At 37.1% G+C, this 68255-nt stretch overlaps 2 protein-coding genes across 2 annotated transcripts in view; both read left to right on the top strand.

Annotated features, from left to right (window-relative positions):
* The first annotated feature begins 7511 nt into the window (after positions 1–7511).
* On the top strand, positions 7512–39783 carry gjd1b (gap junction protein delta 1b). Its single transcript, XM_083526067.1, has 2 exons — positions 7512–8462; positions 30767–39783. Exons 1-2 carry the CDS (start codon positions 8392–8394, stop codon positions 31608–31610), a joined length of 915 nt encoding a protein of 304 aa, XP_083382193.1. The 5' UTR covers positions 7512–8391; the 3' UTR covers positions 31611–39783.
* A 26550-nt stretch (positions 39784–66333) lies between these two features.
* dmac2 (distal membrane arm assembly component 2) overlaps positions 66334–68255 on the top strand; it is a 7400-nt gene continuing 5478 nt past the window's right edge. Inside the window, exons 1-2 of the mRNA XM_083526138.1 lie at positions 66334–66358; positions 66622–66800. Of these exons, the coding sequence (XP_083382264.1) occupies positions 66622–66800 (179 nt within the window). The 5' untranslated portion in view covers positions 66334–66358. The remainder of the gene's footprint in view (positions 66359–66621; positions 66801–68255) is intronic.

Genomic DNA, 68255 nt, shown 5'->3' with positions numbered 1-68255 from the left:
CTGAATTTATATATATATATATATATATATATATATATATATATATATATATATATATATATATATATATTATACGTATTAAAAATGCTCTGGCCACCAGTGGTGGACGGTAAAAAGTATTTTTTACTTTGTTTCTTTATATAAGCACATTTTTCAAGTATTTTCCCAATAATTTACAGTGGTAGCAGTGTTACAATCACTGCGGTTTTGAAATAAAACTCCATGCCTATCTTCACAATAAGCTCTGAGTAGGGACTGAATTAATATAGTTGAAATGAGGCTTCCCTGCAGGGTGAACTCTACAGAACCACATGAAAAGCTCATCAATACTGGAGTGCTTGGAGACTCGAGTGTTTGAATTGTAAGTATTTTTTCCAGCGGATGCCATGGGGTCAGTTCCCTCTAGAGCAGTTTCAGACACGCTCCACTTGACAGACTCCCCAGAGCTGACCCAGTACTTGCTTGAGAGATTATATCTCACAGTTGACTTGGGAACATCTGGCGATCCCTCAGGAGATTCTGCAATTTGGGGCTTTGAATAGAGATGTCTGGTGTGACCTTCTAAGCTGGTTGCCACCACAACCCCACCAAAAAAAAAAAAATTGAATGAATTTAAAAGATGAATCATTTCCTTGGCTTTTTACATGTGATGATGCAGGGACATTTCTTCTGCAGTGAACTACATTACTTTTGTTATTGGTGCATAATGAATGATAAATTGCACCAAAAGAAAGTGGAGAATTCTGGATCCTGACAACTGTGCTGAAAACATGGGCAAGATATTTCCCTGTCTGTGCATTCACTTCAGTTGCAGTTCTGCCAATTATTTCCAGAGTAACAAATCCAAAGTTATAAAACGTGTACACACAACAATCAACCTGCAACTTTCGACCAAGGGGCATCCATAATTATTTACAAAGGGGTTGGTCTGGGTCCTGGTTTTCATTCCAATCAAGCTCGAGTTTCCACCTGTTGAAAGTCAAGATCAACTATGGAATGAAAATCTGCAACCAATCTGGCCCTTTCAGGATGAGATTCTATATCCTCTAACAAAAAAAATATTTAATTATATGTCTTATAATCACAGTGGAGTTAAAAACACTCCATCTGTAGATGCACTTGTCTGAGGTAATGATGGTTTAATATACACATCTTTATTTTTCCTTCAATTCTCATTAATGACTTCCTCTCATTTTTCCCCATCATATGGTTCATTATCCAGACCAATGATGGGAAACTTTTATCACATTATAGCATCGAAATACCAAAATTAAAAATGACTGCATTTAATGACTATATACTCTTTCATACTGTTTTTTTCACAAATTTGTAATTTGTAAATGTTTAGTTTCATTGATCCTGGGGCTACTGCAGATTCATATCCTTGTCTGAATAGATTGGAATGTGATATGGTCTTCTACTGTTGTAGCTTATTCTCAAAGCCAGTTCAAAGTTAGATGTATTTTGACATGCTTTTCTGCTCATCGTGGTTTTAAAGAGTGGTTGTTTGAGTCACCACATCCTTTAGCTTGAATCCGTCTGGCCATTTTCCTCTGATTTCTGCCACTTACAGAACAGTTATTTTGTTTAGTTTTTAAATTTATCTGTAAACTCCAAGAGCAGGGGTCACCAACATGGTGCCCAGGTAGCCCACAAGGACCACATGAGTAACCCGTGGTCCTTTTTCTAAAAAATAGCTGTTTCCTACTTTGTTAAATCATTGTTGATAATTATTATGAGAAATTATTAACATGACCAGTGTCTTCACATAAATGAATATCATTAATTATTAATAATAACATATAATAAAAGGTAAATTGATCAAATTTGTTATTTCAGATCAAACTGAAAACTGTGTTGATCAAACTGGTAGCCCTTTACAATAATTGTTACCCAAGAAGTAGCTCTCAGTTTCAAAAAGTTTGGTGACCCCTGGTCTAAAGACTGTTGTTTATAAAATCCCAGTAGATCAGCAGTTTCTGAAATATTTAAACTAACCCATTTAGGAGCAATAACCAAGGTCAAACCCCTGGGATCACATTTTCTCTAGATGGACTTGAACTCAGCATTAAGCATTAAGCCCTTGAACTGTATTTGCATTATTTTATGCATTCCTAATACATTTGACAGCGAACGCTCTTGGAAAATTAGGATTGTTTAACAAACGAAATGGTAGCACAAACCAGTGAAAATGTTTTCTTCTTTCACACGAGAAGTTCCATGAAAACTTGGTCTGTATGTTCAACCAATATGATCCTTTTGTTAATATTTGCAAAAGTGTTTAAATTTTGATGTACCGATGAACTATACAATGTATCTCATTTTCAAATCGATACAATATCTGGGAATCTGAGGTACACAGTAATAATGTCTTGATTCATCACATTAATAAGTGCCATAACCCAACGTAGAAAAAAACTGTATTGTGTTTCATTTCCTTTTAAACCACTGTCAAAATTGCTTTAGCTTAGCGTATGTGTGTAAGCGACTTTCACTAAGGCTTAAGAAGCTAATGCTACCCAGCAGGACAGGTTTTTTGAAGTGAAGGGCGGCTGGTAATTGATTTCAAGCCATTAGCCTAAGCTTTAATTACCCTTGCTAGTCTGTGAGCACTCCTGCCCTTTCTCTCTGCTGACAGGGAGCATGGGAAAAGCTGATTATCATGTAATCAAGGGCAGATGATGAGGGGAGGCGGAGACATAATGTTTCACCTAAAGAGTGTCCCCTTGTGTTTTGTTCCATGCAGGACATCCCAATCCAGACTGTTAATCTGTGTGTCTTTATATCCTGCCAGCAACTAGAAATAGCTTATCTATTGCTTTTTAGATTTGATAACTAGAATACAGAGATTATTTTTTTTTTGCCACAGTACTCTTGAATTTATGAATATAATATAATATAATATAACAAAATAACAGTATAAGGCTAACAATGAATGGATGAAAAATAGAAGGATTCTTTAGCCCTTTAAGAAGTATTTTCTTAATTGAGAAGTCACTGCCAAGGAAGTCTGGTATACACCAATCAGACATAACATTAAACCCCCCTTATCTGATATTGTGTCCAACTTGTGCCACCAAAACAGCTCTAAATCATCCACATGCCCCCCGATTGTGTTCTGTGGTATCTGGCACCAAGATTTTACCAGATCCTTTAAGTTCTCTAGGTTGCAAGGTAAGGCATAGGGAATACTTGCCAATAAGGGGTAAACTTGGTCGGTTGAAATGTTTAGGTAGGTTGCATGTATCAGAGTAACATTCCTCTGAATGTCTTGACCATAGGTTTCCCAGCAGATCGTTACCCTGAGTATCACACTGCCTTCATCCCACTTGCCTTCTTCTCATAGTGAATCCTTATGCCATTTGTTTACACATCAGGCTGTCGACATGCTGTACAAGAAAACATGATTTATCAGACCAGGCTTCAAATTCTTCCATTGCTCTATGGTCTGCTTCTGATGTTCACGTGCCCATTGTGGGCAGGCACCATGTACAGCAAGCACTGTTATCCACCTTTCTATCAGAGAAATAATTATGTGCTACAATCGTTCTTTTGTGGGATTGGACCAGACGAGCTAGTCATCATCTCCACGTGCATCGGTTGTCTCTCCTTGTACCACTTTTTCATTTCAGTTCAATTCATTTTTACTTGTATAGTGCTTTTAACAATGGACAGCTTTACTACACAGATAAAGCGGTAATAAAAGAATGTATACGTTTTAATGTGTTTGTTTTAATTGTAAGTTTGTCCCTAATAATGAGTCAGTGGAGACTTTGGTAAGGAAAAAACCCTAAGATGGCATTAGGAAAAAACTTTGAGCGGAACCAGACTCAAGCGAGAACACTTCCTCTTCTGGGTGGCTCTGAATATCCATTTTTGTAAGTACTAACCAATGGGAAACAGGAAACACGCCTTAAAACTTACCTTTTGGGAAATGCTCTGCTCCTACAATGTAGCCATCATGTTTTGGCCCATGTCATTCACATTATTTCACTTTGCCCATTTTTCCTGCTTCCAACACATCAAGTTTGAGAACTAACAGCCTAATATATCCCACACCCTACATGCCCCACGTTAATGAGATAATCTGTGTTGTTTCCTTCAACTGTCAGTGGTTTAAATGGTATAGATGGTGGTTTTATATTGATTAGCAGCCCCTACACCTTTTCAAATATAAAAATTCATCAATGTTTCATTTTGGCATTCAGAGATGATTATTAACAAATGTGGATTTTTGTAGAAGTACCACTCATGATGCATGATGTAATCTTCATTCCTATTAGGCTGTTGATGAAACCCCTTTGATATACTACATTGCTCAGCCTTACATCACAGCCGTCCATCGCTGAAACTGTTCACCAGTTGGGGACATTCACATACTATAAAGTGAGACATTCACATACTATGAAGTGATCACTTAAAAGAGCGGTTTATCTTATAAACGCAACACATATCCTTCTTCTGGTTTTTATTCTGGGTCCAAGTCATAACGACACTATCCAATCTTATCACAGTGTCCCTTTTAACGATCTCATCGAACACTCTTCCAGCGTTCACGAATAAACCGAGAGCATCTGTGCGACTGTTTCCTCTCCACCTAGACACATTACAACTGCACTAGTGTCGTATCGGATAATAAACAGAATCTTGTAATGTACACAAACTGCATTCCGTGAGCCTCAAGCTCCTTTTGGCTTGCTTCAAAGCCAGCTTAAAAGCACGTCAGAGCTGTGAAACAATACCTCTAAATCTCAAACTGTCAGACTGTTCCGTTTTTCTTTTTCCTTTCTTATTTTCTCTTTGAATCTCATTGCCTAAAGCTCATTTATCCTTTTTTCAATCTGAGTGAAAGAGAGAATGTTGAGTGCACACAAACACAGTGTCTTAAACGCAGCTATGAAAATCAGACCAGCCCTGTGTGAAATTATAGACAATTCTGAGCGTTTAAAAAAAAAAGAAGAAAAGAAACAATTTCCTTCATTTGGGGCATGTAAGCTAAAACCCTCAGACTCTCAGGCTCAGGATATGAACCAGAACTTAAATGAAATGCCACAAAAGCATTAAATATGGTTGGCTGCATCTGGGCCATTTTTATCCCCGATTAAAAAAACATTTCCTCCGGCGGTATTTATTTATTTTTCTTTATTAGAAATTTATTTAGAATAAATTTTTCTTTTTTTAGTTGACCTAACCCAGATTGACACAGTGAAGCATGGTGATGGCAGCATTATGTCTATTTTCAAGAGTGTTTCAACTTAATTCATTCAACTTTAATACTGAGTACAAATGTAAAGAATCAACCAAATTTCTTGCATTCTTTTATAGAGATTGATCTCCCTATAAAGTTAACATAAAGGAAGAAAACTATCATTATATACTGTCATCATATGATCCCCGGTCGGGGAACCAACCCCAGCCATTAGGGTTGCACAAGCCAGTGCACTCTTAGTGCCGGTCCCAAGCCTGGATAAATGGGGAGGGTTGTGTTAGGAAGGGCATTCAGCGTAAAAACATGTGCTAAATCAAAAACATGCGGATCTCGAATACGGATGATCAAAAAGTTTAGAGACTAGTTTTGTTACACGCCAACAGATGGCAGCACAAGACTGCACGCACAGTCACAGGCAGCACCGACCTTCATAAGTCAGTGTGGCAAAAGACATCGTCTTGTGTACATCGTCAGCTGTGCAACTGGTGCTATTCTGACTACGAGTCACCATATTGGATAGCACAAAGAGCAAATGTGAAATTTTGCATGAAACTGGGCAAATCTGCCACAGACAGAGGTGGCAAAAGTACACACATACTTCACTTAAGTAGAAGTACAGATAATAAATATTTAATATAATTAAATAATTAAAATACTCTGGTCAAAGTTAGAGAACTGACTGTACTATATTACTCAAGTTAATGTAAAGAATTTTGGGTAGCTGCTCCCTGTTTTAGTGTCACACTGGTCGTCACAACATATTAATATTAGGTCTGTCAATCGATTAAAATATTTAATTGCAACTTAATCGCACATTAGTACAAATACAAAATAGCACAACTAGTCAAGTAAAGTACTGATTCCATAAAAATCTGCTTAAGTACAGTAACAAAGTATTTGTACTTTGTTACTTGCCACCCCTGCCCACAGAGACGTTTGACAAGTTTGCAGTGATGCTGCAATGTGTCGTTCGAGGTTTTTCAAATGGCACGCATGTTTTAAAAGCGGAAGCACATCACTGGAAAATGACGGAGATCAGGAAGACCTTCAACAAGCTCAACCCCTAAAATTTCGAAAACCAGTCGGCAGCTTGTGCATGATGATCATCGAAGAACAATCTTCAACATTGCTGGCATTGTCTGTGTGTCATACGGAACAGTCCAGGCAATCCTCACATGTGATTTGAACATGCGCCGTGTTGCTGCCAATTTCGTCCCCAAGCTGCTGACCCAGGAGCGAAAGGAACACCGCGTCAAATCTGCTAAGAACTCGCGATTGACCTGTCCTTCATGTTGAGCATCATCAGAGTGAAACTGGGGTGTGCAGGTACGACCGCGAGACAAAGCAACAGTCTTCACAGTGGAAGAGCCCATCATAGACATGTGTGAAAAAGGCGAGGCAGGTCCGCAGCTCGACCAAGTGCATGCTCATCAACTTTTTCAGCATTTGCGGGACAAATGGACAGCAACAGTCAACAGCAACAGATTTGAGGATTGCATGGGCTGTTCCATCATGCATCGAGAATTTGTCCTGAGGGGCCAGACCGTCCCCTCGAATTCTACTGCCATTTTAAGGCGTATGAGAGAGACATTCGGAGAAAGAGACAGACCTAGAACAGATATAGTGTCAAAGCTTTTTGATATATATATATATAATTTTTAATTACTGCAGTTCACTACATGTCTAAATAAGTTCAAAAATAGAGAAATCCTCTTTTTCCAACACTAAAGCAAAGATATGCAAAAAAAAGAATTGTTATTTATACTTTTTAAGATTGTGTAGTATCCATGGTAATGCTTTATTTTTAAATACCTTTGACAGAATAATTAATGTGAGCACAGGTTCTTATTTTAACCTTGTAGATGTAGAGAACTGACTTGATTGCTCATAATACCAATATATATAAGGTTTTGAGTACAGATTTTCCATTTTGTTCTCATTAACAGAGAAAGCCCTTAATTTAAAGCCAAATCTATTATTCTTAGACAAAATGGATGCACGTGTGCCTAAATACCAGCATATTTGAAAGGAAATTATATGCCATCTAGGGTGTAATTGTCTTGCATCCTTTTCTCCCATTCCACACATCTCGGTCAATGGGAAGGTATGCAGACCCGAGTGCAAGGAGGAGCCGAATGCTTTGGATGGCATTTGGAAGCGAGAGGTAGCGAGAAATCAAAGCAGGAGGGGGCGGATAAAATGAAAAGAGATTGAGGAAGGTGTAGAGCAGTGATTCGTCTCACTAATCTCCTGGACACACACACACACAAGAATCTTGTGAAAAATGATGAATGGCAGAAACAGGTGAAAGCGGATGTCGTGAAGATGGAAGCAGCAAATGTTTCCAGTTAATCGGAGCTTCTTACATGAACAATTGAAGCATATTTAAGAAGGGAAAGGTGAAAGCGAGTGTGAGCAAAGCAAGAGAATAGGGAGAGAGGGAGGCAGGGAGCGAGAGCTGGAGGGAGAAAAGGAGGGAGGGAGTGAGGGAGTGAGGGAGAGGAAAGCCACGCTCACTCACTGTGACAGTGCCAAAGCGAGCGGAGAACGCGAGAAGGAGGGGAGAGGGAGAGGAAAGCTGAAGACTTGAGAGCTCCGGAGGAGAAACTGGTAGTGACAGAAGGGTCAGAGGGAGCAGCACCGAGAGAAAAGGGGTCAAAAAAAACATGGAGGGCTAAAAAAGAAAAAAGAAAATGAAGGATGGGAGAGAGAGATAAAGGCGTAGATGCGGCAGAGCTGGATAGACTCATCTAAAGACAAGAAAGAGGATAAGCGTGGAGTAACTAATGCTCGGCGTGTGTACGAGGCACCGTGACTGACAGGGATTGTGTGATGCCCCACTGGTGGATTAGGACAGATGAAAACAGGGACGAGAGAATTGTAGTGTGAGGCTTGAGTGACAGGAGAGCGAACAAGTGTAAAGAGCATCCAGGGTCAGCGATTAATTTTTTTTTTTTTTGGGTTCACGCTTTCATGACACATTCTCATCATGGGATTTCTCCATCCCTAAGACCTTACAGTAGGACCACATTGTCTTGTCCGCTTCTTCTCGCTTTTACTTCCGCCTGTTGCTGCTTAACTCCACAGAGAGAGAGAGAGAGAGAGACTGCCAGAAAGACAGAACAAGCCTTGTGGATCCCGAGGAGTACGTAGTGCTCGGTGGATGCCTCCAGTATCCAGCCATGGGGGAATGGACCATCCTCGAACGCCTCCTAGAGGCCGCTGTTCAACAGCACTCTACTATGATTGGGAGGTAAGAACACCTCTATGAGTTTGCACTAGAAAATATTTTGCTTCTCAGGGTGAGAAATGTGTCAGAATGCATCAGACTATATTCCACTATTCCATATTGAAGGTCAAACACAACTTTTCCAGCTTTTCCATCATTTACACCTCCAAAATAAATATTTTACATTGTCTAAGCATGTTTAAGGGTTGAACATCCTCACCTGTGACCTATGCCTATTAATTGAAGTCCAAAATGGCGATGAATTCGAACAGATCAGACTGTAATGCGTTCCTGGCGTAGACACCGGACCATTACAGTGGCTTATGGCAGAGAGAGTGACGTGCTGAGTGATCATATGCTGTTGGGGCTTTAAGTTAATCCTATAGGATGAGGGCAGCAAACACACAGGCGAACACATTCACGGATGCGCGCACACACACACACACACACACACTACTGCAAGCTCAATGTTTAAATAAATAAAATAAAGTAAGTCCTCATATGACCATGTGGGATCAGAATGAATAATTATTATTTATTATTTTCTATTATTTGTATTATTCAATATTATTGAAATTATTTAGACATGTATATATATATATATATATATATATATATATATATATATATATATATATATATATATATATATATATATATATATATATATATATGTATATGTATATAGATAGACAATTATCATTTTATATGCACACTGATTTTTTGCTCCCTATAACAAATAAATTGATTCTTGTACAATTCTGTAAATGCTGCCATATGAAAGAACTCAGCAACTACAGCTGTAATGTGGCATCTCCAAAATAAAAAACCTACAGTTTATACCTGAACCTATAGCGAACAAACAAATATTTACTTCAGATAATCCATTTCTTGTGTAATCAATTGCAATCCCAGTTCTTTCTTTTCATTTCCTGTCACTTAGCTGCATTATATCGGGCAGTTGTCTAATCTGAAAGGTCAATTACCTTCGCTAGTCGAACGTGTACCTCACTGTACAATTATATTAGTGAAATACGAATATATATTTGTGTGCGATTCATGACAGCTGTTTACATGAGTTGTTTACGTTCATGTGTTTTGTTACACGTTTTTCATTTCTTTTCACCTGTCATTTTTACACAATTCTGGATTTTGATGTCATTTTTCTGTTTCATTCTCTAAAGCAGTTTTTACATTACATTTACTTTCCATGTGGTATTTTTCAATTGCTTTTTGCGTTTTTACTTTTTCATTAGTTTTTTACACGATTCTCTTAATTGTGTGTTATTTCTACATGATTCTTTTATTTTAATCTTTATTCATGCTTACACAATGATTTACACATCATGAACTGACTTCAGCAAGTAGAAGTTCATGTGTCGCTCATATCTTGTATTTCTTGTTTGTTTTTTTTAGCGAAACATGTCATTATACGATTCATACATGCCGCTTTTCTTTAAATCGCATTTAGGCATTTTACATGACATATGGTTAATTGAGGGATTACAAAGCAATATAAATGTAGGTATACATTCCCCAGAGGCACCAGTAATCTCTGCTTCTTTGCTTAACTTTTTTTCCATAATGCTTCTATAGACATCTAACGAGAAGGTGTGTTATATGACTTAATAAGTCTAATAAGTAAACTGGAAGTAATAACAGGTAGGAATGTTAAGAGTGGAGAACTGAAGCCACATAAGATCACACGCTTGATCTAGGATTTAGCGCTAGCATTAATCTAAAGAATCATTCAATCATTAACGGATATGTCCACTCCAGAGCTGGGCGTATTCTCTCAATGACATTTCCTTCAAATTCAAATTCTCTGATATTTACGTGATCATGAAGCCAGTCACTCAGACGGCGTTGAAATGTAGTTACTAAGCAACAACAAGCTCCTCATAAAATAAGAAGTCACAGATCATTTTTGGCTCTATAAACTGCATCATTTTTTTTCAATGCAATTTTTTTCAACATTCATTATCATACAATTTACACCAGGGCCCTGTATGTTGTGTCAGAGCCTTGAACTGAACTTCGTGCTTGCTTCATTGGAAGTCGATGATTTGTCTTTTCAAATGATTGCAGTCATGAGAACACTGTTGCTAAGCAACTGTATAAATATGGATGTCAAGCACACACTCGCTAATGGCGGAAGATAGCGATTCGACTAGCTAGTCATTTACACAAGCAATATAAAGGCAGTCTGGAAACGTAGACATGAATATCAACCTTTCTCTTAAAAATGTGTGTAAAGGACTCATAACATCATGACTACATTTATTCTTAAGTGCAAACACAACTTTCTAAGCATTATATTAAAAGACGTTACAGCACAAGCTCAGCTTTTAGACAAATTTTCTTTGAAAAGAAAAATTTGTATAAAAATAGAAAGCAAAAGCAATGGATGCAACCACATCTGTGTGCAAAAAAAGTAGTCACGTGATTTCGCCAATGTTCTGTATGTTTTTATCATCCATGATTTATTCATGCTTACAAATGATTAGTTTGTTTTTAGATGTACTTTTTAACGAGTCATTTTGCATATGATGATAATTTATTTAAATATATAAATTATATTTTCTCACAAATCAATTATTTTTGCATGTTTACAAATCATTTCTTTTTTCACGTGACAAATTTTTGCATGCGATTTTTATGTCTAATTTGTTTTCTCACTGGATTTCTCATTAAATTACATTTTTATGAGATTTTTTTCAATTTTAATTTCATATTTTTTCTTTTTGCATGTCATTTTTATATTCAATTTATTTTTGCTTGTGATTTGTACATGTTACTATTTTCTCATGCAATTTTTTTTTAATTAAATTTTCATGTGATCATTGTTTTATTTCTTTTCTTTCACGATTTTTACACAATTCATAATTTTTTTCACATGAAGGCATGATGTGGATCAAATTTGTTTCTTTAATATTTGTATGTTGGAAAGTTCTGGAAAATCAGTCTATATTACAATGTACAACCTGCGTTTGTGTACATTCTAGTTCTTGTATATTAAACTGTATTAAGATACTGTATATGTTAAACCGTCTTTAGACATTGTAGTTTCTTGTTGGTTTGGAATATTACGAATGTAACCCAGAAAAGTAGTGATACATAATATTTGTCAGATTCAGTAGAACATCATTTGTTTATTTTTTACTCCTTGAGCCCACCCATTCATTTTCCAGTATACACAAACATTTACATTTACATTTGCGGCATTTAGCAGATGAATAAATCTTCACTGGTATGCCAGATTACAAACTTAATATAAATATCACCCTAGAATTCTACAAACTTCCACAAAGCTTCACCTGAGACTTTTTGGTTTATTCGATTTCGATTTAGTATTCGCCAGTGACGTCACTTTCGAGCACACTCTCACTGAAATGCAACTCTTTAAAACAGATGGTTGAAAACCAGGTTTCAATGCGTAAAACACATAAGATTCACCTGTTAAAGATTTAAGGGAATGCACATACTTCTGTAAAGCTAGCCATGCAAACAATTCAAAGCTTTGTACAGATTGTCTTTACATGACTAGGATTCCCTGAAAGAAGAGATATTGTATCTTAATAAGAGTTTCCTTTATAAAAATGACTGACTGACTGACTGACTGACTGACTGAATGATTGAATGAATGATTGAATGAATGAATGAATGAATGAATGAATTTAAAACCTACATACCATACACCAGTACTAAATGACTCCATCATGCCTCCATCAAAGCACTTCATTCTGAAAGGGTTTATTGAAAGTTTTTTTTTTTTCCAAAGCATAGAGATTGCTCAAACTTTCTGAACCATATTTTTAAACTGTATTCCTCACCCATGTAATATTCCTGCACTGAGGCCATGGCTCAATCCATTATATTTCTAAATCATTATTTCTATGTTACTTGTGCTAATAAGAAAAATTATATCGAGACTTCTACACCTTTCATAGTTAGTGCTGATAAAAACACCTGCAAGCAAACGCTCCTCACAGATTGGCTCTCTGTTAGAGAACACTATAACAATCAAACAAATCGTGCATGCTTCGTTATTCTCACTGCTAAGTGAAACATTGATCGCCACCCCATCGTCTGTGCATTCATCCTTCGCATTCAATGCCTCGTTTCATCTTTTAAGTGGACTGCGATCATGACCCTGATTTGCACAGTGAGCTCAAACCTTAACTTTGCTTCAAAGCGAATAGACGCCTGGGTTAAGAATGATTCCACTGCACACAGATCTCATTCAGTTATTCTACACACAGAATGGTTTAGTTGCACCTCAGGGCCATGCAATCAGGTTTCTGTGATCACCAGCGCGTGAGTCTTGTGACTAAAATTAGCAATGCAGCTTTTTATAGCAGCTCGCCTTCTTTTTATGTCTAGCAGGGGGTATTTTTTTATTTTGTATTTTTTTGGAGTGGGTAGAATTACAAACTGTCCTTTTAGGTGAAATTGTGTTTTGCAGATTAAATGAATATTTTAAATAGTGCTTTTTAGAATGTGCAAATATGATTATCTCATGGCACCGAGCTATGACTCACTGTGCTGATGAGATTTAGACCATTTCAGAAGGAAAACTAAAGAGCATTTATGTCTATAATAGGGAATTGAATGCTAAGTCTACTCAGCTTCCTAAAAAGAAGAAAAGGATTCAACTGTTTTTTTTTTTTTTTTTCCATTTCAGGGAAAGAGCAGGCTTCAGCTAAGAATTGGCAAACGAAATAAATACAAATGTGTGAGGAATAAATGACAGTTCTTAGAAAAGCATTTTTTTTTCAAGCAAAAGTGATACTGTACAAGAATCTTGCAATGTCTAAGTAAAATTATACGTATAAGGGATTTGATAAATAGTATAATGGTTTTTGCATGTTCATATTTTTCGAAAAAAGCAGATTGCTAAGATAAAGAGGATACACAACATTTTAGTCAGCTTAGGGTTTAAAACAACAGCTTAATCATACTTTTGTATGTAAATGGACTTTGTGTTGCTGTAATGGACTCTGGGTCTTTTATAAAACCTAAAATGGAAGGTTGGCCTTTGTGAGTTCATGTTTATTTAAAAGAGAGCTTAATATATCCATTCGTCATTGCAGATGAGATCCAAGCCTTTCAAACAATGTTGCTTTGATTCTAACCTGTCCATAACGAATGGCTTGTAATAATTCACTACTGATCTCTTAAGGACGCCATTTTCTAAATAGCATTTGCGCTAGGTTTCAGACAACAGGATGACAAAACTCAAGGCTTTTCTCCGTTACCTGATTGGGGTCAGTGCATTAAGCAGGTGTCGATCAATAGAACCTGCCTCCCCTACACACATATACATTTCGTACCAGTAAAATGGGTTGCTTGGGAATTGGATTTGGTGCTTCGGAACCAATCAGCTGAATGTACATTTTCCAATCTGCTATGTCTGCAGTGACTACATCACTCCAATTCCACACTGAAAGTCTGCCTTGAAGTGTTTTTCTTATGATATTCTTTCCTACTAAAGAACACCTGGATTTTATGATATATGTTAATCCTTAACCCAAAATGAATGAAGAACCATTCAAAGTTATGTTAAATAGCAAATCAGTAAAGTAATTGTACCCATTTAGTGCTCCAAATATACTTGTATACAGCCTATATTTGAACTTAAACCTGAAGTGTGTGTGGCCTAAAACCAACGCACATCTCTACCCCAAAGTCTCTTGCCGTCATAAATAGTAACAGCAAACTTCACCATGTAACATACTGATAACAATGTAAAATATGCAACGATTCATCATGTTTTCACCATTAAATGATGAACAAGAACAGTACAGCCCATCTACATGTGCCTTCGGGAAATGGCATTAAAAAATCTGGCACGTACCAGTGGCGTATTTGGATTAAATTCAGCTGACAAACACAAGAATATAAAAAGCAAATACCCACAGTGGAATATTTTCCTGGAATCATTTTTTAAATAAAAATTAGATTTTCATCCATGTATCCTTCCATTCATTAACGATTTTCGCCCAGTTGCACTTACCCCTATTGTTATAAAGTGTTTTGAGAAACTGGTTCTGAATCACCTAACTGGGGGCCTACCAACTACACTGGATCCACCCCAGTTTGTCTATCGCCCAAACAGGTTGACAGAGGATGTCTTTTCCACGGCTCTTCATTCAGCCCTCACCCACCTCAACACCTACATCAAAATGCTGTTCATTGATTTAGTTCTGCATTCAACACAGCCATCTCCACTGTATTGATCACTAAACTCAGTGACTTGGATATCTGGACCTCTACTTGCAGATGGATTCTAGACTTTCTCACCAACATACCTCAGTCTGTTAGGTTGAGCAAACAGGTATCCTCAACCCTCATTCTAAACACCGGCATCCCACAGGGCTTTGTTCTAAGCCCACTACTCCACTCTCTGTTCACCCATAACTGTGCTCCTTTGCATAACTCCAACATCTTCATCAAGTATGCAGATGACATTACCGTGATTGGCTTTATCAGAAACGATGACGAATCGGCCTACAGGGAAGAGATCCGAAGCCTGGCAGCGTGGTGTTCCACCAACAACCTGACCCTCAATGCTATAAAGACTAAAGATCTTATTGTGGATTTTGGAAAATTTAACAGCAGAAGACACTCCCCAGTGTACATCAATTTAACTGAGGTGAAGAGGGTCTCCAGCTTTAAATAGTGGGAGTTCACATCTCTGAGGATCTGTCCTGGCTCCAGAACACATCAGCTCTGGATAACAAGGCACAAGAGTGCCTGTACTTTTGAGGAGTCTTAAGAGTGCTCAACTGTCCCCAAGGATTCTAATGAACAGATTTTTTACTGCCGCGTCATCCTGACCAACTCCATCGCTGTATGGTATTGAGGCTCCACTGTGTGTGAACGTAAAGCCCTGCGAAGGGTGGTCAAAACTGCCCAACGCATCACTGGCACCCAACTATCTCCCATTGAGCCCCTTCACCACAGCGTATGTCGGCGCAGAGCTCACATCATCAAGGACTCCACACATCTCAGTCACAAACTGTTTAACCTCCTTTCTTTAAGAAGGAGATATAGAAACATATGCACCAGAACCAGCAGGTTCAGGGCCAGCTTTTTTCCATCCATCATCACCCTACATAACTTTTAGAGTATTATATAATCACTATAACGTATAATGTATAACTTCTGTACAGTTACAAAATACAAAATTGCAATTATGTAATTGCATATAAATGTATTTACTCCTCATTCTCTACAGATATTGTGCCTTACATAAATCTGCACTAATATTTCACACACACACATCTATCTATCTATCTATCTATCTATCTATCTATCTATCTATCTATCTATCTATCTATCTGTCTGTCTGTCTGTCTGTCTGTCTGTCTGTCTGTCTGTCTGTCTGTCTGTCTCTATCTATCTATCTATCTATCTATCTATCTATCTATCTATCTATCTATCTATCTATCTATCTATCTATCTATCTATCTATCTATCTATCTATCTATCTATTCATTTGCTGTACATATATATATCAAATGTTGTGCATATACTTACATATTTATCTGCATTTTGTTGCACCTGTAATATGTTGCTGTACTATGCAAAGACAATAAAATTGCATCTATCTATCAATCAATCGAATGATTAGACATTCATGTTTTTCCATTTTTAGTCTTTTGGGTACATGTATTTATATGTTTGTGTTACTATCCTTTCTTTCTATACTAAAAATATAACAGAATCTGTTTACTTTGTCAACATTCACTTCAAATTATGAATTAAATTCCACACAAAATATTGTACATTGAATCTAAGAAAATCCATCTTCATCTCCAAAAATGCATTAAGCCATTTCATACCATTTTTTTGTAAATAAGTAAGAGGGTGATTTTTTTTATGGAAATACACAAAATGTAGTTAACTAGCATCTATGTTAATAGCATATACCTTTAAGCATATGCAAATTCTAATGATGTAGGTACAAACAAATTACATTTTGATCTACAGTTTCCACTCAAAGTGATTTTTTCATTTAATATAAAATAAATAAATAAAGGAAAACAAAAAGGAGGACTATTATCTTCTTATTATGATCACTGGGAAATTCAGATGTTTGAAGGTGAACATGTTTATGTAAGAGGGAAAAATGAGAGGGGATATTCAAACAATCTATGACTAATAAAGTTTTTAGAAGCATTTTAGATAACAAGACATCTTGAAAATAGATTTAAATGACAATGCAATAATAATGATTTTTAAAATAGTTTAATGAATATGTGCCAAAGTGTAGCTATAGTGGTCAGGGACAATTAAAAGTGGTGTTTTCTATAGGTTTCATTAATGTTATGCTATTATGAAACTGAAATAAATGCTACACATCTGTGTTTCATATGTCATTTACCTTAACATTCATCATCATTATCATTATCAATGCTAGAAATGTTTTGGGTCTCCGAGTTCAAATAAAGAAAAAAATCTAATGCCAAATCCAAAGACATTTCATCCAATTGTGTGCCTCCGAGTTTGTAGTAATAAAAAAAAAGTGGTTTATTAGGAAATATTGGGTTCCATATAGTGTATATGTATGTACACGCAATCTAAACAAATGGCTCACGAGTCATAAAAGCATTTAAAAGGTACAAAATGTTACCTATGCTTCAGTCAGAGGTTTTGTGAGATCCATAATCCAGTATTAACTACATATTTATTAGTAACACATATCTTCCCTATAAAGAAAAAGTAGTCCTGTAGCTGAAAGGTTGAATTATACAGAAATATATCTTAATTTAGAAATACCGTTGACTAAAGACTGCATGTAAACAATCAGTGGAGATGTGTGCCCTGAAGACGTCCAGTATAAATGGGTTTAAATAAGGATGTGGAAAGGAAAAAAAACACAAGCTTTTAAGAGAGATAGAGAGAAAGCTTTTACGTACTCTGTTCAGACCTTGTTAGTCTCTAGGGTGAGAGCGCACACTGAGGCCAAACGCTTAACAGGAACTGAGAATGTGTGTCAGGTTTACCAGAGTTATACATTCACACAGATACTGCTGTAAAACTCTACAACTAATACAAGGGTTCTGAAAGGGGGAATTCATTTATATTTTAATTATGCAGTAAGGCTGTAAAATGTTCTTATAGATCATATTGTGTTTAGCAGTTTTAGAAGTAAACATTAAATATGTCTCCTAGCTATGTTTGGATATTTTTTACCCACCCCTACAATTAGTCATTGCATTTTTGCACTTCAGCCTTAACCTTTGCTTTCTTAATAATGAGTCATTGTAAAGCAATAATATACATATATATTTCTTCACAATGTTAGCTAGCATCGAATCTTCACAAATAACCTACATTAATATTTTCCCACACCTTTTAAATCATGTAATGTAGGTTATTTGTGAAGATTCGATGCTAGCTAACATTAGATAACTGGTTAAGTAATCTTGCTATAAGCTAGTCACTGGATTAGCAAGATCTAATTCACTTGCTCATGTCTTTTCTCATCCTTTTATGCTAGTTTTCATGATATGATTGCCAAATGAAATATCCAGCTAAAATTTTAATAACCGCTAATACAGTGCATGTTAGCTTTTGGCCTGTTCACAAACTGGCTAGTTCAAAGGATGGCTATGTTCCAAATAAAAACATTGGAAATTCTGTTCAGAGTGTAATTGTCATAGAGCCATGCTTATGTTGTTTACACTTTTTAAAAGATTTCACACAAGAACCCTCAGCACAGTGTGATTACTGAACGAAGAATCTGGGTTTGTTGGTGCAGTAAATTTGCTTAGCATTTCAGCTTTGCCTGACATAAAATGCACAAAACCCAGCTTTATATAACATTTGATTAGAATAATGGCAGATTCAGACTTAACTTGTAAACTAAATAGTGAATATTTTTCCTCAGTTAAAAATCTGAGGACTGTAAAGCAGAGGTGTATTTCAGAGAAACTTCTAAGGAGGCATTAAGAGTAACATGATCATACTGTACATGTATTCTGTCTGTGTTTTTTGTGCAATATTATTTTTCATAACAGAAATGCTTTTCATAGACCATCTTACTTGTGTGGGTATTGAGGACTGCAGCACCACTGGCAAACAATGATGACAACAAGTGCTCATATAAACATGAAATTAAATTAATATTAATTGCAAGTCATGTCACACATCTGGGGTCTTTGTCTATACCTATCTACACATATTGTCCAAAAATCAAATTTTGACATCATGTTATTTATTAGAGTTTAATATGTTAAATTTAATTGGAACTTGATTAAATTTACAGCATGTCACTGCATCAACCAGTAACTGCCAATGTTTATTCATTAAACCCTGGCCTTGTTTCATTGTAGGAATTTAATTCTAAATCTCAGCCAATTCCAAACTTGTTTTAGCCATTATTTATACTATTTATAACATAACATTTTCAATCAATAATAGATAAATGCACATTCACACAGTGACATAGCTGCAAACAATTTGGACCAAAGCTACTGTTCAGGAGTGTTACAGATGCAATTCACTTTTGATGCCTAAAAATTATATTTAAAATCACAGATGAACTAAATGAACCAAAACTATTAGAACTCCTGACTTTTCCAGCCATTTGTGTTTTTTCCTCAATCTACACATTTAAAGGCACACAATTGTACAAGATGTCTTTGGATGCAGTTACATTATTTTCCCTTAACTTGAACTAGGAGACCCAAACCTGTTCCAGCATGACACTGTCCCTGTGCATAAAGCAAAGCAAAATAGATTTTTTTTTAGCAAAATTCATTATTTTTCTCAAAATTCTACAAATAATACCCCATAATGAGACAGTAAAATAACATTTTTAAAAATCTTTTCAAATTTATTTTGAGAAAGAAAAAAAACATCACATGTACGTAAATATTCACAGGCTTTGCTCAGTACTTAAAGGACCTTTGGCACCAATTACAGTCTTAAAGTAAGACTTTAAAGTCTTTTTGAGCATGATGCTACAAGCTTGGTACACCAATATTTGGGTAGTTTCTCCCATTCATCTCTACAGAACCTCTCAAGCTCCATAAGGTTGCATGGTGAGCGTCGGTGCACAGCTATTTTCAGATCTCTCCAGAGATGTTCAATCAAGTTAAAGTCTGGGCTCTGGCTAGGCCACTCAAAGACATTCACAAAGTCGTCCCGTACCCACTCCTTTGTTGTCTTGGCTGTGTGCTTAGGTCATTGTCCTGTTGGAAGATGAACCATCACCCAGTCTGAGGTCCAGAGTGCTTTGGAGCAGGTTTTCATCAAGGAAGTTGATAATTGCTGCATTCATCTTTCGCTCGATCCTTTATAGTCTTCCAGTACCTGCCATTGAAAAACATCCCCACAGCATGATGCTGCCACCACCATGCTTCACTGTAGGGAGGGTATTGGCTAGGTGATGAGCGATGCCTGGTTTTCTTCAGACATTACACATCCAGACCAAAGAGTTTAATTTTTGTTTCTTATGGTCCGAGAGCCCTTCAGGTGCCTTTTGGCAAACTCGAGGTGGGCTGTCATGTGCCTTTAACTTAGGAGTGGCTTCCATCTGGCCATTCTACCATACAGGCCTGATTGGTGGAGTGTTGCAGAGATGGTTGTTGTTCTGGAAGGTTCTCCTCTCTCCCTCACCTGGGCTCAATTTTGAGTGTCATGGCAAAGGATGTAAATGTGATTATTTTAGTTTTTTTATTTTTAATAAATTTGCAAAGATTTCAAACAAACTTCTGTCACATTGTCATTATAGGGGTATTGGTTGTAGAATTTGGAGGAAAATAATTAATTTAATCCATTTTGGAATAAGGCTGTAATATAACAATATGTGGAAAAAGTGAAGCGCTGTGAACACTTTCTGGATGCACTGTGACAGTCTTCAAGTGTTTTATTCTTTAAATATAAAAATGTGTGTGTTCAGAGCTACAGGCTGTCACTGTGTTGCATATGTAAGCCAAAGTGAGGAAATATGTGAATGCCATTGAACTAAACAGACAATAAAATTTGCAAAGAAAAACATTAAGTATATTCTTAATATAAACACAAATGATTTATATTTTATACAAATACTAAGTGGTAAAGTTTGGAGTGTGTGTGTGTGTGTGTGTGTGTGTGTGTGTGTGTGTGTGTGTGTGTGTGTGTGAGAGAGAGAGAGAGAGAGAGAGAGAGAGAGAGAGAGAGAGAGAGAGAGAGAGAGAGAGATCTTATACACAGATGATCGCCGCATTGAAAGGCACGAGCAGAAAACAAACACAAGCTCCCACACAGGCTTGAAACACTATAAACACTAACACTCACAAGTGATTCATATGCACAGAAACACACAACACTTTAACAGACAGATGGTCAGCCATATACACACAGAGAGAGAGAGAGAGAGAGAGAGAGAGAGAGAGAGAGAGAGAGAGAGAGAGAGAGAGAGAGAGAGAGAGAGAGAGAACTCTGCAGCATCTATATTTAAAGCCAGTGAAAACCATGCCCAGCACTCAGTAGTAGAACCAGAAAGTCCTATATCAGGAGACTCCTCACAGTTTTCGCAGACTAGCACATACACACACTTTTACATGGTATTAAACAATTATCCTCCTGTTTGCTGACACACATTATTTGTGCCAATACAATTTGCTATTTACTAGCAAGTGTATATCTGTGTATCAGAACTATTCTTTGGCCAAGTGGCATCAGGTAGAGTTCTGTAAAATGCAATAATTAGACTTGCGGATTTACACATTCGCAAAGGCAGAAAAAACACAAAAGCTTAAGTAATCTGCCATAAAATAAATAATACTCTAAATTCCACTTGAACATGTAGCGTTGTCTTATTTCAAAACTCCTTATAGATGTATAAAGCTTTGCACTCCTTATAGATATATAAAGCTTTGCACAAATCAGGATGTAAATTTGTCACTTAATGATAGATAGATAGATAGATAGATAGATAGATAGATAGATAGATAGATAGATAGATAGATAGATAGATAGATAGATAGATAGATAGATAGATAGATAGATAGATAGATAGAATCAGAATCAGAATCAGATTTTTTTTTTCATATTTACTGACCTGTGAGGAAAAGCATAGAGGAAAAGCAAACAATATTAACTGCAGTAAACAGAGGTTCACTGGGAGCATATTGTTAAAAGAAGTCCTGAAATGAGCACAAGGTCCCAAAATTGTAGGCTTGTCCCATAATCATGATGCTGGTGATGAGGTTGCTAATCTTTATCATCATCATCATCATCATCACTTAAACTATGCTGTAAGTGTAGCAGATGAATGTACTGTATGGTCAGTTTAGTCTTTTAATCAGTTCAAGTTCTATTTTGAAGCTGTCATTTTGCTGTCTGTCAGTGGTTTCACATCAGAGAATTAATTCCACTGCTTACGTTCTTGCCAGGTGATTTTTTTTATTATTTTATTTCACATTTTAAAATGGTCTATTTTATGTTACAGTGCATTACATTGACAGCAAATTTTAAAAAGCATATATATTACAGTACATATATTGTTTTCTATCTATAGATTTCTGGCCGGGAATATATGTATTTAAGCACCTGATCTAGACAACAAAAATATGAAATCTTGGGAGTTCTGAACTACAAACAGGTCATTTGGTGCACTGAAAATGACCTGGAAATGCATGACCTGCAGCACACCCATGTAAACATGTTGACAGAATTTCTCACTTCATTCTTTTCAGATTAATAACATTTCCAGATCTATATACAATACTACATGGGATTATTTGTAGATCTGTAAAATAATCATGAAAGACAACATAATAGGGCAGATTTCTTTCTAGAGACCAGGAACAGGAAATGCTGTAACATTTCTTTATTCTTATTGAAGGTCATTAAGTACATTAAAGCTTGTAGATTGTAATCATTATTGCATGGCTCTTATCAGAACGGCATGTCAGATTTGGTGTGGATTAATCTGGATTATGGCGAACCTTCCACTGTCCTGGAGCTTTTATTTTTTTTCAAAGTCACATCCTGAAAAACAAGGGCAAAAGGTTTTGGTGCCAGAGGATGGAAATCTGTGTAGCACAGTAAGGCATAAAAGTCAATTATTTCAAGCAGATGAACAACAGGGACACTATAGTTTGCTTAGTATCACTTAGTGACAAATGAGGAAGAAAATACACTGTTCTGCTTTAGAAAGTCAACCATGAAACCAAAGGGACTATTTTGTGGCTTTTTGAACATCATTTTACAGTATTGTTAAAGTTATTTATTAGCATTTAGAACCTTATTTATTAAGTAACACATCTAAGCAGGTAATTTACATATTTACATAGAAGCACGTATGGACTGCCAGACTAGTTCATCTATTAAACTACAGTATCTCTGCATTTAATTACCATATATTTACATTTGCATCCAAATTAACATATAACACATGCAAACAATAAACAGTAGCAAATCCAAAAAAAAACTGGAGGAGGAATTAAATTATATAATTTATTATTCTGATCATTCATGATTAATAACCACTTAATACTAGTCAGGGTGGATCCATAAAACATGAATAAATGTAAATATATACCCATTCATCAATCTAATCCACAATCTGGCCTGGCATGTTTTGAGGAGCTGGGAAGAAACCATAAAACCCATCGAAAATTTACAGTGACTTGGAGAGAAAATGAGAACCTCCACAAGAGAATTTGCTACGTGGTATGGATTAGAGACAGTGGCGTTGACAGGAGCTGGAGCTGGCGGTAGCAGAGCTTAAGATGCTGAGATGCATTGGGAGTGACGAGGATGGACCCTTCCACACTTTCTTTTCATACATCAAGTGTACGCTTGGTTGAGGGGGGCTCGGTATCTGAAACGTCATTGACATTTGGGTTGAACTAGAACCATAGTATATCCAAACCACCTACTAGTATTTTCTTTTTTAAAGAGATCTGAATAAACCAACATAGGCACATCATGAGAATACCGAATATGCAAAACTCCATGAAGAGAGTAACCCAAACTCAGGATTGATCCTAAGATCCTGGAATTGTGTGAAAACACAACACAGCTCAACCCAAAACACAATTTCCGGTCCTTTATTCAGCGTTATGCGCTCATTACCTATTGGCTACACTGAACATTAGTTTGAAAGAGCGAAGGATAATATATAATAAGCTAATTTTTCATAGCATTAATATGAATGGTGAAGATTTCTTCTAATATTTAGATATTAAACTGAATTGATATTAATCACAATAGTCATGCCATGTCCAGTCAGCAAAGCGCATGTCATGTTTAATAAGGACCTTCCCTTCTATTTTGAGGTCATAATGAAGTGCATCTGAATTTGTTGTTGCAGTTTCGATTAAATTTTTTTTACTGTTTTTTCTGATTTGCTGTTAAATTTTTACTTCTTCAATGTGCTTTATAGAAACGGACAAGCATACCAAGGGGATTGCATGAAAAAAGCAAAGGAATGGTGCAAAGCATTTTTGGTTCAAAGCACCGACAGCATGGTCATAAACACCACAACACTACAACTGACCTATATTGTAAATCCAACACCATTAAGTGTGTGTTAAGCTCCCATTTCAGTCTTTTTGTTTTATTTAACATTTCTATATCTTTTCATCATTTTCTATTTAATACCCCGCTGCCTTTGAGGGATGGCGAGTTGTAGAGACAAAATTTCATTTCATGGGTGGCTGCACAAAGGGGGGGGTGCCAGCGGTTGTCTTAAATCCTGCGTGCTTTCATAGAACTCATTTGTGGATATAAATGAGTCGATGTCAGGTGCGAAGACTCTCGTTCACCACCATTTCTTGCAGCTGGTGGGTTAAAAAAAATAAAAATAAATGCAGCAGGTCATTCAATTGCCGGTCGTTATCTCATACAGTAAACGCTTCGGCTCATGCCGACCTCGCTCTCTCGTTCTCCTGCTCTCTTTCTGCCCTGTGCTGTTGCCGTGGCAACAGGCGCAGAGAGATGGGTGCAAAAGAGGATGGAGTTGTGGGTACCAAATCGCCACCCCCCCCCAATCCTCCAAACTCCCTCTCTACTCTACTCATATTGCCTCTCTTCTCTTGACTAAGTAGCTACAGGGTGACTGGCTTCATTCCTCTCTTTCTCTCCCACACACACACACACACACACACACACACACACACACACACACACACACACACACACACACACACACACACACACACACACACACACAAGTCACAATCAGTTAAGGAAATAATGCATGATATATTTTTCCAATATAATGCAAGAGTGTGCAAAACTTCTGCAGTAATTTGTCACAGCAAGAGATTTCACTATGATTATTAGTGTATATTTGTTTTTTGCTCTGAACTACTTAAGACTTTTTTTGGTTAAATGAATAATAAAGTAGTACTTGAATTGTGTAAATCCTGAAATAGATGAAAGAGTGAACAGGATAAATTCAGTGGTTAATTAACATTGATACTATTTTTTTTTTTTGGTTAAAATGCTATAAATGATCGCACACTTGATATCATGAGGAAAAACACTCGTGAAATGAAGGAGTAAATGGGGGGAGGAGGGGGGGGCACAATGAATAACCTACAGCTATTGGTTGGCATTAAAACATCTACTAATACAAGAAACCCTCTACCGGTTCCAGTACAGATTAAATGTTTGCACATGGAAGGATTATATCATTCAATTTCTGATGAGATTTTGTTTTTCATTTCATTTCATTTCATTTTTTTAATCTCCCCTGTGCATGTGTGCATGTCTGTGTGGGTGTGTGTGTGTGTGTTTGTATGTGTGGGTGTGCATGCACTTCCATCCCTGCATAAATACCTTATAAATAATTTCTCTTTCATTCTTGCTTTCATGCTTCCATCCTTCTGTCTCTGTAACTGTACACATCTGCAGAATTATAAAGGATTCCTCATTCCTCAGGTGTCTACCAGGAAGAAACTTTCAAACTGGACAATCAATACTGGACAAGCATGTATGATTTGATGCAGATTATTCCTCGACCTCTGTGACCACACAGCTCGAATGCAAATCCACGATGATTCGGATTAGAAAGTAAAAGGGCTGTCAAAATGAATTATAATGTTTAATAAATACCTTTGCACTCACATGCACCAAAAGGACAGGTATCACCGGCTTTTAATACAAATAAAAAGAAGAAAGAAAGTAAAAAATGATTGAATTGTACATTTATATTGAAAGATGTTTATGATATTAAAGTGGAAGGCTAAAATATAATGATTATTAATAGCTTGACAATAAATCTTAACAAAATATAAAAATATATACCTCGGTTTTTAAGTCTTGGTTTGGTACAATTTTGGTACAGTTTAGAAATGCAAACAAAAAATTGCTTGTCGTTTTTTATTAACGCAGTTTATTATTGTTGACATTTGGTAACATCCACAGTTTACATTATTAAAATCATTTTAAATAAAATCCCTGCTTGTTTAAATAATATATCAAATAATATTTTACAATATTTCATTAAAATAAAATAGAATAAATTAAAATAATCAAATACACAATTTATTATATTGATTAAGTAAAGTAACCAATTGAATTGATTAACTGAAAAGAATAAATTGAAAAATTTAATTAAATTTGTTAGACCCCATTTGGATAATACATATGTGTATGTAAATGTGTGTGAATGTGTGTGTGTGTGTGTGTGCATGTGTGATTTACATTACATCTTCTAAAAATGATCTACTTAACTGTTACTACCTATTTCATCATACTTTAACAAATGTTTTATTTCTTCCATCCTTCATTCATTCACTCCCCCAGTCAGTAGCCACAGTGACACTGCACTAACTCAATTAATTTTTTTTTACCCCTAGCATTGTTGTCAAGTCAAGTCAAGTCAAGTTTATTTGTATAGCGCTTTTCACAACAGACATTGTCTCAAAGCAGCTTTACAGAAAACAACAGTGAAGGTGAATGGTGTGCGTTTGTCCCTGATGAGCAGCCGTGGCGACAGTGGCAAGGAAAAACTCCCTTAGATGATATGAGGAAGAAACCTTGAGAGGAACCAGACTCAAAGGGGAACCCATCCTCATATGGGTGACATCAAAAGTTTGGTCATAAATCTTTCAACAATACAGAACAATTTGTGATCATCATAGATCCAGCATCAGCTTCTCCATGCCAGGGCCTTTAAACACTCGGCATCTACTTCTCCATGATCATCCATAGGTCCATAATCTTCACGAGGTGGGACGTGACTGGAGCTGGCCAAACCTCAGGAAGCCTCGGGATGGGGAGAGAAAGAGAAGCAGTGGAGAGGAATTAGCGTAGCTGCTGTTCATGATATTAACAGCACAAGTTGATAATGTGCATGTGATCAGATGTTCTGGAGCACAAGGTTGTGATGTGATGTGCGTGATGTGTGTTATGTGTAGGCTTTGCTAAAAAGATATGTTTTTAATCTACACTTAAACTGGGAGAGTGTATCTGAACCCCGAACACTGTCAGGAAGACTATTCCAGAGTTTAGGAGCTAAATGTGAAAATGCTCTACCGCCTTTAGTGGACTTTGCTATTCTAGGAACTACTAGAAGCCCAGAGTTTTGAGATCTCAGGGAGCGTGACGGATTGTAGCGTGTTAAGAGACTGGATAGATACATGGGAGCCAAACCATTTAGTGCTTTATAAGTGAGTAGCAGTAGTTTGTAGTCTATTCGAAACTTAATAGGAAGCCAATGTAGGGACGATAAGATTGGGGTTATATGATCGTATTTTCTTGACCTAGTAAGAACTCTTGCTGCGGCATTCTGAACTAACTGAAGCTTGTTTATTAATGATGCAGGACATCCACCTAGTAATGCATTACAGTAGTCTATTCTAGAGGTCATAAACGCATGGACGAGCTTCTCTGCATCAGATATAGATAACATATTTCTTAGCTTAGAAATATTTCTAAGGTGAAAGAAGGCTGTTTTTGTAACTTGATTGATGTGATTTTTAAAAGATAAGTTGCTGTCTAAAATAACTCCCAGGTCTTTTACCGTTGAACTAGTAGTTACAGAACAACCGTCTAAATGCAGGCTGAGATGCTGGAGCTTCTGTGTACTATTTTTTGGGCCGATGAGCAAAATCTCCGTTTTATCAGGATTTAATAGCAGAAAGTTATGGGTCATCCAATCTCTTATTTCTTCAACACACTCAGTTATGCGAGCTAATTGAGCTGTATCGCCTGGTTTGGATGAAATATATAGCTGGGTATCATCAGCATAACAATGGAAGCTAATTCCATGCCTTCTAATAATATTTCCTAATGGAAGCATGTATATTGTAAAAAGCAGGGGTCCCAGAACTGACCCTTGTGGCACGCCATAATTTACTAGCATTATCCTGGATAGCTCTCCATTTAAATCTACGAAATGGTAACGATTGGACAGGTAGGATTTAAACCAGCTTAATGCCTGTCCCTGAATACCGATGTAATTCTGTAAGCGATCGAGGAGAAGATCATGATCTATAGTGTCGAACGCAGCACTAAGATCTAGTAAAACTAATAGGGAGATGTAGCCTTGGTCTGAAGCTAAAAACAGGTCGTTAGTGATTTTAACTAGAGCAGTTTCTGTGCTATGATGGGGCCTAAAACCTGACTGAAACTCTTCAAAGATATTGTTCTCCTGCAAGTGGTTACATAACTGGGCAGCGACAATCTTTTCTAAAATCTTAGACATAAATGGGAGATTTGAAATTGGTCTGTAATTCGATAGCGTGTTTGGATCCAGATTAGGTTTTTTTTTTTTGAGGGGCTTAATAACTGCTAACTTGAGGGATTTAGGGACATGACCTAACGATAGTGAGGAGTTAATAATATTTAAAAGAGGCTCACCAGCTGTATATAACACTTCCTTCAGTAGTTTAGTGGGAATTGGATCTAACTGACATGTTGTTGATTTAGCTTTCATAATAGCATCATACAGCTCTTCCTGTCCTATACATGTAAAACAGTGTAGTTGTGGGGTTGTAAGTACGATTGTGTCAGGAGATGCTGTCAGAGGTTGAACTGCCACAATTGTTTTTCGAATGTTATCTATTTTTTCAGTGAAGAAATTCATAAAGTCTTCACTACTAAACTGTGATGGAACACATTTTTCAGATCCCTGATTTGTTGTTAATTTAGCGACTGTACTGAAAAGGAACCTGGGATTGTTTTTGTTATTTTCTATGAGTTTGCTCAGGTGTTTAGCTCTAGCAGCTTTTAGCGCCTGTCTGTAGCTAAGCATACTGTCTTTATACGCAATTCTAAATACCTCCAATTTAGTTTTCCTCCATTTTCTCTCCAGATTACGTGTTGTTCTCTTTAGGGCATGCGTATGACTATTATACCAAGGTGCAGTTGCTTGTTCTCGAACCTTTTTTAACCGGATGGGGGCAACAGTGTCTAAAGTGCTAGTGAGGATAAGGTCTATGTTGTTCGCCATCTCATCAAGATGATCAGCATTTATGGGTTTAATGTGAAACTGAGATAAATCAGGCAGGTTATTTATGAATCTGTCCTTAGTGGTTGGAATAATAGTCCTACCAAGTCGATACCGTGGTGAAACACGGTTAATCTGCTCTACCGGTAGTGTGTACAGTAGGAGATAATGGTCTGTGATGTCATCATTCTGAGGTAAAATATTTATATCAGTGACGTCTGCTCCGTGGGATATTATTAAGTCTAGTGTGTGGTTAAAACGGTGGGTTGGTCTGGTGACGTTTTGTTTAACTCCAAAAGAGTTTAGTAAATCGACAAATGATAATCCTAGGGCATCGTTTTCATCATCTACATGAATATTAAAATCTCCTACAAGCAGCACTTTATCAAAGCTGATCAGGAGGTCTGAGAGAAAACAAGCAAACTCATGAAGAAAATCAGCGTAGGGTCCTGGGGGTCTGTACACGGTGACCAGAGCGAGTTTTCTATGCATCTCTGAAAGTGCAATTTTAAGAACGAGCACTTCAAATGATTTAAAGCTGAATCCTAATCTCTGACTAACATTAAGAGAAGCACTATAAATGGTTCCTACACCCCCCCCACGACCAGTCTGACGGGGCTCATGCTTATAAACATATCCTGACGGTGTAGACTCGTTTAGACCCATATAATCACCTGGTTTAATCCAGGTCTCAGTGAGACAGAGTGCATCGAGATTATTCTCTATGATCATCTCATTTACAATCAGTGCTTTGGGTGCAAGTGATCTAATGTTTAAAAGACCGAACTTTAGAACTTTGTTGTGTTTGTTTATCTGGCATTTTTCAGTTTTAACTGCAATAAGATTATTTCTGGATCTTGTGTATGTAATTCTTGGTTTTACTACCCGAGGAATAGATATGGTTTCTATAAACTGGGCTGTGTGTGAACTTGTAACTATTTGGTCTGTAGTATGCGTGTTCTTATAGTTGAAGATTTCTTGATGTCTTACCAGTTGTGTATGTTTTCTAGTTTAATAATAATAATAATAATAAAATGCACTCTATCTATCTATCTATCTATCTATCTATCTATCTATCTATCTATCTATCTATCTATCTATCTATCTATCTATATATATATATATATATATATATATATATATATATGGCTTCCATTAAATATTATTATTGTTATTATTATGTGCATAAATGTACAGATCTGGCTTGAAAAAAAAAATCATTACTGTTTCTTCTTGTTACTCCATAACATTCGGTGTATTTTTACTTATGACCATTGGTGGCGCTCTTCAAGATAGGTCCAAAATAAGTAATATAATAAATTTTTTAAAAGGAATTGTCCGTTTAAACCAACTGCACTCTAAAATTTCTATATGGATATAGATTGCTAAATGTTTTGCATAAGTAATTTAAAACTAATGGGGATACTGGTATATGAATAAATGCTTTCTTACTCTTGTGAATATATAAAAAGTGTATGCACTGACCATTCTTGTACACATTACAAAGAATATTTTCTTTTTTTTTCAATTTAAACCATGTTCAAAAATAGTTGTATGCACTTATGAATCAAGGTGGGCTTCATACCCATCGCTATATAGGAAAAGAACAGAACTGCTTGCAATCATGTGTAAATGAAATGAAACATCTGCTCTGAAATGTCGCTGATAAAATTCACCCATATAAACAGGGTTTAGTGGCACAGAAGGCACTGCTATAATTAGTGGCTGAGTGTAAAAATAGGCTTCTTTATTATAAACGAGCTGAGACAGCCATGAAAAGCATGGAAAAAAGCACCATTTGAATAGCACAAACATGGCTAATTAGCATATGAGTGAAAAGATGTACGTCAGAGGAAGCCTCTTTTTGCTTTCATGAGGTTTTCTAATTATTATTTTTTTCCACCCACTCCCCTTTTTTCTTTAGGATTCTACTGACAGTCGTCGTGATCTTCCGGATCCTTATTGTAGCCATTGTGGGCGAGACGGTGTACGAGGACGAGCAGACAATGTTCATATGTAACACGCTTCAGCCGGGCTGCAACCAGGCCTGCTACGACAAGGCCTTCCCCATCTCGCACATCCGCTACTGGGTCTTTCAGATCATCCTGGTGTGCACCCCGAGTCTGTGCTTCATCACCTACTCTGTGCACCAATCGGCAAAACAGCGAGACCGCCGCTATTCCTTCCTCTACCCCATGATGGATAAGGACTACAGTCGAGAAGGCACCCGCAAAGTGCGCAGCGTCAACGGCATTCTTGTGCAACACCCAGACAGCAGCGGGGGCAAAGATGAACCCGACTGCCTCGAGGTCAAAGAGATCCCTAATGTAGCACGTGGCCTCACCCACAGCAAGAGCTCCAAAGTGCGTCGGCAAGAAGGCATTTCTCGTTTCTACGTCATCCAGGTCGTGTTCCGTAACGCCTTGGAGATCGGCTTTCTGGCAGGCCAGTACTTCCTGTATGGCTTCAGCGTACCTGGGATCTTTGAGTGTGACCGCTATCCATGCCTCAAAGAAGTAGAGTGTTATGTGTCACGCCCCACCGAGAAGACAGTCTTCCTGGTGTTTATGTTTGCCGTGAGCGGCATTTGCGTTGTTCTCAACTTGGCCGAGCTCAACCATCTGGGCTGGAGGAAGATCAAGACGGCCATCCGGGGGGTCCAGGCACGGCGCAAGTCCATCTGTGAGATCCGTAAAAAGGACATGGCACACCTGTCACAGCCTCCGAACCTGGGCAGGACCCAGTCCAGCGAGTCGGCTTACGTTTGATCCTCTGGTATCATTTTTTTAAATGGAATCGGGGGTGGAAAGCTGATAGAAAGGGATAGAAAGTAGCCTTACCAAACCGAACCCCATTTTCACCAACCACTTCATTCCCATATGTTAGATAGTGTGATGTGTGGTGTTGCATGAAGAAGAGTGCAAAAAGGAGAGTAAGCATGCGTTTGGAGATTCTTGTTTCTGGAGAGTCTCAAGGATAATACGAGGGCTGGGAGACAGCAGAAGAGCGGAAGAGCCGTCAATTTAACGGACTTCCACGGCAACATGCTACAGGAACAACAATGTCTTGTATTTTGGAAGAAAAAAAAAATATTGCACGAGATTGCAGGAGAGGGTTGTTCCTGCCATGTATTACTGTCATGGAAATAATGACTGTTTTTTGTGGTTTAGGCTCGTTTTTCCTATCAGTCAGAGATAAAAACGTGGAGGTATCTAGACATCTAGATATTCAACAAAAATTTGCTTTTTTGCTCTTTATCTTCTCTCCCATTCTACTTCATGTAAACGTCATGATGGCACCTTTATATCGCAGTGCCCTGCTCCGAGATGTCCTCTGTCTTTGTTTGTCTATCGTCCCTACAGTACATTGAATGATTAAGAAGAGTAAGAGAAAAGTATGCAAAGAAATGAGTAAAAAAATTATACTTTGCGATACTTTTTAGTGCCATGAATTTAAATGACTTTATTTCAACTTTATATAAATGTATAATTTGATATTTAGCTACCAAATCATTATAAAAAGTAGTTCGATTTAGCTTAACTGCGAGATTGGATGAGGAGTATTATTTATTCAGAGATTTCCTATATACAAATCTTATTATAAACTAAAAAAAAAGGGTATGATGCTTGGAAAAGGCATGTTTACAAAGCACACTCTGTTGTGCAACTGAAATGTGTTGTTCTGTTGTGACGGAGCTTTTGTTATTTGATTATTAGCTTTCGTCTGTTCCGTGGCGTATTTTTAAATTGCATGCCTTTTTTTTTTTTTTACGAGGAAAAGAAAGAAAGGAATCATGCATGTACACTTTGCACCTTCCTCATCAGAGAGACGGGGAGAGAGAGAGAGTGGCTGAGAGATGGAGGGAGAGGAAGAGTAAGCAAAGGAGAGAACTAAAAAAACTCACTGTGGGAAGGGGTTGGTTGCTAATGCTCTTACAGCTAAATTTCGTTTAGTTCGCTAGCCAAAGAGACAAGAGTGTAGAGGACACGGAGGCAGCCTGGAGGGTTACGTCTATAAGAAGTGACACGCACAAGCTCAGCTGCTCTAAAGCAACTTTTTAGCCTTTAGTGGAGATAAAGATGGAATGAAATGACAGTAATTTAAGCCACTCCACATTTAGTGTCCTTATTTGTTAGTACTGAGTACATTTAGTGTGTGTATGTGTGTGTGCAAATCTGGTCTAAACCACTGATAATCCCTTTGGGTTAAAGTGAGGTATAAGGTGTCCCATGTTTATGCCCACATGCATACACACACACACACACCCGTAGACACACACATATATGTACACACTCAGAGCTAATATTTCAATGAGACACAATTAGGTCTATAAAATCATCACTTAAGCACAAGTGCTTAAGAATGCACTCTACAGATAGTGATGAAACAGTGCAGAGAGCTAGCGTATTCATGGAGACGAACCACAGACTGACGGAAAACTGGCAGGAGAAAGTTGAAGAGGGGGGTAAAAAAGGCGCAAGAGAGAGAAAGAGAGAGAAAGAGAGATAACACTCACATGTTCTTTTTCTGGAGTTTCTCATATGCAAGATTCTTTGAGAAAAAAAAAGCTGTTTTTGTTTTGCAGCAACAAACGCTGCAGTTATAATAGTTATCATAACTCGTGCTTCTGCTCATAATCAGGAGCCAGGAGAAGATTAAAATGAAAAGAAATAAAGGAGTGAATGGCAGAACAAGTCTTCAACATTAAATATGATGTTCCTGGTTCTCCTACACATTCTCACTCCCAGCTCGTCACATATGGACACGTTCATCAGGATCCCTTTGCGTTATTTTTTTTCAGCCCTTTGGCATCATTTTTCTACGTGCACGTTTAGGGTTAAGGTTAGGTTTAGTGAGAACGGATTAGGGTTAGTTGGGAGTGAGAATGTGTTGCCGAATGCTGTTTCACAGAGGGCACTTTGAAAATCTAAAATCAGTTGGAGAGCTAGATAAATATGACCTCGGGGCAGTCTGCTTACCTAACACGTCAAATTTCAACGACGCAGACTCCAAAATTCTATTGTAGTCTATAGGAATCCTTGCACATTAAAAAACGACACCAAAAAGTCAAAGTCTGTGGGAATCTCTGCTCGTAAAAAAATACGCCAAAGGGGTACAAAGTGCGTCTCAAGGTGACGTCAAGGGATCATGACGAACGTGTCGTTTTGTGACCATTTGTTGTGAGAACGTGTTTCTTCAGCATCCAAAATATGTTTCAAAATCAGTTCAATTAAAAGACAACATCAATTTTTCGATTTGTTGTTCAATGGCATAATACAAATCCATTTTACTTAACAGAAGGCAAACTTAACCCGAATGAGTATTAGATGAAAAAATAAGTGCTTTGCCTTCTTTTCTTTTCTAATGAACTGCCTTTAAAATAACATTGACCTGAAAGAAGACGTTTTTTGAAGCTTTTGAAAGCTTTTTTCATTATACTGGGCAGCGACCATTTATTAATAGTTATTCAGAGCACCTTATTGGCTTAATTGTTCTCTCTTATTCCTTCATGTCCCTAATTGAAGGGCATTACCTTTCCAGCCAGACGAGATATCAGCACGCTCATTGTATTCGGACTATTATTAGAGAAACATTCAAAGTCTAACTAGCTTCTTCCCTAAGTGAGCTTTCTCTCAGCTGATTGTGATCAAAGCCAATTCCTCAACCCGGTCTCTTCTTCTACTACCTTTATCAGTGTTGATATACAAAGAGAAAAGCTGAATTTATGCAAATCCTTTGATTTATTTATTCATTTTTTTTCTTCCTCTTTCTTTCGGCTTGTGTATTGATGTTCTGCGTACTTTCATTGTTGCAGTGTTTCTCAACCTGGTCTGCAGGAACCACCAGATAGTCCAGATTGATTACATCGCACTTATCCAGTGCTGTTGATTGTTGATTAGTAGAAAATCATACATACCCTTATGATTATGCAGATTGGCTTACGTCTGCTTAAAGATGCCAACACTTCAGAGCACTAATGTACCAACCAGAAATAACGTTATATACAATGCTTTTTTTTCAAAGTTTTTTTAATGTTAAGTGCTGCAATCTGCAAAATAATTGACAAGGAGGCTAAACTCAGAAATAGATGCCAGTATAGAGGAAACTGATCCTGCTTGTCTTTCTACCATGTTAAAACATGGCACATTTTGTGCACTTTTCTGGCCACAAGATTCAGAATTTTTAAGGTTGCAATCTTATTGCCTTTTCATACATCTGTATAGGCACTTTTAGAACAGTGGCCATGAAATAAGTAAATAAAGGTCTAAACGTGAACCCAGTAAAGTATTTCAGCAAACTGAACGAATATTAAAAAAGTATTGTAGCTGAGACGGTAAACACATGACAAAACTGCCCATATTTCAGATTAATGAACTGACCTGCATTCACTGATTTGCATTTGTGTGAGATTATACTCTACTTTAGTTTTATAATAGATCTCATCTGTCTAAGAGTTTACGCCACTAATCAATAGTATTAATGTAAAGTGGTAATCTCAATTATAAGCCATAAATAATACAAAGAGCAAATTTAAGCATTATACGCTAATTCTCGTAATCTAGAAATGTTATACGGAAAAATCTATAGAGATTTTAATTGAATACACCCGAGCTATGTTTTTTGAAGTAAGATATAGTCACTGGACTGGAAAACCACAACAGCAACAAAAGATTCCCAGCATCACATTTTTAAAGGTCATTTCAGTTTGTGGAAAATGTTTTGATATTAGTCATAAGGAACATTTCTGTATAACTAAATATTTCTTAGCTAGAATTAATGAAAGAAAATCTGACTCTTTGGCAAAAGTACAGTACAAGCACCAAAATATGTGGTCAGCTGTTGGTGGAAGCTGGTAGAGAGCAGAAATAGCACTAACTGGGGGTTTGCCTAAGGACTGATTTGGGAAACACTTCAATACTGTAAAGAAAAGAAAACAAAAAGTCATGGTTAAAGCTTTGGGGCATTTGCATTTAAGAAACACACAAACACACTTATGCTTACATATATATATATCTTCTCCCTCACCAAAGTACTGTAATATGCAACTTCATTCTTGGAATTGGGGTTTTAAGGACATTAATAGGCTTAAATCTGATACATGCATGTGTTATGGAATGTGGATGGATTAAACTTGCTTTGTATTTTTTTTTTTTTGATAGAAAGAGAAAAAAAAAGCAAATGTTAAACTTTTTTTGTAGACGTATATTCTCCAATACTAGTGCTAGCTGACAGCAGACTTTCACCCTGGTCTGTTAGTTCAACATATAGACCAGATGAAAATGATGGTAGCTCACTTTTGACAACTAATTACGCAGTCAATATTGTCCTTTGAAAAAAAAAAAGGAGAAAAAAGTATGGACATGCTGTGTATTAATGCTGTGTATTAATTTTTATGAATTGATTTTGGGGAAATGCGGTGTTTATAGGATAGTTTTTGGACATTTTGTCTTGTCCCATCATGTCTACAGCCCCTCACTGCCACAGTGTTTTATAGGGTCCTTTTCTATGTTGTTTTCTCGATCTTCCCGAGACATGATTGATGTGTTTGTAGCCGTGATCTGAGCGCTCGGTCGACACTGTAACCCTAATCACTGCCGCTGATCGGGTCCTTTGTTTTTGGAAGCGAGGACGTTTTCTACTAAGAAGGTCGCAATGTCGAAAAAGTGCTCAGAGAAAGTAGTGGACCAGCATTAATGTCTACTGCACATGCTAAAAATGTCTCAGGTATGTTTTTTTTTTTTTTTTTTTTCGAAGTACATTTGTTTTTACTGTTTCTAAATTTAATACTCAAATGTATCTTAGAAAAAAGGCCATATAGGATTGCAGCCAGTTGTTACTGGCCAATTGTAAAATCTGAAATCTCTGTTTGTGCAGCATGTTTTAATGTATTCGAAAACAAACAAAAAACCCTTTCCTTTTATTGCCAAGGGACAGTGATGTCGAATATGACTGTTCGAACAACAGAGTTTTTATAGGCACACACAGCACATACAATGCGAAATTTACAATCTTATACTGCCACGTATTGAATCCCTTTAAAATAGCCATCGTGATATACAAACCTGCTCTCTCTCTGTGCTCACATCTCTAAATACAACCGTTTTAATTTAGCCTATTATTACAATAAAGACTATTATATCATAGGTTTCCCCGCTATTTACAGTTGCTGGGCTGGCATTGGGTTGGTTGTTAAGTTTGTAGGAAGATTTCCATCTTTAATAGATACCAAACCTGGTTTTATATTGATTCTACCTATTTCTGGGCATGGAGAGAGCAACAGAACAAAGTCAGGGTACTTTCTAATAACCAGGGTAGCAACATAATTTTTCAGATAACAGCATAAAATTGCCTCCCAAGTAGCTGTTCTGGAAACTCTAGAGCACTTGGAGCTTTCGGTGTTCATCTCAGCATAATACACTTCTAACATTATTGTCAAGCATTGGTATTGATATTTAATGATAGCAGACTTTATAAGGACATATCAGAAAGGCATATCGAGTAAGGCTTTTTTGTTACACGAGGGCTAAATAACAAGATCACAACCAATAGAAATCGCTACATTACTTTAAAAATGGAATTATATTTCATACATATACAATAATATATAGTAGAATAGTATAGTATAATAATATATTATGTGCTAATGTTCTTTGAAGACTGGATTCTTAGACTCTAGCTAGTCTTGATTCTTTAAAGAGTAGTTACTGCTGGTGTCAATTTGTGTCAAAATGTCCCAGTCATGGCCACGCTAGCAAAGAAACAAAGCCATATAAAAACCATATAGAATCTCAACAAAGTACTTTTCAAATACCAATTAAAACATTTTCACAATTTTCTAGAATTTTGGCTTTTTTGTGAGGATTTTTTTGCCTTTCTGCCTCCGGCAATTTCCTAAATAGTAATCATTTTTATTGATCAACCAAGTTTTCTGTACAAAATAAATGAATAATCTCAACAATAATTTTCATCCCCTCTTACGCCAATTTCTTGAACAATCCTGCCTGCACCAGATTTATTTTAGACATTTATATATTTGGGTTCCCTTGTGGTCTAGTGGTTAGGATGCGGCACTCTCACTGCTGCGGCCCGGGTTCGATCCCCGGTCAGGGAACCGACCCAGTAGGGTTGCACAAGCGTTAGTGACGGTCCCAAGCCCGGATAAATGGGGAGGATTGCGTTAGGAAGGGTATCCAGCGTAAAAACATGTTTTCAAATCAAACATGCGGATGATCCGCTGTAGCGACCCCTAATGGAAGAAGCAGAAAGAAATATATTTGGCTTATGGCAGACACCCTTATCCAGAGCAACCTTTATTTATCTCATTCATACAACTGAGCATCTATAGGGTTAGGTTTTTGCTCTCTAGGTGGAAATGAGACAGCACTACATTTACATTTTACATTTACAGTATTTGGCAGATGCCTTTATTCAGAGCAGGTGAGGGTTAAGGGCCTTGTTTAGGGACCCAGGAGTGACAGCTTGATGTGGCTGGGATTTGAGCTCATGACCTTTGGAGCCAAAGCAACCACCCAGTTTCTAATGGGATTATTTGCTTCTATTATTATCTTGCTTTTGGGTCACACTTGCAGTAAGACTTTTACATGTTCTGCAGGTTCTCTTGTTTACGCCCACCTTCAATACCATGTCTGTAATTAGGCAAGTTGCTCTAAATTGAGTGTGTGATTGTGGATGCTCTTGGTGTCATTTACAGTTTACAGCATTTGGCAGATGCTCTTATTCAGAGCGATTTACAACTATCTCGTTTCTATCTAATAAAAAGCTGAGGGTTAAGGGCCTTGTTTAAGGGACCAGCAGTGGCAGCATAGTGGTGCTGGGACTTGTACTCATGACCTTTTGATTAGAAGGCGAACATCTTAACCACTTCCCCAATCTGAGAAGGACCAATCCAACGTAGTCCTGCCATGTTTTCACCATTTGAGCAAAAACCTGATGCATACCTTTGCTGCAATGCTTTTGGAAAGCTGTCAAGGCCTGCTCAGACGATTTCCTATTAAAGTCTTCTCACAAATCATGCATCTTTTTCTAACAGATAAGACGGTCGTGTTAGAAAGAACGCTTGCACACAAACATCCCACTGCTCAACAACTGCATCTTTAAAGGCTACTGAGACACAGAATTTAAGAATCCAAAGGTTTTCCTAAAGCCATATAAAGAAAAAGCTGGTGTTTGTGTAGGCAAAATATTGCACTGACATTAACATCATAAAGATTCAGGACAAAATACAATCTGTATTAACAGATGCTCCAGGATTTATTGTAGCTTTTGAAGGGTAGTGAATTCCTCATGAATAGGGGTCTGGGTTTGTTTACAACATGCACTGAATTTTTAAATATCAAGTTGTCATTTTTATTCAGGAATTGTTCTGGGAATTGGGTTGAAATAACATTAAGTCATACAAATATGTGCACAAGCCTCACTCACATCCCACGTCTCTTTTGCTGTTTAAAGCTGCAGCAGGAGAAAGAAGAAAAAAAAAAAGAAAAAAAAATATATATAAACACTCTGAATTCTATCTTTAGCCAAGAAGTGAAATTGTCAGAAACAGCTGTAAAAGTGGCAGCCTGCTGTACTTGTTAATACAGACACAGCTGCGCTCTACACTTCACACTCTTCACACTCTTCACACTCTTCACACGTTTCAAAACATTCAGGTTTGCTGAACCATCTGACCCACCAAGTCTATATAAATCTCTCTTCCTTTAAAATATAGTAGCATCAACAACTGCTGATCCGTAGCCTTAGAAAGGGTTCTTAGGAAAATGTTTCTTTAATGTACTCGTTTCTAATTTTTAAAAGAAAACAAGAAGAAAAAATTATCTGTTGTTTGAATCACAGACATTTTATATCTGAATGAAGTTATGTATGTTTCTGACTTGTGGACTGTACATAAGGAGTGAAATAAACACCTTGAATGTTGAATGAGATGCTGTTTTTATTGTGAAAAAAATATAATGATGTGATCTTCTGTAGAGGAGGTGCAAGGGTGAAATGGATTAAAAATGACATGCTTGGCAACACTGAGCTGAGGATTCTGTAACCATCTAGAGTTAACAGAATGGTGAATGGTGTGTGTGTGTGTGTGTGTGTGTTCATCTTCAAAGGATCAGTTTATGGAAGATCAAGATCAAATAACAATGCAGCAAAAATTTCCATGATGTCAGACGTTATTTTAGCCGAACCTTTTACCTTTGCTATTACAGTTTTTCTCACTTGCTTTGGAGCATTTCTCGAATCATTAATAATATTTGCAAACCAGTAAGTGCATTTCTCAAAACAATGTGTACACACAGCACAATACATTGGATTTCTTGGATCTCCCAATATTTGTCTGAACCCTCCAACCCGCCTCAGCCATTGTGTGGCTATGATTGACAGCATGGTCCACAATAGTGGCTCTAATGTTTCTGGCCTCTTCTTCCTCTTCTTCGAATTTTGCCTCCTTACCCTTCCAGCATGCATTCTTCTTCCTGGCTTTTGACCATGTTAGTTTCCCTCAATTTTCAAAAATTGTAAATCTATGTTTTGCTCTTTTTATATATTCTTGCTAATTAAATTTTTTCTCAGTTGCTTTGGAGCATTTCTCGAATCATCCTTTATATTTGCAAACCAGTAAGTGCCTTTTTCAAAACAATGTGTACACACAGCACAATACATTGGATTTCCTGCAAAAGCCTGTACATTTCTCAAAATCTCTCAAAAGTAAGTATTTATGTCAATGAACATCTCATTCCCTTCAGAATGAAAAGTCCCTTTGTCATTGTTCACAAACAAAATCATCAAAATGTTTAGTCATGCTATCAGTGTGATGGTGCACAATTTCAGGATTTCTTGATATAAACTATGGTTTGGATCACAGTGACTGAAAATGCACAAGATTTAAATTTCTTCTGTTTGGCATCTATGAATTTCAGCAGCACAAATGTATTTATTTGATTGCATATTTGATTTACATTGAATGCAAGAGACCAGACAGGATTTACACTTTTACTGTACTATACAAGTGTCCGTTCGTTTCTTGTTTGTTTATCAATTTTCAGGTTTCAGATTTGTAATTCTATGTTTTGCTCTGTCTGTATACACTCTCCAATTAAAGGATCACGAGATGCACCTTAGACCTGTTTTAGGGAACTAGTTGATTATTGGTTGTTCTGATGCTTTACACTCTAATTCATTAGTGACATTCAAGATTCATCTGCACAATTCATTTCTGTTCTGAGAAACGCTCCAAAGCAACTGAGAAAAACTGTAATACCTAGAGAGATTAGGAGAGTCTATGGTTGCCAAGTCATTTAAAATAAAATCACATAGATAATCAAAAATATATATAGAAATACCTATAAAATAAAATACTCAACTAGTTCACCAACAAACCGCATACACTCACTTATTGGGTTCAGAAATATATCTGTATGTGTGTGTGTGTGTGTGTGTGTGTGTGTGTGTGTGTGTGTGTGTGTGTGTGTGTGTGTGTGTGTGTGTGTTTCAAAATAAAATATAAATGGGTTGGGAATTTCCATTGTAACAATAATTCTTTCATATGAACATTATAAGAAAGGAATAATACAAATACTATCTTTGTGATGGTAACAGCATCACTTCATTGCCGATCATTTATTCTATACCAGCATGTTCCATATGTTTTATTCTACTTTTGCCACAGCTTTTTGACTGCTGTAAATATAAATGTTAATGTAGATTTTAACATGGAAATTTATTGCATACAACTGTATGTATGCGATAGATTCCATGTCTATTGAATGGATAAAGGATTAAATATGGCACATCCGACACTGGGCTTAGGGAAAAAAATCCTAGTTTTCTCACTGAATTATGCCTTTCGAAATCATCTAGAGTTATCAGAATAGGAAATGGTGTGTGCTTGTGTGTGTGTGTGTGTGTGTGTGTGTGTGTGTGTGTGTGTGTGTGTGTGTGTGTGTGTGTGTGTGTGTGTGTGTGTGTGTGTGTGTGTGTGAGAGAGAGAGAGAGAGAGAGAGAGAGAGAGAGAGAGAGAGAGAATGAGAAACACACAAGTGCCTCTTCCCATTTTCACTCCCCCTCCCACCTTCCACCCCTCTTTCTGACCCTCCCAATCACATGATGGTAGCATAGAGTTAGGATTCAAGGCTTGTTGCCAAGGCGATAAGACAGGCAGTAATATGTGAAAGCTCGGCAGGGATTAGTGTGTAGACAGATGGCCAGCGAAACACGTCACTTCCTGAGAGCCGGGCAGGATCACAGGGCTCCGTCCCCATTATGACCGTGATCACTACTGTCCCCACCTGCAGATCTTTACACGCCACCTCATGTTCATCAGTCCCCCTAGCAATGTCAAACATTAGCGCTCAAGCTTTCCCACTGGTTTTCATAATGCATTAGATTTGGATCGGATTTTTGTTTGATGAGTAACAGTTTTCTCGTCTTGAATTATATTGATCACCACCACCAATTCGATATAATTAATGCATAACACCAATTTCTTATTTTAATTATATCACAGTGCTGTTAAAGTCTCGATTCTGAGTCAGAAGGTGATTATCAGCAGCGGGTAAAGGTAAGGTCATTTGAGTCTACGCTTAATTAAAATGATCAATATTAATAAATTAATAAATTAATGAATAATAAATAAATAAATAAATAAATAAAATACTTTAATAAAACTACAGTTGTTTTTGCTTGTAATGAACTGTAATTCATGCAATTTAATAATCCTTTTTTGCCTCATACCCTAAGGAGAAAGTTTTCTATTGTTAGAGGCATAAAGTGAAAGCACCATTACTCTACTTAAACTCTGTACAGTTGTGGTCTCATGACATTTTATTTAACACAATTCAAACAGTATATTCCCTTGAAATTAGCAAAGTTTGTAGTGTGAAGTGACATATAGCAAAGTAAAAGTTTTCCAAAATAAAAAATACTCTGATAAACTACTGATCAGTTAAAAAATTGTCAACAACGTATTCAAATAAAAACTTTCTTTCAGCTTCTCCCATTAGGGGTCACCACAGCGGAACATCCGCGTGTTTGATTTGGCACATGTTTTTACGCCTGATCCTAACGCAACCCTCCCCATTTATCCGGGCTTGGGACCGGCACTAAGGCTTGTGCAACCCTAATGACTGTGGTTGGTTCCCTGACCGGGGATCAAACCCGGGCCGCAGCGGTGAGAGCGCCGCATCTTAACCACTAGACCACCAGGGAACCGCCAACAATGTACTTAAACACAGATTAAAAAATAAAATAAAAACCAGGGGAATAGTATGTCAGTGGTTAAAGCTTTGTGTTAGTAATCGGTCAGGCGTTCAAGCCACAGTATCACCAAGCTGTGATGCTTGGGCCCTTGAGCAAGGCCTTTAACAATTTGTGCTCTATTGGTGCTGTATAGTTTTATAAGGAGCTTATTACAGTTTTTCTCAGCATTTCTCAAATCATCATAAATATTTGCAAACCAGTAAGCGCCTTCTCAAAACAATTTGTACAATCAGTAAAACACATTGGATTTCTTACAAAATCCTTAGTTAATCTCTCAAAAGTAAGTGTTTGTGTCAATGAACATCTCATTCCCATCAGAATGACACGTTCTTTTGTTATTGTTGACAACCAAAATCCTTAAAATGTTTAGTCATGCTGTCAGTATGATGCTGCACAGTTTCAGTATTTGTTGATATAAACTAGTGTTTGGATTAAAATGATTGAAAATACACAAGGCCGAATTTCTTTTGTATGACATCTATGAATTTCAGCAGCACAAATGTATTTATTTAATTTAATTCAAATTTAAATTTCAAACATGCAGTGAAATGTTTTTATATGACTGTCCAACATTTAAACATACAAAAAAAAAAGGATTATAAGGAAAAAAAAAGTAGATAAATAAAAAAAGTATAAAGTATAGAAAATATGCCCTGGCCCTGGTCCCGCACCACGTGCTGAAGATGTCCTGCAGGTTAGGAAGCTCGTTGCGGATGGTACGTTCAGCTGACCGCACCACCCTCTGGAGAGCTCGCCTGTCCTGCATGGTGCTGTTCCCGAACCAGGAAGTGATGCTACCCATCAGAACGCTCTCAATGGTGCAAGTGTAAAAAGTCCTTAGCACCTAAGAGGGTAGTTTAAAGTCCGGATGGTACAGATGCTGCCGGGCCTTCTTCACCAGGGTGTTGATGTGACAGGCCAAGACAGGTCCTGTGTGATGTTCAGCGGTTGGTATGACCGCTCCTGCTTCGTGCTGAAGTCCACTATCAACTCCTTGGTCTTGCTGACGTTCAGGAGAAGATTGTTCTCCTGGCACCATCTCTCCAGATTTTTTTATCCCCTGTAGGTAGGCCGTCTCCTCGTTGTTGGCGATCAGACCCACCACAACAGTGTCTTCAGCAAACTTGATGATGGCGGTGAAGTTCGAAGTGGCCACACAGTCATGTAAACAGTAAATACAGCAGGGGGGACATTACCGGAAACATTAACCGGTACCATTATTGTTTATTAATTTAACCAACCTGAAATGTTGAAATATGTGACGAAATTATGAGTTGCTTCATCATTATTGTTTTTTTTTTGTGTATACACATGCAAAGTGAAACATTACTGCTAATGCTGTATAGCAGTATATCTGTGTAGCAGTGAAAATCTATAGGCGCATTAATATTTATCTTTCAATTATAACATTTTAATTCCATTTCTTTCTCAAAATGTGTTTGTAATGTAGCAGGGCTGATAATGACTCCATTAGAGGAATGTCTCCTTAGTGGGTACTGCTGCTTCAAGCTGCTCTTCCTTGTTTTTTATCTTCAGGGCTTTACACTACACCAAGGAGTACAGTACTTAGTAAATTACAGAGACAAAGAGATAAACAGGGAATGAGAAGGAAAGATGGTGAAAGAGATTAATGGAGACAGAGAGCAGAAGAATTCAAAGGGTCTAGAGAAAGGAGATGGAAAAACAAACAATAGGAATAAGTGCATAGATGGATGGCTAATGACAGAGATAGAGAGAGAGAAAGAGGGAGAGAGCATGGAAAGAGGGAATGAGAACAAGAGGATTAGCGGCAGATCTTCAGTATTCACCAATCAGCCACCAGCCAACCATGCAAATCACGCCTTCCATTCCTCGCGGCAGGCGTTTGGCAGCACTCCGGTGGCACGACACCGCATACAGCCGCGTTTGGCTCACTCTCGCGGCGCACACTAGCATCCACACACTTGGCGGCATGCTTGGACCGAGGCCACAGCTCATTCACACACGTCTCTGTCCTCCTCAAGCCTCGACAGAAATAATCCTGCCAATTAGACACCAAACACAAGGTCTCCTTAAGGGAGATCTTTACACACACACACACACACACACACACACACACACACACACACACACACACACACACACACAAGGCTGCATTACGTAATACTTCCAGTCACAGCATGTACTTTTAAGTAGGACCTGAGTCTAAACCGTAGAACTCCATGTTAGAGACCTAAATAGCCGATGACGTCATTCTATCCACTGTAAGGCGAGGACAATTGTCCCCCTCCCCCACCCCCATGCTCGCTTTGAGCACTACAAAATGCTCGTTTGTCTCTGCGCACAATGTAAATGCTCCCAACAATAAAAAAGGAACACACATTTATTCACAACATTTAAAGATTGGAAACACCAAGTCTGATTACTCTTAATTTCTGCTCAACTAGTTCTCTAAAACAGGTCAATTGTAAATCTCATGAATCTTCATTTGGCAACAAAGAAATACAAATTTTGAAAATGAATGAACAACGAAGAACTGAACGAACACTATTACAGCGCAGGAAAAGTGTGAATCCTGTCTGGTCTCTTGCAATCATTATATATCAAAATATGCATCAAATAAATACGTTTGTGCTGTTAAAATGTATAAATGCCTTAAAGAAGAAATAAAAATTTTATGCATATTTAATCACTGAAATTTATATCAAGAAATACTGAAACTGTGCAGCGGCATACTGACAACACTACTACACATTTTGACCATCTTGTTTGTGAAAAATTACAAAAGTACTTGTCATTCTGATTAAAATTATATGTTTATTGACACAAATACTTTTTACGGATGATTTGAGAAATGCTTTAAAGCAGCTAAAAAAACTTTATTAGATATCAAGAAACATGCATTTGAAGATTCTCTGAACTGCACCAATACACCATTGGTGCATCTACAACTGATCTATAGCTGTAATATTTAAAATGATGTAGCATTCTTCCATCCTGACATTTTACTCAGGTTTATTACTGTTCAACATCCATACTCATGTGTAGCCTGTTTTCCTAATCACTAATTTCTCCTACCATCCACTTTTTTTATGATGTTACACTGATACGTGATTGTGAGTTTAAACCCTTGATTAGCTCCCACGCCGCATCGAAAAGACTGATTCATTGTCATTGTGCATGATTTAGCCACAGTTTTCGTTGTTTCTTGATCTTGTTTATGAATATGAATAATTATCACTTGTGTGTGTGTAACCCCCTGCCTGGGCTTATGACTATGAATGTTGGATTTTCATAAAAATCACCAAAATGATCCTGTGGCCTGCTTCCATTACATGCATGCTATAAAAATAGAATAGAAATTTTTAAATAATAATAACAATAATAATTATAAAAGTACAATAATGTGATGCTGTTTTTGTGGCCTTATGGCGAAAGTAAGATCCAAATACAAATTTATATTTACATTTTTTTTATTTTGTACCATAAAGAAAACAGTCAGAGATGCAGGGGTGGACATTCACAAAGTAAAAGGAAAATTTACTTAAGTCATTTTTTTTCATGTATCTGTACTTTACTGAAGTTTTTCCCTTTCTAGATAAATCGTAAAATTTGTGAGTTGTTTCTTTTTTATTTATAATAAAAAACTGGTCAAGCCACTAATTAGAGTTGAGCTCTGTTTTGAACTTGTTTTAATTGGCGCTTGGTGTATCTACTTATCACCAACATACAATTCAGCATCAGTTCAACAGCAAGCAGAACTTTTTGAGAGGAATAAATGATGGAAGAAACTCCTGAATCGAACTCGCCACGCTTTTTTTATTTTATTTTATGAAGTTGAAAAGATTTTGGGCACATTATAATTTTAATAGATATCAGTAATTGCTCATTAATATCATCCTATGGTGAGGAGTAGAAAGAAAATTGTGTCTTGCCTACAGTCAAGCATGGTGGTGGTAGCATAATGGTCTGGGGCTGCATGAGTGCTGCTGGTACTGGGGAGCTGCAGTTCATTGAGGGAAAAAAAGACCTGAGCACTTGTGGGGAATCCACAAGCAGAAGGTGGAGAAGCATCATGTGTCTAGCATCCAGCAGCTCCTTGATGTCATTATAGAGGAGTGGAAAAGGATCCAAGCAACAACCTGTGCAGCTCTGGTGAATTCCATGCCCAGGAGGATTAAGACAGTGCTAGATAACGATTGTGCTCTCACAAAATATTGACACTTTGGACTATTTTGACATGTTCACTTAGGGTGTACTCACTTTTGTTGTCAGCTATTTTGACAATAATGTCTGTATGTTGAGTTATTTTCAGAGGACAGTAAATCTGTACTGCTATATTAATCTATACAAGCTGCACACTGACTACTTTAAAATATATTCTAATTTAATTTCTATAGTATTGTCTCTTGAGAAGATATACTAAAATGGTTGCTGAAATGTGAGGGGTGCACTCATTCGTGAGATACTGTATATAAACAGTTGTTATTTTTGACCACATATGACTGGAAAAGTCAGGCACTCCAATACTTTTGTCCATAAAAAGTATATAAGCTAGAGTGAGCAGAACTTTCAGGCTTTTCTTTGTTTTTTTAATCTGGTAGGTTTTCAGGGAGTAACAAGTTTTGAACAGTTATTATTCTCAGAACAGTGTTTCTTGTAACTATCCAATTTATCCAAACTATCCAAACTATCCAAATAACTATCCGAATTATTCTCCTTGCTGATTTCACATATGCAACAAATGTAGTCATAATTGTAAAAGGAATCGTTTAATATATGTTCAGCATTCAATAATATCATCATAAAGCTTACAGCCATTATTTTTGCCATCGGGTGCAAATGCAAATTATATAAAATCTTGAAATCTTGAAGGCACAAAATCATGTCAGTACTCAGCATATGGGGGGAAAAAAGGAGTTGGCAACAGACTGTTCCACTTACTGTATACACCTACCCTATACTGTTGCCGCTAAGTTGGCAGCATACCATTTTCTAAAATGTCTTTGTACGCTGTAGTAGCTTAAAAATTGGTACCAACTGGTACCAAAAGGCCCAAACATTTTCAAATATTACAGTGACCATCAATACAAAGTGATCCCTATGAAGATATGATTGCCAAAGATGGAGTTTAGGAATTAAATGGTCTCCACTGTCCCCTGACCTCTACCCCACCTAATGCCTTTAGGATCAACTGAAATGGCGACTGTGACCCCAAAATTCATGAATGGTCAGAAATTTCCACAGCCACCCTCAGAACATCTAATGGAAGGCCTTCTAAAAAGTGTGAAGACTGTTTCTGAGGAAACTCACTTTGTGATGTTCAATAAGCACAAAAGGGATGCTCAGGGACCCACATCCTTTTGTATATATGGTGTAGATGGTTGTGGTTATGGCTCTACATGCTGCTGCGATATCAAATCAAATGATCTCCCTGTAGAAACTGTGCCAATATTGACATTTACATACTGTAATAACACTACAGTCAGTATTTTAGTGTCACAAGTGCCAAAGTTTTTACCCAAATATACTTGTTTTAATACAATTGCATAGATTTAAACCAGCATCAATGGGAGTTAATCCATTATGTATAATGTTTGGAATGTTTTGTGGTGTGGAAACTTTAAAATAGCCAAGCATCCAAAACAAAGCTTTGGACACATATTTCCTGATTACATACACCACAAGAACTCTATAAAACAAAGACCCAAGTCCAGACCCCAGTAAACATATAAATGATTTCATTATTTTCATACTTCATTTCCATTCTGGACTAAAACTGTTATTAAGTTTTCTTTTAATGACAAATTGAAAGCTATTATTATTATGGTGCAATGCTGCAGTCTTTGATTAAGAACATCTACCCGTCGCTCATGAAGCGAATTTAATGGCACATGGGTGTGAAAAAATAACCCACAACGAATCAAGATAAACCTCTTTTTTCAGGACACGTCAGGAGAAGTCGGCAGCGCAGTGGAGCAGAGTGATAATTAGTCTAAAGGTGTTGTTTGTTTTGGAGCATATCCTAGAAATAGAAAAAGAAGTGGTACTTCAGACGGAAGGATTCAGAGCAAACGAAATAGCTGCAATTATATCTACATTCCAACACTAAGACAAAGAAAGGTAGCTAATGTTTGTTAATGCATGTTTTTAAATATAACTAATGTATTTTTTTAACTTGCCTTGCCAAGAATTTTTAGTTAACAAGACCTGCGTATTGTTGCAGGCTTAAACAGGTTTACTGTTTGGGCTACATTGATTCACGGTTATTCAAAATCCTTCCACTATGCAGAGGATAAATTCATTTGAATAAAGTTGAGCTGGATTAAACCCTGGAAATGTACACTAACGATAGAGGCAAGTAGCTCATTTCAAAACAAATTAAACAACCTAGTGGTGGTTGTTCCTCAAACATCACATCCATGTTTAAGATTTCATTAAAACAGAAAGGCTCGCTCTCAACACAAGAGGAAAGAAACATGAAGCTGTTAATGGTATGCAGTGCAGATTAAGAGAGTATTTATGATTTATTACAGTTTTTCTCTGTTGCTCTGCAGTGTTTCTTAGATCAGAAATCAAACTCTCAAAACTACTTTTTTCAACCTCCATATCATGTAGTCACTCATGCAAATCACAAAATTTGCTTTGATCAAATTGTAAATGCTTTTGTACATTCATTTAATCGATTGTGAACAAATGTCTGCTGTTTCCTACATTATCAGTTGTTTATGTCATGTTGATCAAAATAAAATATACTGGTTTCACCTGAATAGTTTTAACACCTAAAACACCTCAGCATCAGTTCATTGCATAAGTCATTCAATACAAAATGGTTAAGTCAGTGCTCATCATCTGTCATCTAAAATTTCTACTAAATTTCTTTGACTTTGACTTGAGTTTTTTTCAGTTGCTTTGAAACGTTTCTTAGAACAGAAATGAATTGTGCAGACGAATCTTAAATGTCACTAATGAAGGAGAGTGTATGGCATTAGATCAACCAATAATCAACTAGTTCTCCAAAACAGGTCAAAGGTGAGTCTTTAATTGGAGAGTGTATACAGACAGAGCAAAACAAAGAATTATAATTTCTAAAAATGGATGAACAACTAAGAAACAAATGAACACTTGTATAGTACAGTAAAAGTGTAAATCCTGTCTGGTCTCTTGCAATCAATATAAATCAAATATGCAATCAAATAAATGAATTTGTGCTCCTGAAATTCATAGATGTCGTACAGTAGGAAGTCAAATTTTGTGCATTTTAAATCACTGTGATCCAAACCATAGTTTATATCAAGAAATCTTGAAACTGTGCACCGTCAGTATGACAGTATGACCGTCAGTATGACGGTGCACAGTTTCAAGATTTCTTGATATAAACTATGGTTTGGATCACAGTGATTTAAAATGCACAAAATTTGACTAAATAAAACTGTAATTAGTGAGAATATATAAAAAGAGCAAAACACAGATTTACGATTTTTGAAAATTGAGGGAACAACGAGGAAACGAACATGGTCAAAAGCCAAGAATAAGAATAAGAATGCATGCTGGAGGCAAAATCCGAAAAAGAGGAAGAAGAGGGCAGAAACATTAGCGCCACTATTGTGGACCATGCTGTCAATCATAGCCACACAATGGCTGAGGCGGGTTGGAGGGTACAGACAAATATTGGGAGATCAACTGGTCATCAATAATTCAAACATTTGGCAGAGAGAACGGGTATGTAATCCACCAGTGTGGTCTGTGCTGGTATAGTGTATATATATTCTGTAACACATCTAAGTATATATGTATTGCATTAGTGTATATATAGTACAGCATGTGTGACCTATGTACACCTATGTATGACCTATGAAAAAAAACATGCAATATGTGTTACCGTATATTTGAAATTGAATAAAATCAAATGAATGTGCATAACTATTAGGGTTCTTCTGGGTTGTAGCCTATAATGGAAATAGAGTCAGGTGAACCACCTTAAAACCTTATATTCGTGGATGAGACTGGCTTCAGTCCGAACAAAAGCAGAAGACGTGGTCGAAATGTCTTCGGCCACAGTGCTACTGTTGATTTGCCAGACAAGCAGGGAGGAAATATCACTAGACGTGCTGCTATGTCAGAGCAGGGTGTGCTAACTCAAATGTCCCGTATAGGCTCATACAACACACAGCATCTCCTCACCTTCTTAGAGACCCATTATAGGGCTCTCATCCCTGATGATGAGAGGGGTCTATTTCGAGATGATTTACCAAAGTATGTGATGCATTAGGATAATGTGAGTTTCCATCACTCAAACACAATCAGGCAATGGTTTTTGACCCATAACAGAATGCTGATGCAATTTTCTTTACCTTATTCCCCATTCATTAACCCAATTGAAGAGTTTTATTCAGCACGGAGGTGGAAGGTCTATGATTGCCAGCCACATACTCAGATGACCATGCTGGCTGCCATGGATGCAGCATGTGAGGACATCACAGCGAAAGCCTGCAGAGGCTGGATTAGACATTCCAGAAGATCCTTTCCACGCTGTATTGCAAGGGATGAAGGGTTTTGATGTGGATGAAAATCTGTGGCCTGACAGACTGGGATGTCAGGGGGTATAGAAAAATTGCACTGTACAGTGTGGCATGCACGGTTCTGCCTAAGAGGTGTTTCCTATGTTTACCTTTGGAATGTAATATTTTTCTCCATTATGCATTTTTGTGCCTTTGTGTCTTTTTCTTTTTTTTATATATAACGACATTATTTTGTCCTGTTCAGTCTTTTACAATCAACATTCCACATACAGTAATGTGTAAATTTGTGCTGTTGAAATTCATAGATTCCACACAGATGAAATTCAGACTAAACATGTTGATGATTTTGTTTGTGAACAATGACAAAGGGACTATTTATTCTGATGGGAATGAGATGTGCATTGACACAAATATTTATTTTTGAGAGATGAACTAAGGATTTTTAGAAAAGTACAGGCTTTTGCAAAAAATCAAATTTTTTATGCTGCTTATACAAATTGTTTTGAGAATGCACACACTGGTTCGCAAATATTAAGGATGAAATCGAGAAATGCTCCAAAGCAACAGAGAAAAAACTGTAAGGTACTGAAGTATATTTGTACTTTTGACAAGTACTGCACTACATTTCAAAATAACACTCATCGACTCTTAAAAGTGAATACATACATTTCATTGAATTTATATATTAATGTATTTATTTCTAACCCAGCCATTATGGATGCACAAGCCAGTTCACTCTTAGTGCCGGTCCCAAGCCCGGGTAAATGGGGAGGGTTGCGTTAGGAAGGGCATCCAGCGTGAAAACGTGCCAAATCAAATATGCCGATCACAAATGAGAATTTCATACCGGATCGGTCGAGGCCCGGGTTAACAACGACCGCCACAGGTATCGTTAGCCGACAGGGTACCGGTGGAAATTGGGCTACTGTTGGCCAAAGGAGGAGAAGGAGAGGAAGAAGATGTCTACAGAGACGGCAGGAAAAGGAGCAGTGTAGGAGAGTGGAGGTTCGGGTTGGTACTTTAAATGATGGTACTATGACGGGTAAAGGGAGAGAGGTAGCTGATATGATGGAGAGGAGAAAGGTAGATATGCTGTGTGTTCAGGAGACCAAGTGGAAAGGGAGTAAGGCCAGGAACATTGGAGGTGGGTTTAAACTGTTTTATCATGGTGTGGATGGGAAGAGAAATGGTGTAGGGGTGATTCTGAAGAAAGAGTACAGTAAGAGTGTAGTGGAGGTGAAGAGAGTTTCTGATAGGGTGATGATCGTATAGGTGGAAGTTGAAGGGATGATGATAAATGTCATCAGTGCCTATGCTCCACAAGTTGGCTGTGAGATGGAGGAGAAGGAAAAATTCTGGAGTAAATTAGATGAAGTGGTAGATGGTGTACCTAGGAAATAACAATTGGTGATTGGGGCAGACTTTAATGGGCATGTAGGTGAAGGGAACAGAGGTGATGAGGAGGTGATGGGTAGGTATGGTTTTAAGGAGAGGAATGTGGAAGGGCAAATGGTGGTAGATTTTGCTAAAAGGATGGAAATGGCAGTGGTGAACACTTATTTTAAGAAGAAGGAGGATCATAGGGTGACATATAAGAGTGGAGGAAGGTGCACACAAGTGGACTATGTGCTATGCAGGAGATGCAACCTGAAGGAAATTGGAGACTGTAAGGTGTTGGCAGGGGACAGTGTAGCTAGACAGCATCGGATGGTGGTCTGTAGGATGGTTTTGGAGGCAAAGAAGAAGAGGAGGAGGAGAGTGAGGACTGAAAAAAGAATAAGATGGTAAGAGAGGTTGGACACTAAGGAAGGAGAAAAGGATTTATACCGATTGGCCAGACAGAGGGACCGAGCTGGGAAGGATGTACTGCAAGTTAGAGCAGTAAAGGATGGAGAGGGAAATGTGTTGAATAGTGAGGAGAGTGTGTTGAGAAGATGGAGGGAGTATTTTGAGCAGCTGATAAATGAGGAAAATCAGAGAGAGAGGAGTTTGGACGATGTGGAGTTGGTGAAGCAGGATGTAGATAGGATTAGTAAGGAGGAAGTGAGAGCAGTGATTAAGAGGATGAAGAGTGGAAAGTCGGTTGGACCAGATGACATACCGGTAGAAGCATGAAGATGTTTAGGAGAGATGGCAGTGGAGTTTTTGACCAGGTTGTTTAACAGGATTTTGGAAGGTGAGAAGATGCCTGAGGAATGGAGAAGAAGTGTGCTGGTACCACTCTTTAAGCATAAAGGAGATGTGCAGTCTTGCAGTAGCTACAGGGGAATTAAGTTGATCAGTCACACCATGAAGTTATGGGAAAGAGTAGTGGAAGCCAGGCTGAGAGAAGAGGTGACCATCTGTGAGCAACAGTATGGTTTCATGCCGAGGAAGAGCACCACAGATGCCTTATTTGCTTTGAGAATGTTGATGGAGAAGTATAGAGAAGGACAGAAGGAATTGCATTGTGTATTTGTGGATTTAGAGAAAGCGTACGACAGAGTGCCAAGAGAGGAGTTGTGGTATTGTATGAGGAAGTCAGGTGTGTCAGAGAAGTATGTGAGGGTGGTGCAGGACATGTATGAGGACAGTGTGACAGCAGTGAAGTGTGCAGTAGGTACGACAGACTGGTTCAGGGTAAAGGTTGGACTGCATCAAGGATCGGCCCTGAGCCCTTTCCTGTTTGCAGTGGTGATGGACAGGTTGACGGACGAGGTCAGACAGGAGTCTCCCTGGACTATGATGTTTGCGGATGATATTGTGATTTGTGGTGAGAGTAGGGAGCAGGTTGAGAAGAGCCTGGAGAGGTGGAGATATGTGTTGGAGAGAAGGGGAATGAGAGTCAGTAGGAGTAAGACAGAGTACATGTGTGTGAATGAGAGGGAGGGCAGTGGAGTGATGCGGTTGCAGGGAGAAGAGCTGGAGAAGGTGGAGGAGTTCAGGTACCTGGGATCAACAGTGCAAAGTAATGGAGAGTGTGTTAGAGAAGTAAAGAAAAAAATGCAGGCAGGGTGGAGTGGGTGGAGAAGAGTGACAGGAGTGATTTTTGATAGTAGGGTATCTGCAAGAATGAAAGGGAAAGTTTATAGGACTGTGGTGAGACCTGTGATGTTGTATGGATTAGAGACAGTGGCATTGAGTAAAAGACAGGAGATGGAGCTGGAGGTAGCAGAGCTGAAGATGTTGAGGTTTTCGTTGGGAGTGACGAGGATGGACAAGATTAGAAATGAGTTTATTAGAGGGACAACGCATGTAGGATGTTTTGGTGAAAAGGTGAGGGAGGCGAGATTGAGATGGTTTGGACATGTGCAAAGGAGGGACATGAATTATATTGGTAGAAGAATGCTGAGGATGGAGCCACCAGGTAGAAGGAAAAGAGGAAGGCCAAGGAGGAGGTTCATAGATGTGGTGAGGGAAGACATGCAGGTAGTTGGTGTGAAAGAGGCAGATGTAGAGGACAGGGTGGTATGGAGACGGATGATCCGCTGTGGCGACCCCTAATGGGAGCAGCCGAAAGAAGAAGAAGAAGAAGATTAAGAAAGAAATTAGAATAGAAAATTTTAAAGGCAGACTAACAGGTCTTTGAGGGTCAGAATTCTAGCTGATAGACAGGTGTTCAAATAAAAATCATATATTGTGATTTCTGGATTTTAGTTTTTTAGATTATGTCTCTCACAGTGGACATGCACCTACGATGACAATTTCAGACTCCTCCATGATTTCTAAGTGGGAGAAATTGCAAAATAGCAGGGTGTTCAAATACTTATTTTACTCACTGTATAGTATATAGTACAGTCTATAGTGTATATATATTATGTGTCTACTAATATATAGATATACAGATTTACATGGCAGAGGTAGAGCTGTATCTTTTGACTCAATTTAATTCATTTTTATTTGTATATCAATTTTAACAATGGACATTGCCTCAAAGCAGCTTTACAGAGATAAAACGGTAATAAAAGAATGTAAAAGTTTGTTTCTTATAATTGTAAGTTTGACATTAATGGGCAAGCCAGTGACAATTGTGTCAAAGAAAAACTTCCTGAGATGGTGTGAGGAAGAAACCTTGAGAGGAACTAGACTTAAAAGGCAAACACATTCTCATCTGAGTTGCACCAATTGTTCATTCAATGTCCATGTTCATCTTCCTTGAGAAAGAACGTCTGGTTTTATTTATTCCTTTTTTCTTTGTTTGTGAAATTGCCATGCATTAGAAGTCAAAAAGCACTTCAGTAAATTTATGATTTGCTGTCTGTCTGAATCAAAGAGATAAAAGCGGACTGTCTGCAGCATAGTGAATTGCATAGCATCGTATTTTTTCCATTGCATCATATTGCATTGAATCGCATTGTGTTGAATAAAATCGTAATCGGACCTGGCTGCATCATAATAGGCGTAAACCGCATCACACTGCAATGGTAGATGTTTCATATATGTCTTTATTATTTCTTAGCGTTAGCTATGCATCAAAATGTGAATCTTTTCAGCCTCAGATATGGAGATGCACATTCCTACTTATAACTGTCAACCTGACAATTAATTCTGGACAGAGCTCTTAACAATATTCAACACTCAAAACTTTGAAATTTTTTAAATATGTTTTTAAATGTTTATAATATAACTAAAATAAGATCTAGATATTGCACAATCATGCAGAAAAGCACACACTGCCCTGTTTAGCTTTATTTCAGAATTATTATTGTTCCTTATGTTCAAAAATCTAAAGTCTAAAAATGCAACTATTCCTATTTCAAACTTGTTTGCAAAAGAGAGTGAAAAGGCAATTAAGGTGTGGATTGCATACATACAAAATACATATCCACCCCAATGACCTAGGTTTAACCATGCAAATACTGTGAAATTAAAGAAAAAAGAAAAAAGAAAGAGAAGTATATCTCCCATTCTTCAGTGGCTTGAGGATTGTCCTGCTCTACTATTTCACACTACATAGGTTTTAATGTTGTTGTTTTTTTTTATTCATTCCAACTAATCTTTCAAAACTGTCATGAAACAGACAGATGGACGCATGTGCAAGGCAAACAGTCAGCTGATCCACAAACAGACATAAACTAGACAAGAGTTTCTCAGCAAACACTAAAACAGGATAAGGTTGAAACACTAAATCAAGACAGGTAGAGAAGAAAGGTTTGGAAGCCTTACTGACACAATGCTGGACACTCTGCAAAGAAACACTTAGTTAGGCATAGTTGAATACATAAACAGTGCATACATGTTCCTACACCTAGAATTTATTTAATTTATTAAGCTTGTGTAGATGTTTATGCACACTCCTAACCATGCTATGCTATGCTGTGCTAGTGATAGGAAAGTGTAATCACAAGCACACTGATTATATGAGTTCCGTCCCTAGTTCCTGTCTATCAAATTGGTGTAATTAGCTGAAATTTCTGACTGTTTCTTTTCTGACCCAGAACAAAAATTGTCTGGGACAATTCCTTGCTTTTGCATGCAATCATGTCATACATGCATTTATTTTACTCATTCCTTAGTGCACTGCCGTTTCAAATGTGAGAGATTTCACACCATTGCATCCTTTCTGAATGCAAATGAGACACAAGTAGTCAAGCTGATTACTATATATGGCAGATTGTAAATGAGTGTGTCTGTGCAGATGCAGAATGTGTAGGATAAATCAATGTTATTTGCATACAGCTGTGTGTGTGTGTGTGTGTGTGTGTGTGTGTGTGTGTGTGTGTGTGTGTGTGGCATGCACGAGCCTGATGAATGCAAAGTGTCTAGTGCAATTCTGGCAATTTTTGCACACAGTCCTGTGCACGTGGTAATAAATGAGATTCAGATCAGTTGCAATGGTAAAAAGAGTAAAAGCACTGCTGCTGTGGTATTAATTTGCTTGAGTATAAGTTGAAGATAACCTCAAGAACACTAATCAAGTAAGACAAAATAAGATATCTGGTTAAATGTAACAAAATACAATCTGACAAAGACATTTTTAAGCAATCGTGTTGACTAAACAAGTGCTGAAGTGAACACTGCCTCGATTATCAACATATAAAGCAAGGTAGTGTACGTTTGCTAGATAATTATTCAAATGCTGCCAAGGGTTGAAGTAGTAGAATGTTTACCTACAGTAGCTACCTCAGTAACATTCATACATGTTTCAAGCTAGCAAAAGCCAAAATGTCCTCAAGGTTAATTCAAAGCTTTTATACTGTACAACATAAAATGATCTAGCTAGCTAGTCTATCTCACTTAGCTAGCTAATCCTAGCTATTAAAGGGGGACGTGATTGCCCAGTGGTTTAGACGTTGGGCTACTGATCAGAATGTTGTTCATGTATTAATCTGCCTGTTTTGGACCCCTAAGCAAGGCCTTTAACCCTCAATAGACCAATTATAGAAATGTGATCATTGTAAGTGGCTCTGGATAAGGGCATTTTTCTGCTGGTTGGATGTTGAGCTCAGATCGTTATCACACTGTTTCCTTTTAAAACATAAAAAATAAAGATTAATTTGGCCAGGCAAGACATTGATGCTAAACATTTGGTGCCTGAAGTGTAACATTTTGGCAGGAAACGTCTTTATTCTAAATGGAGCCTGAAAATCAATTATTTAAATCTCACACTGAAATTTCCACCCAGTAGTTAATTACTCGCATGACTATCAGTCTTTTATTTTTATTTTTTTTTGGTCACCTGGTTTGGTTTCAAATTTACTATGGTGTCCATTTGATCTCTGTACCATTGTAATTGTTGAGAGTTTAAAAAAGTTTGCCCATCTTTAGGCTGTAAATGTGGAACCATCCCCAGCTGCAGAGTGGTGTCCAATTAAAGAGAGAGAGAGAAAGAGAGAGAGAGAGAGAGAGAGAGAGAGAGAGAGAGAGAGAGAGAGAGAGAGAGAGAGAGAGAATATGAGCATATGCTTAAATGTTACACAAATTTTGAACTTTGCTTCCAAAAAAACAAAAGAAAAGGTCTTTAAATGGATTTCATCAACACATTGATGGACATGACTGGATGCTTTTAGATGAATATAATTTTGAAATAAGACAAATTATATAATGGCATTGGCTGTATATAAATATGTATTCATCCTTTACTTTTTCTACTTTTAAACATCTACATGCACGGTGTAAGAATGGTATTTAGCATATTTTCAAGCCTCACTCTGAAATCAATTCTTGGCTAACTTCCACTGGCATGGAACTGTTTTTTTAATGAAACCTTATACACCTTAAATAAAACATGAAAGTAAAATATAATATACAATTTACTGTAACATTTAACAGCAACATTAGGCAAAACTAACAATGTATTATTTAGTATATAAAATAGGATGGAATTCTGTATAGAATAAGTAAATGATAGTGGATTTATGCATACAGAAAGCCTTTATTTAATATGCATGGTCTCTCCTATAACTAAAACACTACACTAAATTTTGGAAACATTTCCGTGTTCCATAGTAAAACTTTTCCATAAAAATGCAACTGTAAAAAAAAAAAAAGATACTTGTAGCCTGCATTTATTAAATGATACTGGCAATGACTGAATATTGTAAATATGTTCCATATGTTTTTTCTTTATAAAATGCATATCCATATGTTCTATGTTATATAAATTGTACTGTATATTTAATTCATTTAAAACACTTGGGATGCAAAGAAAGAATGACAGTCAAGCCCATACTCTTTCAAAATGAAAAAAACAAAAAACAACAACAACAACAATTAGCTAAATACAACTAATATATGTCATATATATTTTTTCTTTATGATCTGCCCCAGCATTTTGCATTTCTTTATTTTCAGAGGGACTTTGTTCTCGTTTTCTGGAGGTCACGCACACTTACTTGGGTATGAGTCAGAAAATTTATTGTACTTTGCACACAGATGGTACTTGTACCCTGGAGGATTTTGATGATTACAACTGCGATTATATTATCCATTTAGTTCTTTTTCCTGCTTTGTCTCTGGTCATTTTGTTCTGCTGCCAAGAACTCTAATTAAAATAGTTTTAGTTAAATAATCATAGATAAAAAAGACAGTCTAAAAATCTAAAGACATATGCAAAAGGATTTCTGTCCAAATCCTTTGGTTACTGTTAACTTTATTTTTGATTGCTGCTACTGCTGAATTGCACAAATTCTGTTTACATCTTTCTGTTTACACTGCACCTTATTCTGTTACGACAGGTTTTACTGGCGGAGCTATTTCCATTTTTATTTTTATATTTTGTTTATTGTGTATTGTCCTGCACTGTCCTGTGTTGTCTTGCACTGTCTTGTGTTGTCTTTTGCACTGTTTGCACCAGCTGCACACATGCACTTTATGTGGCGAGGATCTTAGTTCTCGGCCCTGTGTTTTTCTGTTCTGTACTGTTTGTTTTATGTTGTTCTATGTAGCACCTGGGTTCAGGAGGAACGTTGTTTCATTTCACTGTGTACTGCATCAGCTATATATGGTTGAAATGACAATAAAAGCTTCTTGACTCTTGACTCTTGACTTGAAAAGTTCCATTGTCAAAGTTATCAATTCAGCAGGCCTACAGGCCTTTAAGAAAATACAGGTCACATGTGAATGTAATAGTAATGTATTTATGTGTGACATTTTTTGGTGATCTCTTCCCCTATACCTGTGCTACGGATGGCAAAATCTGGGCAAGTATTGGACTTTGTGAAATATTTCTAAATTTTGTCTCCCGTAAAAAATAGAACGAATGGCAACATGTATTAATAGAAAAAGAAAACGGGCTTGGCTGCTTTTAAGTGGCTCTTACTGGCTCTTACATTCAGCTCACATTCTGAAGCATATAAAAAAAGACAAAAAAATAAAGAAAGAACAACTTATTACTACAAACCATCCAAAAAAAAGCAACAGGTTATTTACATTCCATGTTAATTGCCTATTCCACTTTAAACCACATTCCCACCTGCTTCAATTTTCAACTCTATACCAAACCAGACATAAAACATTCTTCTACATTTTCAATTACATTTTATTTGTATAGCATTTCAAGCAATGAACAATTCCCAAAGCAGTAATAGATTACGAATCAGCACTCAATAAGTAACTATGTTTTTTTGCTAATAAGATGAGCCAGTGGCAACCATGGTGTGGGAAAACCTATGCTATTAGGAGGCAACTTCGAGAGGAACCAGACTTAAAATGGAACCCACCACTATCTGGGTGACCCTATCTGGGTCCATTTCTTCATTATAGTTTCATCACTGATGAGGTCATCAACTGTTCACTGATGGACACTCGAATGCAAAACAGGTTAATTTTAGTTGCAGCCCTTGTAGCAGTTTATAATAGTTTATACTGTTTACATTGATTACAGTCCAGATCTTTCTTTATGGTTCTTGAGTTTAACCTTGTTGAGGTTATCATCTGTTCACTGATGGAAACAAACTGTAGTCCTAAGCCATTGTAGCAAACAGTTCATTGTAATTACAGTTCAAATACTTTTTTGTGGTTCTTGAGTTTATTTCATCCACTATAATCTTAAGTATCTCTTAAAATTAATAACATTTGCAATGAAAAAAATGCCATGTGTAAATATTGTAATTCACATTTTGAATGTACATTTTGTCAATTGCATTTTCTATTTCCTTATCTACAGATTACCTTAAATAGCTGTCTAAGAAGTATTAAATCTATGAGATAAAATAAGCTAACAATTCATTTCTACTTGAAAAACATTTAGAATTCCCAGAAACCTTCATCTATCTAGCCAGATCAACAGTTAGTGGTAACTAGCAGTTTAGATTTTCTTAAAAATCTTTTACATATAAATACATATAAATACATTTTTATTAGATTTTTTTTTGTTAAACACATTAACTAGCATTTATCTCTTAATCTTGTCATTATTTTTCTTAAACTAGTCATATCCTCTTTACAGGTTCATACTTTTGGAAGTATTTCCACTCCAGTCGGATGCTTTTTCATGTCCTTCAAATCAAGTAAGGAACACAGACACATCAACTGATTGTTTTAAGAATGCTTGATCTATCATTGTTTTATTTTTGTTAGTTTTCAGTCCTAATTGGATTAAAAAAGAGAACTAATTTTTAGTTCACTTCAGGTGTTTCTGTCTGCACTGCATAAGCACCTTGACCTATTGCCTGTTCATTTGCACCTCTACAAAGGTCACAGAAATGATGATGTGCTACAAATGGGTAGTACAGTGCTTTTTAATAAAGTAAGGAACCCTGAAAAGATGACTTTAACTATCAAAGCAACCAGACCATAAAGCGTAGTGATAAGAATGCTTGATATCTACATTTCCTGTCAGAAGTTTGGAAACACTTAGTATTTGATAGTTTATGGTATTTTAGAAACACATGCATCTTCCTGTTTGTATGCATCATGGTAATGCAACAAAATAAAGATTTACTTACTGAACCAATATACACATATATATACTGTATGTACAGATGGTAAACTTTATTTTTTTTCCTACAAAATCCTCCATTTGCATGAATTAAAGTTTTATATACTCCTAGCATCCAGACAGTTGGTTTCTCCAAACTTTCAGCTGAAATAATTTCCATGGCTCCATTTTTTTTTTTATTTAATTTCCATTGTAAAAGTTGTTCTTTGCTAGTTGAATATTTCCTTTTGACCTTGTGATCCAGTTCATCCCAGAGCAGTTCAATGGGATTCGGGTGTGGTGACTGGGCAGGCCACTCCAGCTGACGGTTTGCTCTCTAAATAACTCTAACAGAGTCTGGACATATGCTTTTGGTTATGTTGTATAGTGAAATTCCAATTAGCCACAGTCAAGGTGGACTTGCATAGTGTTGAAGTATGGAATGGTAGCCATGTTGGTTCAGTATTTCTTTTTATGTTCTCTTCTCCAACCTTCCCTGCTATAAAACAACCCAAACCATAGAGCTTCCACCTCCATGTTTGACTGTGGGTATGAGGCAGTCTGGAAAATCCTTTCCCTTATACTGCATCTTGTATAAGTCTTTCTGTTATAGACAAAAATGTCATATTTGAACTTATCTGTCAACGAGACTTTCATCCAGTCATTCACTGTGTTTTTGTTCTTTACCTAGTTTGTTGCTTATAACAAAAGCAGCATGCATGTGTCTCAAAAAACATAAAAGCATAGTAAATACTTTGACAATAATTAATATATACTGGATAAAGTGTATACATACTTATTAATGAGTACCTCATAAAGATACAATACTCGTAATGTTATTTTATTGGGATATATTTAGTTTTATATAAAAATAAAGAGTTGGCTTCCAATGTATGTTAAACACTTACCCCAACTGATCTTGAAGGTTTCACTGGATATTTAAGGATTTCTATTTTCCAAAAAAGCATTCTCTCTCCCTTTTTAAATATAGAAAAATATTTATAGGTTTCTTTAAAAAAAACTTTAAGGGTTCACAGAAGGAGACAATAAAAATTAAGGCTTCTCAATTGACTTAAAAAAAATATTGTTTTAGATTATTTACAAAATATCTTGTAACTGAAATATTGGCATATAAAGTTGGGCTCTCCAGTCATTCAAGTCATTTATTTCTGGTTATTCAGCCTTTTAACACATTTTGTGCACATAGTCTTTTTTTTATCATATGCAAATACAATACTACATTAAAAAGTTCAGAGTGGTGTAAAGTCGTGACAGTGGTGTGGGAAAACTCATGAGATGATAAATCACGAGTTAAAATGGTTAAATGTTCACTGATGGATGCCTAAGCCATTGTAGCAGTTTATATGTATAGTCCAGATCTATCTTCATGTTTCTTAAGTTTGAAATTGTTGAAATTAATAGCTCTTCACTGATAGACACATGAATGCAAGAATGTTTGTGGCAACTGTAATCCAATGCCAATGTAGCAAACATCCTTCACACTACCCCCATGTATCTCCTAGAAATGAGCAACAGTGCAAAGACAATGGAAATAAATACTATGTGGAAGTATTTTCATTTATGTTTTACATTAAATTTATTTTAACAACATTTTCCATTTCCCTAACTACAAATGAGTTTATTTAAATAGCTGTCTGAGGAGTATGTGAAATCTATGGGAGCTAATAAAACATTACAACAACCGTTTTTTTTGTTAAATATAAAACTATATATCTGATTATTGCAATAACCTTGTGACTAATGTCACAAAACAAGATAGATAGCTAGCTAGATAGCTAGCTAGATAGCTAGATAGATAGATAGATAGATAGATAGATAGATAGATAGATAGATAGATAGATAGATAGATAGATAGATAGATAGATAGATAGATAGATAGTTTTATTATCTTGATAATTCAATTTGTGTTTTATTTTTTATAAAACATAAACGCCATGTATGCTGAAATGTTGGGTCTTTATTTTGCTAAAACCGAATGCCAGCCTTTATCCACAGCGAGTCAGCACAATCTGTGTTTCCTGCACTGTGGTGTTTTTAGAAAATTAATCATCACCATATGTCCAATCATTTTTAATGTTGTTTATATTGTTAGACCATGTTGAAGAAGAACAAAACAGCTAAATTACCTATCTGACTCATACACACACACACACACACACACACACACACACACACACACACACACACACACACACACACACAAACTATACCAAATTCATAATTCCAGCCCACAGTCTATCCACTATGCTGAGGACTTTTGTTTTTGTTTATTTCATCACTTCATGTGAACAGTGACAGGTGGCTTTCCTTCTGCCTGACATACAGTATAACACACTGCTCTCATTGAAGACACACCCAGCACACACATGAGTAATAATCCAACTGGGACAAAATATGCCCTCTTATAATGATATTTTTATATTATAAGAACTCAATAGGTTAATGGAGCCTTATAGTGGCATTAGCCATAGCATTAAAACCACTGCAGGGTGAAATGAACTGCATTGATTATCTCATTACATTGGTGGCTTGTCCAGGGGTGGGATATACACTACTAAGCTGCAAGCAAAAAGTTCTTGAGGTTGATGTGTTGGAAACAGGAAAAATGGGAAAGCCTAAGTGTCTAAATGACAGATCTTTGTTTAGAGCATCTCTAAAACAGCAGTAAAAGTAAAAGTATTTTTATTTGTGGAGACTTTTACTTTAACTTCACTACATTTGAAAGTCATATATTGTACTTTTTACTCAACTACATTTTGCAAAATCAGTCGTTCTTTTTTTATTTATGAGTGAAAAAACCTTAAGCCACCAATCAGAGTTGAGCATGTGCTCTGTTTTAAATTTGTTTTAATTGCAGCTTGGTGTATCTACTTACCAACATACAGTTCAGCATTAGTTCAACAGCAAGCAGAACATTTTGAGAGGAACAAATGGTGGAAGAAACTTTTGACTTTAACTTGCCACAACATAATAAATCAGTGTTTTACTAATTAATATAATTGTATTAATAGATTGGAGTGCTAAGAGTAACAGAGTCTTTTCACATAAACTAAGTTGATTAAGCAAAAGTCTTGTGACAAAAATGATTATAGGAAAATTATGGCCATAATAAATCAGAGTACATTGGATACTTAAGTACATTTAAAGGCTAATACTTTTGTACTTTTACTCACATGATAGTTTAAAGAGTGCACATTTAATGTCACTGGAGTAATATTTTATCTAGTGCATCTCTACTTTAACTCAAGTACATGTGTACTTCATCCACCACTGTACTTACTAAAGGTGGCCTAAGGAAGTATGACTGTAAACTGGTAAAAGGTTAATGGCCACCCATGGCTTATTGATGCATGTGAGGCGTGAAGGTTAGAAACTTATGAATAAAAAAGTGTCATATACACATTGCATTACAGTTTGCTGAATCTGTGGCTGCAATAGCAAATACATTGGCTTTTTTTTTTTTTTTTTTGCACAATGATTTCAATGAGAGAGATGTCAGGAGCTTGCCAGCTTTTAATAAGATCTTTTAGAACAACTAATAAAGACAGATGGATTCTCCACCTAAGTACTGAGTTGAATAGTATTGGATATGGACATTTTTCATGAGAACTAGATGGCTTTCATTTGGACTCTATATGATGTCAAGTCAAGTCACGTTTATTTCTATAGCGCTTTTCGAAAAGGACATTGTCTCAAAGCAGCTTTACAGAAGAGTTAAGGTGAGCGATGTGTATTTATCCCTGATTAGCAAGCCATGGCGACTGTGGCAAGGAAAAACTCCCTTAGATGTTATGAGGAAGAAACCTTGAGAGGAACCAGACTCAAAATGGGAACCCATCCTCATTTGGGTGACATCAAGAGTGCGATTATAGTCTTTAAAACAATACAGAACACTCAAGATTGAAAGCTAACATAACCACTGGAAGGTAAGATTATGAGTAATGTGCTTTCTACAGTCTTATCATAGATCCTCATAGATCCAACACCAGCTTCTCCATGCTAGAGCTTTTAAACACTCAAAGAGGTCCAATGTCTAAACTCTACATGAGGTGGAATCCAACTGGCGCTGGTACGTCTCTAGGTGGTCCAGGATGTTTGCTGGCTCGGAGTTCATGTCAGCTTGTGTTTTAACTGCTTGTATCTATCAAGAAATTGTTTTCTTCTTGTATATACCTGGACACATCACTACCTAAATTTAAATCTGTAATCTATTTTATGTTTGCGCCATCTGCTGTTTTTTTTCTCATTCACATTCAGGAGGAAAAACAAAGCGGTTTGTCCCTGTGTGCTCGCCGTAGCAGTAGATTTTCAAGATGGCGACATCTATGCTGGTGAGTTAAACCTTGATTCAGACTTGTTTCCCTAGGTTACATGTCCTGTTAGTGTATTTTTGTTTACTTAGTAGAGTTTGAACATTACTGGCAATCTAAGCCAACAATTTTCTTGAGTAACTGATTAACAATTAATTGAATATAACATCGCCTGTCCAGGAGTTGATAAAAAAATTTAAATAAATACATACATATACATGTACATTATAGTTTGAGAGAAACACACATAATTTCTTTTCCTAAATGTTGCATGGGAATAAAATATGTATTTTCCGAGCCTTCAGTTCTTTCTTCTTTTCCCCTTCATTATTTTCAGATGAGGAGGTATTGTGCACTGGAGCCATGTCTCACTGTGGCTAGAAGACACTATGCTTCCAAGCCTCCATCTGTGTTCAACAAGTTCCTCCTGCAGTTTAACCAGCGCTTTCTTGAGGTGGAATATCTCATCAGACTGGGCAACTGGTTCAAAACTCGGGACGTGAGGCGTAAAAATGTGTAAGTGAAACTTATTGTGTACGAATAAAAATAAAAAAGTGTCAATATTTTGTGTTTATTATCTTTTACCGCCTTCACCCTCCTGGGGATGGAATTCAGCAGAACTGCACAGGTTGTTGCTGGGATCCTCTTTTACTCCTCCATAATGACATCACTGAGCATGTTAGACACACGCCGCTTCTCCACCTTATGCTTGAGGATGCACCACAGGTGCTTAATAGGGTTCAGGTCTGGAGAAATACTTGTCCACTCCGTCACATTCACTTTCAGCAAGGCAGTTGTCGTCTTGGTAGTTTGTTATTATTTTGGAAAACTGCCGTTCGGCCCTGTTTCTAAGGGGGGGGCATCATGTTCTGCTTCAGATGTTACAGTACATGATAAAATCCATGTTTCCCTCAATAAACCACAGCTCCTCAGTACCAGCAGCACTCATGCAGCCCCAGACCATGATGCTACCACCACCATGCTTGACTGTAGGCAAGACAATTTTCAAAGTTTATCTTTGTCTCAGATGGTCTCATCAGACCACAGGACATGTTTCCAGTAATTCATGCTATTGGACTGATTGTCTTCAGCAAACTGTTTGCAGGCTTCCTTGTAAGCCAGCTTTAGAAGAGGCTTCCACGAACCAACTTATTGCAGTGTGCGTATGGTCTGAGCACTGACAAGTAGACCTTCCGCTTCTGCAAACTCTGAAGCAATGCTGGCATCACGTCTGTTTTTTGAAGCAGCTTCTGCACCTGGCGCACACCACGGGGACTCAACTTCTTTGCTTGACTCTTTCGAGGTCTGTTTCTTGTGGAACTCGGATTTAAAACTTCTGTATGACCCTGGCCACTGTACTGCAGCTCAGTTTCAGGGTGATACTGATCTTATAGCCTCGGTCATCTTTGTGAAGAACAACTAATCTAATTCCCAAATCCTCAGGAGTTTTTGCCATGAGGTGCCATGTTGAACATCCAGTGGTCAGTATGAGAGAATTGTACTCAAGTCAAGTGTGTTGACACACACAAGGAATTTGGTTCCAGCCGTTAGTGACTCTCAAGAGTACAGACATAAATAACACAACACATTTAGCTTGGATTATACAAGACAATATAGACAGTAGGAGTATTAAATAGGGATACAGAGTATATGACATATCAGTAATGTACATAGTGTCAGAGTGCATGGTAGTGCAAATAACAGTATTGTGTGTCAGGTATAATAGTTAATTTAGAACTTTTTGACAATATATAGCAGCAATAGTGTGTGTAACATATGGATGATGTGAAGATTGACAGTTCTGATAAAGCAGTACTTATAGATATGAAGCTGGGAATATAATTGTGGTGGACTACTGAATTCAGGACTACAGTTTGCTTCTGATCACCATCACTGCACCCCTCAATATCGTTTATCTGCAATAAATGTACATTCGGTGCAACCCAGATGAGGATGGGTTCTCTCTTGAGT

This window comes from Silurus aristotelis (genome assembly GCF_946808225.1).
Source record: "Silurus aristotelis genome assembly, chromosome: 22".
NCBI lineage: Eukaryota > Metazoa > Chordata > Actinopteri > Siluriformes > Siluridae > Silurus > Silurus aristotelis.
The sequence above is the reverse complement of the archived record's forward strand: the minus strand, read 5'-3'. Positions and strand labels throughout refer to the sequence as shown.

What these genes read in the sequence shown, in the direction of transcription:
- gjd1b (XM_083526067.1), top strand. Translation starts at nt 8,392, where the DNA reads ATGGGGGAATGGACCATCCTCGAACGCCTCCTAGAGGCCGCTGTTCAA. An exon ending in CACTCTACTATGATTGGGAG is followed by an intron (nt 8,463 to 30,766) that starts GTAAGAACACCT and finishes TTTTTTCTTTAG; the next exon opens with GATTCTACTGACAGTCGTCG.